Here is a 60,948-nt window from a genome sequence, read left to right as displayed (position 1 = left end):
ACACAAGATTATTTCAAACGACGTACGTGCGTATTGACGATCTCTGCGTATTGACAATCTCTGACAGTTTTTGAGGTGAAAAAAACGGATTTTTTGAAAAATATAAAATATTAAAAAAATCGAGGCGGCACCAAAAAATTGAGGCGGGCGGCCATGTAAAACAATTTATTAATTTTAAGTGGCCTTATACACTTTAGGTATTTTTTTTTCATTATTTTGAAATCAATAACAGTAAGGTATTAAAAACCCAAAGTTTAAGAATAATCAACGGCAAAAGACCAATTTGAAATGAACCATTCTTACAACACTTATAAAATTTTCTTCAAACCACATCTTTATTAAGCATAGAACGTCATAAATAAAAAAGTGCATAGAAAAATTTAACAGGTTTAGAAATTTTGTATACAACTATATACAGACAAAGTTTCTTTATACAAGGTGACTAAACCTAGTTTCACTTAAGACTTTGTATTAAAATAAGTCTTCACTGGTGCACAAGTTTACTGACAGTACTAAGACTTCCCCAGAATGCAAGATACACTGATTACGCATCCTCACTGCACTCAGCCATGACAGATCGAGGAGACATTTGCAGCTATCTCCTACTGAGGTAGAGTCCCTGCAGCAGACCGAGAGAACCCCAGCGGATGGAAGGGCTCAGAACAGGCGCACACACCGGCTGGGAAACGGGAGAAAGCCGCCCGAGGTTGGCCCCTCCCTACCTGCACGCTCATTGTGGCAGTTGTGCGTTCAGCATTGAGAGAGAGGAAACCAGGAACCTATCACAGCAGAAAATGTCCGAAAAAAAAGAATAAAAGACCTATGTCCTAGATTACATTAACTCACCAAGAAACACACTAGTTGTAACATTTCTAAAAGGTGAATTACACAATGTCGTATTATGTATGAGTTAAAGAAAACTTGGGAATTACCAGGTGTTGCTATACAAACCTAAAAAGTGGAAAACATGAGGCGGTTGCTTCCCCTGATTCTCCCACTGCTTACGGGGATAACACACCAGCCTGCCCTCACCCCAGTGCTGAGCTCAGAGGGGGCCAAATTCACATCTCATTGGTTTTTCAAATACTTGATTTTAAACGCAAGGTACAGCCAGGCTTTAAGATACAAACAAGCAGTTTAAAACCTAAAATGTAATTTGCTTCTGGACACTGCATTCAGAATTGAGCAGCTCGATGCTACAGCTCACTGCTGGACCCTCAACGAGCGTCGGAGGGACGGCAGGGGATGCGGGGAGTCAGGGCCGGGGTCAGCTGGACCCATTTTCAGGGGCCACGGGGCCTGGCCGTCTGGTCCATCCTTCCCTGCATTCGCTAGAGATTCAAGGTCAGTGCATTCCTTAAATAAGGTGCTTTTTAAAACTTAGTTCTCTGACAATTTATTTTTACTACTTTGATTAGGTAATCCTGAGGTCTTAGAGAAAAAATGCTGTACAATGTACATTTTTACAGCGGCATTAGGCTTTTGAAATAATTAGACTTCGATAATGATGGCGGAGTCAGCAAAACGATACCATGGAGAGAAGGCATGGCTCAAAGGGAAGAGTGACAAAGCAGGCCTGTCACAGCTCTAAGCCAGCGGTCATCCTCACCATTCAGTCCTTTGAATGAAATCTAGCCCCACTAAAGCTCACACATCACAAGGGAAACTTGGGGGGGGGGGGGCTCTTAACTGCCTACAGAATTAAAAGTACAAGTATTAAGCATTGCAAAAAAGAGGTGGCAAGCTTTTATATATTTAAATTACACAATCCTAGAAGCCCAAAATATCCTAGTAACCAGAGGATTTTAAGTATGTACTGCAGCTAATGATTGATCCCTTGCACCCCTGACAAACGTCTAATAAAAATTTAAAATGGTGGGATAACATTATTGTGGAGGCCCAAGCATGGTGGAAGTCAAGCAATGAGTTTTTTGCCCAGTCTAGTGTTAATAGCTAGTGCTATTTTGGTATTTACCAAGATATATCAGCAAAGATCGAAGAGAACAGTCTGTCATGCAAAAAAAATAAAAAATTATTATACTTCTGCTGTTGGCTGATTTTTTTGCAGATGAACTTTGAGTTTATGTCCGAAAGAAAGAGCAGACAGAATGGAAGATGACAAACGGCAGGTTAAAAAGTTACATGCCACAGAGTCCTGCTTACAGGGGCCGCAGTGCAGGGGTGTATGTGTGCCTGGTCAAGCCGCCCACACCTTGGACGCAGAGACATTCTCCCCCCAGTCTAAACAGCTCAGGGGCTCTCACTCCGAATTTAAAACATTCATAGTGTGGCCCTGTTCTGCATATAGTCCTCGTTCGCCACCCTGTCCTCTACTCTCAGTGTAAAACCATTCAGCCCTTCTGGGGCCTAGTTGAGGAAATGCCTGCATCGCTTTGCACCACAGTTACAACCCAACTTGTTGCTCGCGTCCTCGATGGGAAACTTGTAGTCGTAAGTGAGCTCCTCGCCGCGATAGATCTTGCGCAGTGCGAAGATGACGATGTGCTTCTGGCCCTCCACGTTGATGACACGCGAGTAGCAGTTGGGCTCGCAGGAGTGGTTGATGAAGCGTGCCGCGTTGCCGTGCATGGTGGCGTCCACCACCTCGAAGTCATCCATGCGGAACATGTAGCAGCCAATGCCCTGTAGAGACCAGAACAGTTTATAGGGTTACAAGACAAAATAAACTGACATTTTACATTAATTCAAAGACAGTTTGCAGCTATCCTGGGCTTCAGCCAATCACATCGTCTGCTGTGACGGCTCACCTTGCTCTCATAGTATTTCTCGCGCTTGTCTGTCAGCACTGCGCGTATGACAGTGCCAGAATACTCAATGACCATTTCTCCTGCATCAATGTTCCTCTTGCAGAACAAGCCTCTACCATGAATAGCAGATCTGATGGAGGGGGAAAAAACACAAAGTTACACAAAGCAAGACAACTGGTTATTTTTATGCTTCACACTGGCCAGGCTGTTACTACGTCTGAACGCACAGGGGAGCCGCCATTATAGCGAGCCTGTCAGCTTGGCAAAGACTCTGACAAGGACCTACTGCGGTACCTATAAAAGTCATGTCAAAAAGAAGATGCTTCTATCCAGAATGATACACTCGACAGCTGGGTCACCTACTATCCCTGCAGCAGCTGGGGTTAGTTAAAGGTCTTGCCGAAGGGCTCAGTTCATCACGCCTTGTGTATAACAACACAAAGCATCAACCATAATACTGTGGTCAGGAAACATCTGAGGGTGTGACAGGCGATTTCCAGCCAGCACTCATGCTCTTTAAAGCATTCTCCTAGACGCTCTTAGGATTTCACAGGCACTGTTTGTCAATGTCGCGATTTGCAAGCTAAAAGTCAATGTGTGCACCTGTACACCCCAACAGCCTCCTTGGACGTCCTCTCCAAGTGCCGGAAACGCATGGCCATGGGCAGCTCCAGGCTGGTGGCACGCCTGCGCAAGCAGGGAGAGCAACATTCTGTCATGCTAGTGCAACTAATACCTACAATAATTGACATGGCAGACAGACACACAGACGGAGACACAGACAGAGACACAGACAGAGACACAGACAGAGACACAGACAGAGACACAGACAGAGACACAGACAGAGACACAGACAGAGACACAGACAGAGACACAGACAGAGACACAGACAGAGACACAGACAGAGACACAGACAGAGACACAGACAGACAGACAGAGACACAGACAGACAGACAGAGACACAGACAGACAGACAGAGACACAGACAGACAGACAGAGACACAGACAGACAGACAGAGACAGACAGACAATGAATGAATGATATCTTAAGGTGCCTTTCAGGACACTCGAGGTTTCCTCACACAAAAATTCAGACAATGACACAATAACACCAACAGAATCCAAAAACACCCCATTCTGTATGTCTGCCCAAAGTGAGGAAGCCAGTTGCAGGTACTGAGAATAAAGAGCTGCGATGGCAGATGTCGCCTTAGTTGAAGATGCTCTCCGTAAGCTAAAACAACCTGGTGGACTTGAGCAGGACGTCATCTTCTTCCTCATCGTAGGGCCCTGGGTCTGGCAGCTGCCGGTGTTGGGAGGCCAGGAAGTTGAACATATCAAAAGTTGACTTTCTATAAGCAGAAAGCAAAAAAGGTGAACAACCCATTCATACTCGATAATACAAATCAATCTTGTAATAAATCTTTGCATTAAAAATAGTGAATTGTATGTCTGGCTGCCTAACTGTTCCCAAAGGATACACCAAAATACCAGCCGAAGATGGCATCCCGAGAGCACGGCCCAGTGGCTTACCGCAGGTAGACCTCGGAGCGGGCACAGCCTGTAGGGTTGATGGGAAGTTCCTCCTCCTGGTTCTCCTGCTTGTGGAAGCGGAAGCTGTGCTTTCGGCAGCGAGCGGCGCCCTGCAGTTGCTCCAGCAGGAAGATGACGGCGTCGTGCACGACCCCGAGCATGCGTGCCCCGTTCCTGCCCATGAAGGAGAGCTGCGGGAGCAGACAGCCTGCACGGGCCTCCAGCACACCCTCGATCACAGCCTTCCACGCCACTGCGGACACAGAGCCACACGTATTCATGGCCAGTAGCTACCAATTCACAAGGCCCCCCCCTTAGAAAAGACAATGCATCAAGAGATGCAGGTTCAAAGTCTGAGAAGACAATAGTGGAAAAAATCAGAAGTGAGATCAAAGCTAAACTACAGCCAGTCTGCATCATGAAAGGAGCAGAGGCAGGAACGCTATGAAAGTCAGGGCTTGTGGCCAGCAACCCTCCTGCAGAAAGGTCACACTCATGCTTGCATGTCAGAGCAGCCAGTCTCTGATACATGTACTACGGTGACTGTACTGGACTTAAACACAATGAAACGTCAGCTTGTCTTACTGCTACATTCCGACGGCAGGGTCAGAATTTGGCAAAAACACCCATGAATCCATGGATCCAACCTGCCTTGTGTCAACAGTTCAGGTGAGCAATGCTTGCAATGCTGGGGGAATGATTTCTTGACTCACAATTAAACATGCAAACTCCATACGCAGAGAGAGGAGGGAGGATTGAGAGTGAGAAGGTAATGCTGCAGATCAGACTTTTCTTAAAAATGTAACCTTCTGCTGGAGTTGCCAGGCCCAGCATTCGGTGCTGGCTTAAGGTGGCTCCTGCTATTCACCTTCAATGGTGTCGGCCTCCACACTGAAGCCGTCTTCACTTGTGATCTGGAAGCGAAGGTGCGGCCTCTCATGGCCGTTGAGCTGTTGCTCTTCCGGGTCAGAGGTCGCTTCATCAGAACTGGATGCTGCACCTGCGGGAGAGGATGCCCGTGTCAATGCAGCGGAGTGTAACGGTTAAACAAAAGGGAATTAAAATATCTGCTCCTTTAGGATAAATCATTTCTTTCAGAAAATAAATAAAGACATTGTAAAGTTCTAAAGACATTAACTTGTGGCGATTGAAAAGAAAATCCTACGGTAAATAATATTTAAAAGTTCTTTGGATGCATTTAAAACCAACTGTTTAGGTGTATATTATGAATCTTATTTTTTTTAAATTAAATGAATTAAAACGGTCTAAAGAAATTAACCATGATGAAAAGATTGGCTGAATAATTTCATTTTTGGAGGACCTTGTTTTTTCTCTTGGTTTTTAATCTTCTTATGAAATTGCAATTAAATGACTAAATTGGAATTTAAAGAAAAAAAAAAGAAAAAAAAAAACTGGGGGTGGGGGGAGGGGCCGTTGCTCGCTTAAGCCACCATAACCTGCATCGCTGGCCTCGCTTTCGCTTCCATCAGCGACAGCGTCCCACTGCGCCATGCCAGATGGCCACTTCGGCCTAAGGAAACACTTCAGCGAGAGGGGAGACCAAACAGAGCTGAAACCCACCAGAGTAACTGCCCCAGTCGATAGGGCCAGTGCGCCTGGAGCAGTCCAGGGATAAGGCTTTGGCTTGGCTGCTGTGGTTCCCCTGGGCCGAACTGGACGTATGATCACCGGGGTCAATTCTGCATCGTATACAGAAAACACATCGAAACTATGGTGCATCTCAAACCTCTCGCAGCTGTTACATGTGAAGGTGCCAGAACTAGTGTGAAAACCGGCGTACAACGAAGTTACTTTACACTCTACAGGGGACATTCCTGAGGTCACCATGGGGTTACCCCACTGGACCATTATAACATGCTTCATTCTACTACAGAAGCTCCAAGATGCAGCTCTAATCAAATGCAAATAGCAACTGTGCACAAACAGGAAGCCCTGGAATCAATTCCCGCAGGATCTCTATGCAAGTACAACAAATAAAGATTAAGATTCACATTCAACATTATTGCAGGATTAATTCAGACTTTTTTGTTTATTGTGTTTAGCTTAATTCTTAAATCCTTCAAGGAATTAAACAGAGAAAAGTCACCTAAGCAAGTCACCATTCTCCCTAACTACTACGAGTCAGTGTATCATGTATGCACTGAAAGCTGCACATGGCAGCCCTGAAACAGGAGGTAAAGGGTTTTCAAACACACAGGACTCCTGTGGGGACCCTCTCTCAGGGACACAGGGATGTAGAGAGAAATTACCGCCATGTCTGCTCACCTCATCTCCTCCAAGCTGTCCTTCTCCGGCTTCGCACGATCCGGCAGGTTCTTCACACTCGGTGCTTTCATCCGAACTCCGCTGGACCTGCAACGAAGGCAGCAACATTCCCGCATGAAGCAGTCAGCCGCAGACATGCCAGGAGTGAGAATGCGACGCCCTTCCTTCAGCACGGCCTCACCTGCCCGCACCGCTGGCGCTCCCCAACTCCGGTACATTACTGTGCTCTAGCTTCAAGTCAGACTTTGGCTTCTTACTACCGGCGCGGTCGGACAGAGAGGACACCCGTTTGACGCGAGCGTGAGGACGCGGCCCGACCACTGCAGGCTTCGACTCCTTGAAAAGGGTTGGTTGAAGCGGCACAGAGCCTAGCGCCTGAACCTTGCTTTGGACAGGATTAACGTGAAACTGAGGGGGGCCAAGGATACGAGCCGGGGAAGGATTAAGGGTAACGGAGACACCACCAGCATGAGCGGTGGATTCATGCCTGTCTGAGATAGCAGCTGTCAAGCTTCCTGGAGTTATTTCAGTTCTTTTTCTCCGTTGCTTCTTGTCTTTAGGCACCAGGACTTCAGGGGACTGTGCCCTTGCGGCTCCAAGGCTGCTGTAAGTGACGATATGGCGGCTTGAGGGCGGACTGGCCATGACCGGCTGTGAAATCTGACTAGTGCAGCCGCGTGATGGGGAGCTGACACTGGACGCCTGAAAGGTGCCATTTTCCGATTCCTTGAGAAAAAATTGACCAACGCTATTGACAAGCAAAACCGAATTAGTGCTAACAAGGCTTCTTCCCATGTGGATGGTGTGACCTGGCACTACCTGAGTAACCAGCTGAGGTCGTGTCTCTACTACAGCCTTAGAGACACTGACACTAACAGGAATCGCAACCCCACCTGAAATTTCCTCTTGCACTGGTGCAGCGTTGTACCCATTAATGACGACAGGTAATGAAATTTTGGTGCCCAGTCTTGCAAAAGAACTGGTAGTTACGGAGTGGGATGGTGACAGAATAGTGACAGTTGAGACAGATGTGCCAACGTGAGACGGCGGCGCAGTCAACGACCCGTAAGTGTTAAACTGCACTTTTAACGGCCTGGCCTGAGATGAGCAGCTAGTGGAAGCGGAAGGCAGGCTTCTGCTGGAAGAGGGCTGACTGGGCGGCTCTCGGGATTGTTTCAGTGGGGACTGAAACACAGGCACAACTAACCCAGAAGATGAATCAAGAGCAACGTAGGGGCGAGATGTGAATTTGGAAGAGGGTGTGGGAATTGGTAACGGTGTGCTGGTGTTCACGAGCGCCGGACTGGGGCTGGGAGGCACAGTCTCGCACACAAAAGGCCCAGTGCTGGGATCCAAGACAATTTTACCATCTACTTCTGTGAGCTGACTGCCATTTGAAATCCTGTCACATACTGTGCCTACTTCAGTAAGAAACAAACGTTCTGACTGCCTGCCACTTTCCAGGCCTGAAGCAAGGCCAGGGATCACCCCTGGCTCATTCACAAACAATGTTTCCTGCACCACAGAACTATTCGTAATGGTCTCAGTAAGCGTTTGTTCTTTGTGTAATATCAGATCAGCGGCAGCATAAACCCCATCACTGTTATCTACAGACAACTGTTGTGGTGAAGGACGATAATCAGAGCTACATTCAGTCAAAATAACAGCCTCGGTAGCTGAATTTTGAGTTCCGACTGCAGGCAGTGAAATGGAACCATCCCTTCTGATGGGCTCATCTTTTCCAAAGGTCACAGGATGGAGGTCCTGCGACAGAGCCCCTGAAAAATGGGATTTTACTTCAGGCAAGGGCACGACCTCTTCACAAACAGTAGTAGCAGCTTCTCTGTAGTTTTCTCTGCTTTTCTGTGAAATATCTGCAGCCGGTTGTGTGGGGAGCTGTGTCTGTGCTTGCTTTGTACTCTTTAAGCTTTGATTCTCATCATTACTTGAGTCGCTTTCAGTTCCATCATCGGCACCATCCAACTGTGGTATAGATCCAGAGGAAGGGAGTGCAACATCTGGATCCCTGGAAGATGCGTATGTGATCTCGGTGCGCTGGAAATTAACATATGTCTGCCGATCTTCATCACACAAGGCGCTCTCACCCTGCGCTCTGGCAGGGGTCACGGACAGGGGAGAAACCTGGACAGCTGCGGGTCTTTCCGCAGCAGTGTTTTCACCATCCCGGAGCCACCCTGAGCTGAGCTGCCCTTCCCTATCCACCGCAAGGTGACCCTCACGTTGCAGCACATCATCCAAGTCTAAATTAGCACTAAACAGTGAGGCTGCAGGCATCTCAGGTTCAAAGGGCAGCTGTGAGATGTTTTCATGAGCCAAAGCACTGCTCACTGGGGATAACAAGGTCCTGTTCGCTTCTGTAATGTCTCCTGTCTCTGGTGAAGTTAGGAAGCCATGAGGACCTTCTGAAGTATCTAGCTGACCCATTTTCTGGGGACATGAGAGATAAGAGCGAGCAGTGCTGGATGACGAGAGAATACCTGGACGTGGACGTTGGGGAAGAAGCACAGAAGGTGCTCGCGCAATGTCACCGACACTATGAGGTGAGGCCCCTCTATCGGAACACTGAAAAGACGTCAGCTGGCTCTCAGCTTCATCAAGAGAAGCACTAGCACTAATCTTGGAGGGCGAGCCGCCCTCAATGCGGAATCCCGAGGAAGAGGACTCGAACCGGCTTTGTGCACCGCGGGGGACACTGCAATGGCGACGCATCCGGCGCGCTTCCTCCAGATCGCTGACGGTCAGCACGTGGTGACTCTTTGTTGACGAGTTCCCTGGAGGTCGAAAATGTTACAATTACTTACGGCCACACAAACTGTTACACTGATCATCTGCTGCAGCTTTAAGCAAGAGATACTTTAATAAAGACAATGGTTTAAAGAACAGGGCACTGTGATGCAGGGCTCATGATGTATTGGTCAGATTACAATGGGTACCTGGGAAGGGTAAGGGGCGGGGCGTCCCCCCCGCTGGCCTCCTGCTCTGGGGATACGCCGGGGGTCTGTGCAGAGCCCCCACTTTCGGCTGAGTGGCTGGGCTGTCGGCACGTGTGTCGCTCATTACGGGAATTTTCGCTTCATCTGAAGCTTCACATTCTGGGGGGAAAAGAACGGATGAACTTAACATGAAATTGTACTCTGGCACTCACCTGCAATGGGGCTACCTATGAGGGAAGATCTTAAATCTCCAAAATATGGAAGCAGGACTACAAGCTTAACATCAATTACTCATTTGACTGCAAAGCAGTGCTCTCATTTAAAACCATCGTTAAGCAGAACCAGCACTAAAATATGTAGAGACGCTGAAAAGTCGTCGCAGGATTATGTGATATTAAAATGAAGCATGAGGCCTAACCTGAAGAGTGACTGGGACTGTGTGCGATGGTCTGATTCTCTCCTTGGTCGCTAGTGTCCTCCACCAGCTTCTCCAGCAGAGGAGGCCGCACCTCTTTTACGGTGAAGGTGTATCTACACCGACGGCGAGGATCCACCGTGCTCCAGTACCAACGAGAGCATCTAGGGGATGAGAAGGGTTACAGGAAAAGGGGGGGGGAATGTTTCTGCCCAGCAAATGAACAGAGCTGTGTTTGTATATAATATAGATAAAAATTAGCTTGGGGAACATAGTTACTTTAGACTCAGACTAAAACATACAGCCTGTTAAACATCATCTGCTTTGGCACAAGATAAACACATGCGATGGAAAAAAACTACAAACTACACATTAAATTTATGCTTGAATTAATACAGAAATTTACTAGACTGAAAATGTGAGAATTACAGAACACTTGTAAAAGATAATTAAAACATTATTTAATTCAAAACATTTTCAATGGGAAATTTATGTAAATTATCAGATGCTGTTGCACCCCTAAAGCATGCCTCTGCAGGCGGTCCATAGACGAAGGTGAGAGACACAGACAAAGGAAAAACTCACTGATAACCAACTGGAAAGAGTTTTCCCTGACTTGCAGATACTTCAGTCAAAATTCCCAGTTTCTGAATAGTTAAAGAACCTGCAAGCAGAGCAACCATGAAGAAGCACAAAACAGCAAAAATTACATAACGCTCATGCAGGTCTCAGGTCAGTTGGTAAATTCTAACACAAAACAATGCCTTCATTTTTTTAATATAAATATGTGATAACTCACCAATCATCATATTAATACATTCTGGCTCCAAACCAGTGAGGAACTTTCTGCGGAGACTGATTCCCTCAAAATCCACAAAGACCCGACGAAGAACTTCAAATCCGTCCTCAGTAACCATCTACCCATTAAGACAAGAAGGAACTATTCATGATTACAGTGATGGAGAGCAGGTGCCGACACAGACAGGCAGGGAGACAAAGACGGACAGAGAGGGAGGGAGACAGGGAAAAAGATTACCTTGTCACTAATGAGGTCCCGGTGTTTGTAGCAGAAAACCCTCTTGTCATCCTGGAACACGCAGTTGTGTGTACGTGCACACATGAAGTGGTAATTACTCTGACACGACGTCAGGCAGCAACCCACTGTGGCCCCAGTCTGGTGACAGCCCTCACATCTCTGAAGACATCAACAGGAAAAGCGTCAGGCAGAGCGTGATACGGAGCGCACACGGATAAACTGGAGGAGACCTGGCAGTTCATTCAGTCGTACCATAAGGCGCCCCCTGGTGACTGCGCTGTGCACATGCATCAGTGAGCCATCATCTTCAAAGACCTCCGCAGACCAAAGCGAGCAGTTCACATGTGCCCACTCATTCTGGCCCAGATACAACAACCTTCCTGCATCCTGCAGAAACACAAACAGAACAGACCTGATCTGCTGCCCTGCTCTCCAGCTTGAACCAGTACTTAATGCTTCAGTGCACAGAATTCATGAAGCATGAAGTATGTAAGGAACAGCTTTCTTTGAAAATGGCAGCACTGCGCATTCATACAATCGATGCACAGTACTGCGCGCAACAGATCTCCCACTGTGAGCTCACGTTGGGTTTGGCGTCTCCGTATTTCTGACACAAGGCACACTGTCTCTCATCTTCCTTGGACCAGTCATCTTCAACACTGGATGAGATATTTTCCATTTTTCCTAGCGGGGAAAGAAGTGATAATTAAAATAAGTGACCCAGGGGACTATGCTGGGGATTTCTGTTTAAAATAAGAAATTCCAGTGATTTCAACAGGGGCAAAGCCAAACCTTGGAATCTGCGGCCAGACCCGCTAAGATCTCTGGGGTCGCTGGTGGCAGCAGCATGTGTCTCGAGGCCCCCCCTAGCCCTGCCGGAGGCTTGGCCCTCCCTCACTCGCCACTGAGCATAAACATGCTCAGAAGAGGGGGGCGGGACGGCATAAGGCAGCATGCCGCTGTGGGGGAAGCAGAGAGTGGGTAATTGGCCCACACCAAACATGGACTTACTGAAATTTTGTACCAAGTGAAAAATGTACAGATCCTGAACAGCACATAACATCTATTCTACATGTAAGCATACATGTGCAAGGTTCAACTAGCCAGAAAGCAAACTGCACAAAGACGAGCGGTTTACAGCAACCTCATTTTGTATTATAATCAATTTACAGCTGATAAAGGTGACTATTCGCGGCTTTGCTGATTAATAAAGCAGTCAAAGTAATAAAGCAGTTAGTTAAAGTGTCTTGCTTAAAGTAGTTAAATGCCAGTGCTAATCAGGCGATCCCAACACTGTATAAACCCATTAATTACATAAAAATGTTTCCATTGACGTACCCTAATCAAGCAACATCTTGAAAATTTACTGGACATAAAAATCTACCTATATCTGTGTTGAATTTGGAAAAGCAGCTCTAGACTTGTGAAAATATCGCTGTAAAGCTATATAACATACTTCAAAACATCTTTAGAGCGAGGATCCCACTCTTTAGCATCCTGGCTACTGAACCATGGAAATTCCTCCTCCATGAGCTGTGGAAAAAGTAGACAAAACCATTAAAACTGCATAGCATTCAAACATTGCTGACCCCAAGGAATGCTGGGAGATAGAAAAAAAAAATCCTCTAACTCGTTAAAGATAAGTCAGATGTAACACTCTTTCTGAGGGTTAGCGGTAATGTAGGTGTGCAGCAGAATTACACCAATCTGCTGAATTGCTAAATATCAACCAGCATTTGGACTGGATTGGACTGATTTTATTTAGTGAAGCATCACAAGCTACAGAACAGCGAATACAAACCCAAGTTTACTGCATTCTTCTCCGACCCTGGAAGTATGACATATTAGTCCCATCCCACACCTGAGGGTATCTGTTACATTATGTTGTGAGCTTTTCCCCAGTCCCGAGTGCAGGGGCCGCGACGTGAGCCCTCACATGTAAGTAGAAGGACCTGGCCAGAGCCGAGGAGTTCTGCTCCCACGGAAGAGCATCCTCCTCCTCCAGCCACTTCTGGAACATCTGGATCATGTCCTCGTGGAACAGCTCCTAGCAGAGAAGAGGGAGACTCATCAGGCACTGTCCAGGGGAGCCTACAGACTGTGCCCAAATCAGGACTCAAAGGACTCAAAAATACGGCCAATCTGATTATCCCTCTCGGAAACACATCCACTTTAACGTACAGCCTGTCTAAGTCGGGGTTAGAGTGTTTCTGAAAGAGGCCTGTGGCTGTAACACTTCTGTCTTGCCGACATTAAGCATTATTGGAACATCAGACCCCTATATCTAAAGGGTGATATTGAGCATAAATAAGGCACAGGAACTCACCAGGGTAGAGTAAAATCCGTCCTCAAATTTCATGTTGACTGTCTGGAGATCAACGGCCAGCTGATCCTTTAAATTCAGAGGGTCAGGCAGCGGGGTGGACTGCACAGAGCACGAAGCAGGGAGGAAGAGGCGTGTAAACAGCAAGGAGACACCAGAGGATACAGGGCAGCCTCTTAAAGCACATTTATATAGGCGAAAAACCGCACAAAAGTGAACTGGGAACAATTATGTGCATCACATTCTGAGACTTCGCGAGTTTTTCAAAATCCCCCATTTGGTATGAAGAGAGTGAACAGGCAGCCGGCAGCACGGCTCAGCAGCGAGCAGTTAGGGCCCCCCGAGAGGCCGGAGCCGCACCTCGCGGTGGCACAGCAGGTGCTGCGTCAGACTGGAGTTCCTCATACTGGCCAGCAGCTTGCCCAGCCGCTCCTTCAGCTCCGACATCAGCTGCTCTCTCCATGTGCTGGCCTGGTCGTGACTGCAGGGCTCACAGATGTACACCACGCTATCTGGCAGGCTGGACAGCATTTTGTACAAGTCATCTGCAAGAGAGATACATCATTAATCAACCAACTTAACCTATTACACCAGTGTTTCCCAACCCGGACTCCCAGACACTCCACATTTTTGCTCTCTCCCAGCACCCTACCAGACTGGTGGTCCCTGGGGTTGGGAAACAATGTATTAAACCTGAAACTGTACTGAATGTAAAAGGCAATGATGCGAATGCTGGCAAATCAAATGGGAGACAGGAGGCCCTATATAGAGCATCTAGGGTCACTGTATGCTGGACACCCACCTGACAAGCTCTCACACTTGGCATGAACCCAGTGGCTGCACTCAGCACACTGGATCATCTGGCTGGTATAGTCGTCATCCTCATAACACCCGAAACAGACAGGGCAGAAATTGCCTGCACAAGGATGGACAAGCCTGTCATTTCCTGCACTTTACTGGACAGCAGTGCAGCAGCACAGTACCGTCTGAATGTTTGGACGGGGTTCACCTTGCTCATAGAGTTTTTTGCAGTCGGGACACAGATCCTTCTCATGGTTCCATTCGGTCTCCCAGTTTGTCCCTGGAGTAGCTCCACAGCTTTTGCAGCGCACACACGTCATGCAGACCTGCGGACAGGTGGGGAGGTCTGTGCAGCAAGCTTCATATAACACACCGCTGCAGGTCCTCTGCTATCCGAGCATCATCCACACAAAACTCCACTGCAGGTCCTCTGCTATCCGAGCATCATCCATACAAAACTCCACTGCAGGTCCTCTGCTATCCGAGCATCATCCATACAAAACTCCACTGCAGGTCCTCTGCTATCCGAGCATCATCCATACAAAACTCCACTGCAGGTCCTCTGCTATCCGAGCATCATCCATACAAAACACCGCTGCAGGTCCTCTGCTATCCGAGCATCATCCATACAAAACTCCACTGCAGGTCCTCTGCTATCCGAGCATCATCCATACAAAACTCCACTGCAGGTCCTCTGCTATCCGAGCATCATCCATACAAAACTCCACTGCAGGTCCTCTGCTATCCGAGCATCATCCATACAAAACTCCACTGCAGGTCCTCTGCTATCCGAGCATCATCCACACAAAACTCCGCTGCAGGTCCTCTGCTATCCGAGCATCATCCATATAAAACTCCACTGCAGGTCCTCTGCTATCCGAGCATCATCCACACAAAACTCCACTGCAGGTCCTCTGCTATCCGAGCATCATCCATACAAAACTCCACTGCAGGTCCTCTGCTATCCGAGCATCATCCATACAAAACACCGCTGCAGGTCCTCTGCTATCCGAGCATCATCCATACAAAACTCCACTGCAGGTCCTCTGCTATCCGAGCATCATCCATACAAAACTCCACTGCAGGTCCTCTGCTATCCGAGCATCATCCATACAAAACTCCACTGCAGGTCCTCTGCTATCCGAGCATCATCCATACAAAACTCCACTGCAGGTCCTCTGCTATCCGAGCATCATCCATACAACACACCGCCGCAGGTCCTCTGCTATCCGAGCATCATCCACACAACACACCGCTGCAGGTCCTCTGCTATCAGAGTATCATTTCAAAAATGCAGAATCTAAGAACTTCCTTCTGAATGTTTTTAGGACAAATTCCTGAGACTGTTCTAGATACAATGAGTGTTAACATGCAGAAACATGCATACACAGGGTCTGTCACGTGAAGGCTGTGCCCATGACTGCACCGGTCGCCCCAAAGGACTGGGCCTGGGTATGCGTTGCCCACAGGCTACGGAAATGCTAAAACACCCCAATAATTAACTTGTCTGATTCAACCAATCAGAATAAGGTGACTCATGGTTGAGATTAATTCTGCCCACGTTACATTTACATTGGGCTAAGGTGAGCAAACCACTTGCTTTAACATGCATTAGGTACAGGGTACAGGCTATGCAAGTTTCAGAACAACATTTATTGCTTTCCAGTATAAATACATCACTTATTGCAATTAACTCTAAGACAACAGCTTTCTGAAGATCACTATGCAAATTTGAAATATTCTCTCACAAGCAAAAATATACAGCATGAAAATGAACTGCAGAACACTACTGCAAATAGTCAGAGTGCCCCCCCCCCAGCTCACCAGCTTCTAAGCACTTACCCAAGCCTTTTTCCATTTGCTGGGGTTCGGGTAATTCGGGCCCAGACAGGAAGGATGATAGCAATTCTGACACCTTTCACACTCTATTAGGGCCTACAAAACACAACAGCCATTCTGAGATGCAGGACGTGAGGAGAGAACATGGCCGCTTCAGCTCCACGCAAACGCAGCACCTCTACCTTGGAGTGCTTGTTTCGGCGGCCGCACACATGGCAGAATTTGCATCGCCGGCAGCACCACTTGTCTTTGTTCTCCACTAGAGGGCGCTCCTCTGGCTCCAGGCAGAACCAGTGAAAGGGTTCACAGCACACCTGACAAAACAACATCTACAAAGAGGACACAATCATATGAAACATTTATTTACACGTATCTGGTGTTTCAAAAAAAATGTCCCAGTTTACCATAAGTCAGTGCTCAACACCAATTAACAGTGCGCTAAACTCAAACCAATAACATTACTGCAGTATCCTTTAACAGTTAACCCCAAAATGGACAATTTTTATACTTTTAGGTACAGTACTAAGGGGTCTGGTTGAAAAATAACAACCAATCTACCTGTTATCTATGCATGGAAATGTATGGAGATATAAACGGCTCACTGGTAACACTAGACAATCTTGCAAGATTTAATCTATTACACAAGTAAATCAAGAAGTTAGTTCACACGTTGGATACCTCGGGACAGTTGGCTGACTGCAGTTAGAGCTCTGAAGCTGCTAGAAACGCTATCAAACTCCTTCATTTGAATGTAAATCTATCAGAAGTGCGAAGCACAGAACCACTCGCTGGAGCTGCACACCAGTGATACAATCGCATATTACATTAAATACAAAGTTCTTTGGTTGGTCTTTGTGACGATAAGCAAGTATGTAAAATACTTTCAATCGTCAAGGCCAAATTTTGTTGGTAGATGACAGATTCAAACATGGCTAAAATCAAGGACAAAACTGTGCAACAAACTGACGTTTACAGTATTTATACTAAAGCCGATTTGATATCCGTTCACGCTCTTGCCATCAGGCAGAAACTGAGAACCATCCAGGCTCACATCTCAAGAATGAGGAGCAGGTTCTATCCGCGAGCTGTTCCCCTGCTGAAGCAGCAATGATCAGTCCTGCCTGCTGTACTGCCCGTATCTCACTGCCATGTCACTGCGTCTTCAGCACTGCTGCCACGCTCTCAGACCTGTTGTTACTGCTCGTTCACCTCAGGGTTTTGCACATTAATCCACACCAAGCCCACTCTTTCCAAGATGCCCCTTCCACATCAGGCACTGCACTTGGCACTGCACTCAGCACTGCCCCCGGTCAGTGGCCCGCGCCTGTGACGCCGTTCACAGTAGTACCTGGTGCTGGCCTTTGCTGGCACAGAGCAGGCAGAGGATTGGCGGGATAACGGGGAGAGACGTGAGGACGCTGAGTCCCCCCAGGAGCCAGACGTTCTGGATGCTGCAGTCCTCCTGCAGGCCAGTGCACAGTGAGTCAGGGCAGCATTCTCACATCTACAGCAATCTATGTGTATCTACAGGAAATTCGCAGTGAAACGCTGCATTCTACTATTTTTCTTTAAACCTTTTCAGTTCAAAATTAACTTGTACGACAAACTGATGTAAAGTGAAACAACCTAAAAACTGAAAGAGAACAAAAGTGTTGTCAAACTTCAGACATGCTAAAAGAGACATACGCAGAAGGAGCGGTCTACATCCTCAATCCTTTAATGGTCACATTCTGCACACACTTCAGGCTTGCAGTTCCTGCATGATTTTAAATAGGACCGAAGCTGTTCTGCCAGCAGAGGATGGACCCGCCCCTCAGTGTTAATGCACTGTTAGGTGCCCAGTCCTAGGTGAGATAGGACACCATGTGAGAAAACAAGCCGATTTCAGAGGAAGGGCGCCTACCTTAAAGTCGACACAGATCTTGTGTGTGGATTCGGGGGGCTCTTGCTCCCGTTGGGAGAAACCGTTAGCCAGGGCAGCAAGAACACTGGCTGGCGTCTGCTCTAACGGACCCTGCAGATGGGGTGACGGCAACAGCAGTGAGGGCACTGACCGCCCGCCTCTCCTCGCAAGATTGCCAGACCAGTTATACTTATTAGCAAACGCAAAGAAACCTCAGACATGTAGCTGTATCTGTAGAATTCCCACACGTGTAAGTGAGGAGGCGATGATGTAAATAGGTAACAGGGGTCTCACCCGCTCCATCCTGCGACGCCCCACTGGTCCCCGTGAGGCGCAGGGGCGGCGCTGACGAGCGCAGTCTCCATCTGGAGTGTCATGGCGTGGTGTACCCTCTGCAAGAAACAAAAACCACAAAGCAAGCTCAGACTTCCCAGAAGTGCTACTTAAAAGCACTACAATGGCTGGGCAAAAGGCAACCCTGCTTCGCCCAGCAGGAGCCCCTCCTGTACTCGTACCTTGAGTGCGTGAGGACAGAGCCCTCCGTTTGCTGGGGGAGACATAAAAGGGGCGTCCCACGAGCTCCAGGTCTGAGTCGGAGTCGGAGGGCAGCAGGTCGCAGTAGGAGCGTGGCTTCACGCCGCGCAGAGGCTGCCTCCTCACAGAGGCGCTCTGACTGTCAGCAGGAGGCGCTAGTGCAGCTCCTGTCTTTCCTTCACCTTCCTTGCCCTCTTCTTCACCCTCTTCCTCACTAGACAGGCACGCACTGACTGTTGACCATGGGCGCTTTATCTGCTCTGTAGTAAAAGACAGTCGAGTGATTCTTTGTGCTTTTAAGAAGAGGCACTTCTGTCAGAGTAGAACCGGTGCACACGTGCTGACAGACGGTAATGTAGGACGTACATACCCTTGTAGAGTTTGTATCCGAGCCGCTGGGCTTTGCGGGCTTCGATCCGAGCACATCGCTTATACCTAAGACAGACCTCGGTCAGTTTTCATGGATATCAATAACTGTATTATCTCAAATGATTATTTTACTGTATTTTTTTAGCTTGTTGTTTCTGCAGTGTTGACCATATTATTTATGTGCTCTGGCTGTCATCGTCAGCCATCTTGGGCAGGTCTCCCTCATAAAGATATTGCAAATATCAACAAGACTAACTTCATTAAATAAGAGGGTTTTCTTAAATAATTTTCTGGTCCCAAAACCTCTAAGATCACTGCTTCAAACCAGGAGTCATTTTTAAACAGACTGATTCCATGTAATCAAGTGCTCATCTCTCACGCTGAAGAAATGTTAACACATTGTATAAATTCACATACATCAGTCATTCCTCACTTCCCTTCGCACCCTCAGCAGAGCACAATTTCCTCACCATTCGTTTTACGCCTACCATGTGACCAAAAAAGCAACCCCTTGATTCCTATTCTGCAGAAATCACATTCAATAAGATCGTTCCTTGTAATGTCGTTAATAAAGCATTTCTTACTAGCGTCAGAGTGCCAAGCGCATATTACTGGCTCCACGTGTCACACGGCGACCGCACTTACACACAGCACTGCCGCTTTGTGTTGGGTCCCCCGAATTTGGGCTTGTCCAGGCAGTTCATGCACCTGCCGCAGTCATCCTCATGAAGGCAGCCCTTGCACTTCCCACACCTGCGAGAGCGGTTCCCCGAGGGCCCGTAGTCGCGGCCAAATCGGCCTGACGCTCCCCTGCCGGGCTTCCGCACCTTGGAGACCTTGCAGTCCTGCAGGACGGGGCTTTCCGGCTCTGAGGGCGAGCCCAGCTCTGGCACAGGGGAAAGTCACAGCTGAGTACACTGGGCCCGGAAAAACTGCACTGTACAGTTAGCAACAGATGAATTCTTCACATAGAAAAACTGTTACTGTATCTGGTGTTGAACTGCATTACTAAGGCCTACACCTCCTTATAAGAGCCTTCAGGAAGCCCCTCACCTTCAACTGCAGTAAAGGGCGTGATGCCATCCCGTTCATGCAGTGGCAGGGCGCTGAGCCTTGGCACGTCGTCGGGCACCAGGGCGCGAGGCTGTCCCAGCGCCACGGCAGCATCGCGGCACACGTGCTTGATCCGTGGCCCCCCCGGAGCCCGAGACTTCAGGACAAAAGCACGTAATGATAGATTAATGACTAAAAGGGGACGAGTGCTTTAAAGTATTACAACAGGCAGGTAGGTGATAGAGAGCTAATTTTATTTTCCAGTAAATACAACATACATAACACAAAATATTGAGGAGCACCAAGGCACAAACAGAGGAATTAATCATCCAGCCTTGAAAGTGTGGCGTGGCCCCACTAGCTCAGCCACCAACCGGCCCCCGCACGTGCAGGCGCGCACTTCTCCATACCTCAGTAGACAGCTCTGTGAGCGAGGTTTTCATCTCTCCTCTCTTCACATCTTCTGACTCCTTATCATGGTTTCCGACACTGGCAGATTGGGACAGGAGCTGCTGAGATACCAAAGCAGACTCAGCACCGGTAACCTTGCTCATGAAAATCTTACCAATTCATGAAGAATGCAAAGGATGAAAATCCCTACAGCAAACATTCCTGTAAATGACTTATGACAGAAAATGCTTTGGGAGTCACCATACTAGGATGTAAAGTAACTATTTCGACCCAAGACTAAACAAGTATCTTTCAACTTTGCAAGAAGAACTGACAGGACCTTACTGTACCAATAGGATAACTGGCCTGTGAATATGGCTGCAAGAGGTTTGAATAACAGCAGGGAGAAGGGGGCTTCAACTAGGTGTCAATCTCAGACACTTAAGAGGGAGAAATGTAAAATCTACAATTTTATATTGCTGCATGCTTTTGGATACACTGTTATAGCTTCTTATATATTTGAAGATATAAGCAAAGGGTGGGTAAAATTCTACATAAGAGCAAAAACTCAGCAGGAAAATTGTAGGGTTACTTTAAGAAAATGTGATACATCAAAAATAAATACTGTATACAGTCGTCCCCCGTTTATCGCAGAATTTCCGCGAAGTAGGATTCTTTATTTCTTTATTATTCGGCTGCACCTGGCGTTGAAGGATTTGCGGGGGTGATCGAATACATAGGCCTACAGTCCACACGTACAGTAATTTTCATTGTAATTGTAATACAGAGGTGTATAATTGACTCAGACAACCGAGCGCACGCTGTATCATTTTCACTATCAACTTTTTTTTTTCTTTTTTCTATCAACTTTTTAATGAATAAATGTATTTGAAAAACACCGCGATAGTGAAGCCGCGAAAGTCAAAGTAAAACTAGTAAAACTGAAATTTTACCAAGTGATTTTCTGTTAACTTAAGAAAAACTGAAATCACTTTAATAAAACAAAATAAATATAAAAAAAAGTTTGCCTCTTGTTTGCTGAGCCCGATCCAATAAAAAAATAAAATAAAATTGTATTAATACAAACATCAGATCACCTGAGAGGATTTCAGCTGCTTCTGCTGGTCGATCTTCATAAGCTGGACCTTTGCTTTTCTGAGCAAATGCAGCATCTTCTTGTTGGCACCAGTAAGACAGGACCTGTGTGAAGTGCTCTTGTTCTTCTTCACTCGCTCAGCTTTTGAACTCTGATTTATTTCTGGGTCCTCCGACACACTCAGTGGAATATATTCCCCTAAAAAGAGAAGATTTCCGTGTCACTCAGATGAGCTAACATAAAGCCTCAACCAACCAAGAGAACAAATGCAGAGAAACTTAACCCCACATAAGCATTAGAAGCAGAATGCTTACCCTTCACACTCTGCCGTGCAGAATATTCGTTTACGTTCATCTCTTCGTGTTCCAGCGCTGCTTCGTATTCCAGCCAGGACGACTTGCGGTGGGCACCACGCAGGTGCACAGCTACTCTCCGCACAACGCCGGGGGAATCCATATCCTCCATTTTCAGCTTGGCTTTCTTTTTTTTGAGTGAGGAGGATTCTTTCAGACTGGAGTCCTGGACATCAGCTTCATTTTGTTCCACCAGCTCAGAATCCAGCCTGCATGTTTTGTAAAACGGTTCTTTCACCTTCTTCTGACCCTGAGATAGCTTCTTTCGCTTTTCAGGGACTTTTAAATGCATTTCACCTTTACTGGAGGCAATATCGTTTGCAGCATTAAGATTTGGGTCCTGAAATGCATCTTCAGAGAAGGGGTTTCTACTGTCTTGACCTTTCAGTTGGTTTAAGGTAAATATCTCCGCGGTTGATTCTTCCAGGTCAAGCCACGTGAAATTCGGCTCCCGCAGCACAGACCTCCGCTTTCGTGGCAGGCTGCTAGGGGCTGGGTCAGAAGGTCTTGGGTCACAGTCAGAACCTATCAATTGGGAAACTTCTGCATCTTCAGACTCAAACAAGGATTCCTTTAAAAAATCCTCCTGCTGAGACAGGTCAGGAAATAAGTCCTCAGCAGCAGAAGTGCCAAGTGTGCCGGATGGGGCTTGCAGAAAAGGAGACGCTTTTTTTGGATAAATCCTGGGAGGCAGTACAGACATGTCCTCATCATCCATAAACCTCTTTGGTGTCTTGATCACTCGAGAGGACCGAGCACTAACCACAGGCATGATGAAGTGCCGCGTGCTCTTCAGACATCCACCTTGCTGGGCCTCTCTGGATAGCATCTGCTGGTCCTGTTCCATCTGGTCCTTTGCCGCCTCTTTAATTGTATCTTCAGTTGCATCGAGATCCACAGAGGTAAATGTAACCTGTCTGCGTCTGCTGCGCTTTACCTTTTGGCTGGAATTTTCCGTTGAAGCTTTGTTAAAACCCAACTTCCTTCGATACCCAAATACTGACTTGCGTCGCTTCTGTTTGATGGGCTTTTCCCCAGAATGCGTTTCTGCTTGCTCAGCTAACGCCGACTCCAATGCAAGAATTCCTCTGTCTTCCGCAACTGGAATCTCTGAATCTATCCGCGGTTCAGTCTCCGCCACAGAAGATGCATATTCAACAGAATCTGTCGGCATCGAAAATTCACTCTTAATTTCTGGTAAGGACTTTTTATCATCTGAAAGTTCACCAGTTTTCTCATCAGGTTCAGACGATTCTTTTCTCAGACCTTGAGGACATGATAAACAAACCACATTTTCCTTCTGCTTTGGTTTTCTCTGCGTTCGCCTCTTATGCCCAGGTTTTCTTCGTAGAGAAGGGAGATTTCTTTTAGCTAGTTTAGGAGCAGCTTTAGGAACGTGCGGACAAGTGACTTCAGAGAAGGTTGACCAATCCTGTGGGTCTTCACTGATATTTTTCATCACAAGATCTTTATCCACTAAAGCAGTGCCTACCTGCTGGATCAAAAGCGATGGCTGTAAAGTTTGTTTGTCCGATGACGAAACCACTTTGAGCTTTAGCGGTGAAACAACAACTTTTCCTACTACAAAGTCTCCTTCAGAACACGCCTCCATCATCTCCTCCATTTCAAGCCCGATGGAGTCTGTACCAGTATCTTCCGGCACCAGTGTTATTCCCCTCTGAGAGAGGCCCAGAGCGGCATCTTTATGGCCAGTTTGCTCTGTATGTAAAACTACATCTTGGCTCTTCTCCTCATCTTCCTTCCGCCCAGCCTTAACACTGTTCCTAGATTCTTGCACCCTCACCGCTTTCTTCTTACCCTTCATTAATGTCAGAGTCCATATAAATTTGCTTTGCTTCTTCCGTGAAAATCCCTTTAAACTACTGCTCCTCAGGCTGGGTTTAACTGGACTTGAGAAAAGTGCTTTAGAACTTCTCACCCTCTTTAGTTTCAGTCCAGGAACTGATGTGTCTGGATTCACAGCAGTGGACACACTTTCCGCTCCTTGAGTAGCACGACTTTCAGGGCCCTGTTTATGCTGCCTCGTACTTCCTTGATTTCGCTTCCCTGTTCTGATGACCAATTCGGAATCTTCAGCATCTTTAGAAGATAGTTCTTCCTTGCTTTCTTCTGTATTCTCGCCTTCTAGTGCTTCTGTCAAATGCTGATTGAGTTCCAGGCCCAGGGCAGACCGATTACATTGTGTCTGCTTGTCTGGACCGACATCTACAGTGTTTAGCTTCTTAGTTTTCCCAGCTTTATTTTTAATTTGGGATACAGGGCATTTGTTTTTGGGTACAAATTCACATCGCGGTAAAGAGATTTTACATTTCTGATCGACAAACTCACCTTTGGACCCTCTCCTGCCACTGTTAAATTTAGTTCCCTTACTTGTTAATCCACTGCCCAGCTTAGTTTTTGGGGACACTAGTTTAATACGATCTCTATCTTTTGAAAGTTTGCCTACCCCAGTATTTCCTTTTTTTGTTACAACTATGTTGCCCACGACCTGGTCCTCAGACCTTTTCGTACGTTTCTGAATGGGACTAATGTCCTTACGGCCCTTCTTTGCAGCCAGCTTCAGAGTAATCTTGGATGTTGACTTTCCTCTTTGCAAACCCTGAGCAGACCGAACTCCAAGCTGCATCCCTTTGATCTTTGTCTGTTTAGGGTTATTACTTTTTGTTGAGTTCCTGCGGTTGTTCCGAGGCTTAGCTGTTAAAGAAACCTGCTTTGTCCCCTGTGATGGCTTTGATCCCTTTTTGGGAGCCCGCGACTCGGTGCTGGTTTCTAAGTCCGGTGCCGGAGGAGGCTTCTGTTGGGTTCGCTTGAAGACTTTTTTTTTCGGAGAATGGCCTGAAATAGGGAAGGGTGGGGGGACAAAGTGAGACCATTACTCAGTTAAATTTTACTGCATGTTTCTTTTGATAAAACACATGATATTCTGCCACCCCGGTTTCACAATTGCAATACTAGATCTGATACAGGTGGAAATAAAACATCAGCAGCAGTATGAGGCTTCGACTGCCCAGCTGCCAAAAATTTCAGCCACTCTAAACAAACTGGTACTGATCATATTGTTGCAGTCTTTTCTAAAATGTAAAAATTGCCAAGTAGCAGGAGATGAAGCAACAAGAATGGTTCAAAACCAGTCACGAGTACAACTTTATCAATGGACACCGCTTTCGGACCAAACAATGAAATCTACCCAAAAAATATGGTCAGAATGCAGAACACATATCAAATTATCATGTCCGTACCACAGACTTAGATGTGATTCAGATAACTTTTATTATCCCACAGAAAATCGCTTAATTGGTTTTCCATCTGTGTAAAAACACTTTTTAAAAAAAGGTAGCACTCATTTGTCCAAAATGTGAATACCAGCCAGGCCCAGTACAAAGCATGCTTATCCAATGTTTCAGTCCTGTTTTCCCCTACGTGCAGCTGGGAAATTCTACCCGGCATTAGTGCGCGTTCAAGCGAGAGGAAAAAAGCTTGACCTGCCGTTCACCACTCATCGGTGTCATCTGGTGTTCACACAAATACTACACAATCTTAAGATAAATTATTATAGGTTCTTATATATTGAAAGATATGAACAAAGTGCAGGTATTTGCTGGGACCAAAATTTCCAATAAACGTGTGTGTCTTAGAAGTGGAGGCTTCTTCATTACTTACTTATAGAAAAACGATGACCTGAGCGTAGTGGACTAGGGATGTTTTCAGTCTCGGTTTCAAACCCCTTAAAATCTTCTCCCTGAAGAAATAAAAACATATAAGTATTAAGAACACAGAACAATACAGCATATATTAGGGCTGCACAATGAATCGTTTTTAAATCGCTATATCAATTCATACCCCTATACAATCCCATTTTCACATGACACTTCTGCCATGTCTGTATTAGCAGGGAAATTGGCTGCATCAAACCAAGCGCTCACTTTTTCTCCATAAACTGTATCAACAAATGACAGGACTGCATTACACCATGTGACAAACTATACAGGAAGAGGGGGGGGATATGAAAAGAAATATATAATGTGAGCCAAAATGCAAAGAAAACAAGACAAAAATGATGCAGACCCAAGACGACCTTTCCAGTGATGACGAGGAAGAGCAAAGAAATTTTTCCGACCCCAGTTCGCTCATACCAAAAAAGGGAGGTATTATGATTAAGAGAAGATAAGGTTTATGTTTAGTATTTCTTGCAGTTGGAAATGAAGTTGTTTGTCAAAAAGTATGTCCTTTCTGTTCTGCAAAGGTTTGACAGTCCCATTTCAGTAATGATCATATTGTTTGTTCAGTCTTGATAAACATAATATGTAATAAGAATTGAATGAATGAATGAATGAATGAATGAATGAATGGTCATAAGAGAAAATTACAATCTCAATTCGAGGTTAAAAAATTGTGATTCACATTTAAACCAGAATCATGCCGCCTTAACACATACACAAAAAATATGAAATACCTTCATACGGTCATGTAACTTGTCCGACATGAACAAGGTTTTCAGAACTCTGGCTTTTCCTCTGACCTAGAAACTGGCCTTTCTCGCTCTCCTTTATGAGCCCTGCTTTGGGTTTTAATTTGGCCAGCAGCGCAGCTATTAGCTTCAGCTGTAAATTAGTTTGCTGAACAGGAATTACACATTCAAACACTAAACCAAAATTCAGAATAGCATCTTAACAGCTTCTTATAATCAGCTCATACAGAAGCACCAAACGTTCCTCACTCTGCAGCACGTTAAAAATATATGTAATTAGTATGACCACAACAAATGCGATAACCGTGATAAATTCAAAACTGAAATTGTTCCCATTCTTGCACTGGATAACTGTTAAAAGGCACAGCAGTAGTAGAGAGCTGCTTCCATAATGTTCCAGCAAGGAATCTACATATAACCATGAATTCACCAAACTCATCACGAGGAAGAATTCAGAATTAACACCATGGCAGCAACCAGGATTTATTCATGCTGAGCAAACTAACAGCAAAACAGAACGGACAAATAAAAACATCATAAATAAGTGGAAATTGTTAGTCAAAATCTACATAATATATAAAGCCTCTTGCTTGACTTTACTAAAAACCTCAAAGAGCCAGGAACCAATAAACACACTGAAGTGAAAGGCGATACAATAAAACATGCTTAATATTCAAAGAAGTGTTACATGCGGGACATACAGGTGGATCTTCAGCTGTAAGTAAAAACATGTGGGTCAGCCTGGTATCTCCAATGACACCTCGCATACATGGCCTGGTCCTGCCGCTTTTCAAGACCGACTGCGGCACCATTTGTAACAGGGGTAGTTTCAAAGAGTTCATTATTAATTAGGGCTGACACGCTTAGTCGACGTAGTCGTTGACGTCTATGCTAAAAATGCATCAACATCAATATTTTTAATCAACGTGTCATATTTAAAATCATTTTTATGAAATTCCGTTTTTGATTTCTAAAACACTTCAGTTCATTATAACCGATGTATTCCTTCAATATCACTACATAATTATGTATGCAGTTCAGATTACCACAAAACAAAAAGGTGGTTTGTATTAGTGTTGCATGGGATACCAGTACTGTAAAGCTACCGCTATACTGTATTTTTGAAAGCCATTCAGTATTACATTTCTTTAGTACTGGTACAAATTATACTATTACAGCAGTGTTTCCCCTACCATTATAGTAGGGGGGCGCCCTGCCCCCCCAACGGCACTTCCTGCCCCCCTTGAAGGTCAAGTTAATTTTATTTTATTTTCTATATAGCGCCAGATCACAACATAAGTCATTTAAGGTTAGGGTTGGGCATCGTTTTGATTTGAACGATTCTGATTTCGATTCCGATTCTTCCTTTCGATTTCGGTTCTTTTCGATTCTCAATTCCGATTCTTTGTGGGCTGGAGTCAAAACATGTCACAGGCTCATTTGATTTCACAGAGGATAATTTTATTTTGATTCAATATGAGTTTTAGTTTTAGGAGCTGCAGCCCATGTAGGAGAAAATTAGGAATGCCTCTGCACCAGACCAAAAAAACAGATTTATATATGCAGAACTTGCACCCTGGTCTGGACTCTCTGTACATGTATAAACTTAATTCATTAAAAACAGTTCTTGTTCAGAAATATGAGCATGTCTGCCTTCTCAGGCTGTATCCGTGAACTTTCAGACCAGCAGTAATATTAAGACTGCTACTAGCGTGGGCAATTTGCATAACGCTACATTCATCTACGAGGGAAAAAAATATTTCAGTAACGTTGTTGTTCACCAAATTTGGTCAAGCGCTTTATTGTTAAACTACAATCACTTACCTGATTGTTGTGACGAGGTAACGTTACTAACGTTGGTTAGCGCAGGGTTGCCCGAGGAGGACGAGACAGTGGACCTGCGCAGCACGTCAAACACGCTACACTCCTTAATTGTTTCGTCATATTCGTAGTGCATCCTCCCGTGCAAGATATTTTGTCACATGTGTTGCACTGTGCCGACCCAGGCTTTTTTAGTGTGAAATAAAGCCACACTTTTGAGCGCCGCTTACCGTGCTCCATAGCTGCAACTGAACAAGCGCGCGGCAAGCACTTCCGGAAATACGGTGGCCACAATGGAAACCAAAACTTGCGTGTTTGGAACCGACGATCGGAATCGAAAACAAATTTTATAAACAATTCCAATGGCATCGTTATTTTTTTAACGGTTCGAAGTTGGAACCGGTTCTCGATGCCCAACCCTATTTAAGGTTACCTTTCCTATAGAACATGTATATACATTGTCCTTTTATTTAACAAACTAAACAGCCTTATGTTATTTATCTTTTAAACAGTTGTCATTTTTGTCTCTACACGGTGGCGCGTTTACAATTCTCCTCTGCTCTCAGTATCGCGCATGAACAGGGTAACATATAAATTTCACAATGGGGGTTTCTGCTTTAAACTATCACTATTTTAAGCTATCAGCTAACACTTTTAAAGCCTAACAATTATTGCATTTGCAGGTCAAGTCAAACATCCGCCGTTTCTGGCTTCCCATATCAAGAGGCTCTAGAAATGTTCTTCCAGAAGCCCAGAAAGATACACTGCAGTGACAAAAGCTGAAGACTTTGTGGATAATTGTCATAAAAATAAATGTTCTGATGTGTAGTTCAGTTGTTATATCGACTGCTGTCATTAAAAGAAACACATGAACACCATGAATCCTGTCGGTGTCGGTAGAGGAAACACTGTACAGGCATCAGTAATACTATATATACACTGTTAAAACTAACTGTCGAATGAGAACCATGCATGTAATGCATCCAGACCGAAACTGTTACCTTATGACAGAATAGTATGCATCATGCTACATAGCACATAGTCCCAGCAAAGCTCTAAATGCTCTGCATAAAAAGGTGTGAGGCTACTAAAATGTCAGCTAGTGAAATGTATCTCTATCTTCAAGTCAGTGATTTATGCAAAGGATCTTATGAAATAGTAAGATCTTATAGCAAACAGACCACATTAACATCAAACTAGTATCTGAACCTGCAGGTTATGCTACGCAGTTTTTTTAAGCAGTTAAATAATCGTGCATAATGCACTGCGTAGGAGGTTTTCCTTATACGTTTAGTGAACAGATGAATGGAAGAAAGCAGAAGAAACTTCTGTAACCTTTATGGGTGCTTATCATCTGTCTATTTTTTATTTTTTTTTTTTACAGTGGAGAGTAATGGTGATGAGTTTGATCATAGCAGAAACATGTTAGTTTTGCATGCAGCCATTTTATTTTATTTGTCAGCACGTCACCCTCTCAAAATCCATATAATGAAATCGCATCCATACTGATCCCGCCCTCCCCCCAATATTCTCCTCACACACAGAGCTCCACCCCTCTGACATGCATTAATAATGAGGTGGAGTTGCATATACCCTTTATGAATTTATTTGAATGTATTGATGATGGTCTTGTCCTTGTCTGTTGCCACACATGGCCTCTTTGTGTGTGCGGAGCTTCCATATTCAACTTGTGTGTGTGCAGCTTTTCACCAGATGATCTGATTTCCTTCCACAATACAAAAACATGCAACTTAAGTGAACTGCAGTGCTTAAATTGACCACGTGACTGTGTGCACCCAGTAATGGTTGGATCGTCCCTGCCTTTTGTCAATGGCAATTTTTATATTATATCATATTATATTTAAACAATCACCTGATGGATCTTCAGATTAGTCAACAGATTACTCGATTATTGAAATTATAGATAGTGACAGCCCTATTATCCCATGCACTTTGTATACTCTACTTACACATGCATTGAACACAGGTACGAGGTCAAATGGTGTCTGAATAGTCTCCTTAGCAAATAAGCCTGCTTGTTCGTTACCAGGGACAACGCAATGACCCGAGAGCCAAAAGAAACGATTCAGAGTACAGTCGGCTACTTCTGGCTACATACAGAACACAGCTTTGAAAAGTGACTTTTGCTGAAAGCAGATACAACAAAATTAATCTATGCAGTGCATTTTTGTGATCTCTCCATTTCATTGCAATTAAAACCCCAGGCAATTAAACACACAGCAACACTAGGCACATAAAATCATGTGCAGTCATGTCTGACGTTGCACAAAACCGAGTGGAGTAACTCTGAGGTCCTCATGGTTCTCACATTAACTCAAGGATTGCAGCCAATGAAACCCTGACAACCACCACTGCTGATACACATGTTGTGAACAGTGTGAACTGCCATCATTTACATGATCCATTTCTCAAATGCTTTTCTGCAATAATCACATCGCATGCAGAACAGGGCTCTAGAACCAAAAAAAAAAAGTATGCCCCCCCACCCCCAAAAAGGCACCTTCATCAGACTCGCACACTCTCTGTATCTTAGTAAATTCAAAGGAATTTTCTTCTTATTTTTTCCTATGAGAAACATGAATAGGTAGTTCCTTAAAGCAGGGACATCTATTGCAAGTCTGCTACACAGACTGAAATTTTCATAACAAACGGAGTAATGAGTACAGGGCGATCACGGTTACTACGTTAAACTTGATTATTTGTTTATTAAAAAGCACTGATTCAAATTTTCCTTCTCAATTACAGGGCAATATAGCAGAAGGATGACAGCACATATCGGGCAAGGGTTCAAATAAAGAACAGAAACATCCTTTGCATGGAAGCACTTCACATTAAAGGTGGGTGAAAATGCTGTCGTCTGTCAGTATTGCAAAGCAGCACGACTGCAATGCAAATACAGCTTAAAAGGCGACATTCGACTTTGATAGACTTTTGATTGGATGTGAGCTGTACATATAACCACTTAATGCTAATTATTTTTGTGAATGTTTTGTGTTCGGGATGAAACACACTGGAAAAAGCTCACATTACAATATTTGAAGTTTTCGCTATATTTAGGAGTTGAAAATTAACTATATACCCAAATAGAGCTTAATATCTAACAAAAGAGTCTGTCAAATAAGGTGGTGCTTGCTGACACAAAGCAGTGCTGATAAATCACTTGCATCTGATCATTATTGTCTCCATGGAACACAAAAAGTTTCCACATAGCGGAAGATGGATGTCTTTTCATGACCAGTTCCTGTTCACTTTTCCCATCTTCGCTTATTTTTGTATCTCACAAACGTGCCACAAAATCTATGAGCGAGTCCAACAGCAAGGATAAGTACGATTTTGAATGTCTCAGAGACCACATGCAGAGCTCATGCAAGAGACTTTTTTAACCTATGCTAGATAATGTTATCAAGGAACCATCATTAAAATTGCAAAGCCTGCCAAGTTTAGTTTTCAGTGACTGAGTAAAAATGTTTTCTTACTGATGTTTTGAATCCAGCAGACAATCGCAGTTCATTCGATGTGAAAATTACTCGATTGCTGACATAATCAATAGTGACAGCCCTAAATAAGTACAACACACAAGCATGTAATTTAAAACAGCGGTATACATTCTGAATATGCTACTTTAAAAACACAAAACCAGAGAGTACTATGTATATATACATGTCTTAATTGCAGTTATTTGGGCAAATTTAAGTCACTGGGCATTTTGGCTGTGCATAAGCTCAGCCACACTAGAGTGCTCGATGAAATTTAGAAAATGTACATATTTGTCAGTGTCAAGCAGACATCAATTTCACATTCCACAATGGTAGCAATCAAGAGTGCACTTCAGAAAACTGAGCAGATGACATTAAGAGACACACCCCATGCACAGAATTTTGCTGCCTTACTTTAATGCCTGACTGTGACAAAAATGACTTATTCCTTCAATATAAAATGACAGCACCGTAAGTTCTGGCGAGATAAGAGGTACAAATTTCCCACAAGAGGAGAATAGAGAACTGCATTTAATACAATGGAAGTGCTAATTCTGCATGAATGCGTTTTCCAAAATTAAAGCTGTAAGTAAAGCGTCTTCCTGTAAATCTCAAGCAGATACACAAATCCATAACTTTCTTGGCCAATGAAAAACAATATACAGTTATATATGGGGTCGCCTGCTAAAAAGTCGGTCATTGTTTTATGATTCAATGGTTCCCAGCTGAACGAGACTTTAGGACAAACACTGCAATCTTCTAAATAAAATGTACCATATTACATGTGTTTGATCAGCTTTGTCATTTGAGTCCCATCGTGGAACCTCTCCTGAGAGACCACATCACTTTGAGTCCAAAAGGAAATGTTACCTGGTATAATCAATGAGCAAAAGTGTAATCCAAGAAGGCTATTATTGTAACATTGAAAAAATGACTGCATATAACATACAGGTCATTCCATTTTAAATCACGCCTGTGCATCACCATTTTTGATTTGGATGAAAACTGGCAAAAAAATTACACACAAATTACATATTACTCATAAATGTTTTGTTTACTGTATGTTCTTTTTTAATTATCCTTTGAAATATGGTGCATTTTTAACGCACCCGCACTGTCAGCTCCTTTCGGGTTGAATGGAAGAAAAAAATAATCTTAAGTATCCCAAAGTTCCGTGGAAATATGATATGTGATTATGCCTTGCAGCGTAAGCAGATGGCAGCTCTCAGTATTAGTAAGTTAATAACAAATACGTGGTCAGTTATAGCCATACCCTTTCCCATGTGTTTACAGTCGATACTGGCGGCAGTGGAACGGCGAACAGGAGGCCGCACTAACTGCTGACGTCAGAGTTTAACAACACAGCATATGTTTCTGAATTAGCTGCTAAGCTGTATGTATCTTCCACAAAATTGCCTGTCAGACATCTCATCCGTTTGATTCAGTGCGCGTTTTCTAAAAAGAAATACGGAACCGTGCCCTTTCAGTTAACATACCGTCGTATTTAATACGTTCACCCAACCAAGCGTCCTATACTCAACTAGACTGTTTCTAGGTTAAACTGGCACTTGACCCGCCGAAATGCTCTGCCATTACATTTCAGTTGGCCATTTTTAAATTCATGAAAAGCATCCCGCCTGTTCATTTATTTTCGTCCATACAAAGTAGTCCTCAAAACTACTGTGTATGACACGTAATCGTTTAGCAACTTACCTCCTCACTTCCACTTGAGCTGTAACCCGCCGCTCCCTGACGTTTGTGGTTCTCTGCTATACCGAGTAAACGCAAGAGCGACGGATCCTCGCTGAGACTCAGCCCAGAGATGGAGGGCCGCGGGCCTCCGGCAGCTGCCTCTCCATCTATAACTCCCAGACGACCAAGCTGTGAGCGTCTGTCCAACCGAAGTCGGCTGCGAGATGTCCATGGCCGACCTGGGAAGCGACCTCGGGCCGTGGTCGTACAGGCTGGTCCTCCCGCTGACGCCCCGGCAGCTAATCCGCAACCCGCCGCCGCCATTGTTACTGTAGCTAACTTCACCACAACAACGACAGGTCCTAGGGTGACGCGAGAAGGAAAGGCGCGAGAAGGGGAGTTGAGCACAAAGCACGCCGGGAAACCGAGTCTTTCACGTTTCAGTCCGCAGACCTACATGTGAACCCTCTGAGTGGGTGGAACTGAAGCGTTTCCGCTGTCGCCTTCCGTGTGATCAGATCTCTGAAATTCTGGTGTTGCTTCTGTTACTACTACTGTTACGGAAGTTTTTGCCCAGAATTTTCTACCGGAAAATATAACTTTCAATTTAAAATAATTTGCCTGGAATTGTCGTGCAAAATGAATCGCAACATAGAATTAACCATAGTGGTGGTGCAAATTAATGTGCAGTTAAAACTTTACACTAACCCAATAAAGAACGCGGATCTTTAATTATAAAACTTACGGATTTGCTGGTTGATACACAGTGACCCTGTTTTTTATTTTCATATAAAAAAGTGGAATGTCATTGAATTTGATGTAAACATGGTATACAAAACGAAGGATTGCTTGGCTTACAAATAATTCATATTTGTAATCTGTTAGGAGACATGGACATTTAGTAGGGGGTGGCACGGTGGTGCAGTGTGGCGACACTCCTCTGGGAAGATAGACTGTTGTCTAGTTGAAGTCTCTACCACGGCTCCATGTGTGTGGAGTTTGCATTTTCTCCCCCTGTCGTCATGGGTTTTCCTCCGGATACTCCTTTTTCCCCCCACAGTCCAAAGACATGCTGAGGTTAACTGAAGTTACCAAATTGCCCTCATAAAGCACAGGGTAGGGGATACCCTGAACGGGATGCCAATCCATCACAGGACACAAGACAGGGGACACCCTGGACGGGTTGCCAATCCATCACAGGGCAGGGGAGAGACCCTGGACAGGATGTCAATCCCTTACAGGGCAGGGGGCACACGTATGCACTAGGAGGAAACCTTAGCAGATATGGATACGTTTCAGTCCGCAGACCTACATGTGAACCCTCTGAGTGGGTGGAACTGAAGCGTTTCCGCTGTCGCCGTCCGTGTGATCAGATCTCTGAAATTCTGGTGTTGCTTCTGTTACTACTACTGTTACGGAAGTTTTTGCCCCTAATTTTCTACCGGAAAATATAACTTTCAATTTAAAATAATTTGCACGGTGGTGCAGTGTGGCGACACTCCTCTTGGACCAGAGTTGAAGTCTCTACCACGGCTCCATGTGTGTGGAGTTTGCATTTTCTCCCCCTGTCGTCATGGGTTTTCCTCCGGATACTCCTTTTTCCCCCCACAGTCCAAAGACATGCTGAGGTTAACTGAAGTTACCAAATTGCCCTCATAAAGCACATGGTAGGGGATACCCTGAACGGGATGCCAATCCATCACAGGACACAAGACAGGGGACACCCTGGACGGGTTGCCAATCCATCACAGGGCAGGGGAGAGACCCTGGACAGGATGTCAATCCCTTACAGGGCAGGGGGCACACGTATGCACTAGGAGGAAACCTTAGCAGATATGGATATTAATATAAACTGTTCATTAAGGTAGAAATTTGAATAGCAGGACCACGAATAACAGAGTATAAGTGTATTTTTATTTACGGCTCCTGGTGTAAAGTAGTACAAAATATCCGTTCTTAGAACTCAGAGCCATATAACCATTTGATTCCCAGTTTAATTCCTTGGTTGCTGACCAACTATCCAGTACAGTACTATGAGTAACAAAAACTGTAACGGTATAAAGTTAAAGGGAATAACCGTAATCTGTAATTGTAAGAGGGAAGCGCAGAGCACATTTACAGGCACAGTATCACATACACTGATGGAGGACGAGGGAATCATAACCATTCGGTTTACAATGAAATTTTGGTCAAGAGCTTGGATGCATCCAGAGGCAGATTAGCACGATCGGAGTCCCTGCGCTATATGAGGTGATGGAGCTTCTGTGGTGTAGTTAGTGATTTTGGGGCGGGGTTAGCAGGTAATCGTTCAAGCACCCCTATAGATGAATCCAAGATCGGCAATTGTGACCAGAGATTTTTGCGATCCTGGCCGTTTCAAACGTGCATTGACAGAATTGAGCTGTAGGTGCCACTGTTGCACAGTAAAGAGATATTCCTTCCTTTCCAGCATGACTTTGATTACTGATGATGAAATTCTCAGTTTAGTCAGTCCTCCGATTGTGTTGTATCTGTGACTGAATATAGTCACCAAAAGAAAGGGAAAACAAAGACTGAGATTAGATTCCTGTATTTTGTGGACTAGTACCCCATATAAATGCTAACCCTTGTCACACAGTCTTACTCTGATCTTCCAACCTGTGGGTACAACTATGCCACCACTCTTACTTGTACCATAGTCAGTGTCTCCTGTGGAAGAGATGTGATTTTACTGTCCTGTTCTTTCCGGTATCACAATATGTAGCATGAAACCACCAGCATTTTCAGGCTGCAAAGAATTTTTCTGAAATGCATTCCAGTGTGAACACTGCCACATGTGCAAGTAAAAGACCTTTTCTGTTCATACGTGCCTGTGAATGTGTTTTCATTGTAGAGGAACATACACTCATATTGCACATAGATATGCATGGTTATGTGTCATAAATGTTTGCAGATCTGCTTGTTTGTGCAAACAGGCATGCGTGTCAGTGTTTGTATGTGCGCACATTCATGCATGTCTTTGCGTGTGCACACATGCATGTGCGTCTTTGTGTTTGTGTGAACATGCCTGCATTTGAGCTTTTCCAAGTGTTGTCGCAACAGCGTCACTCAGGAAGAGATGTTTTCAGGCAGTTCATTAAACCTCTTTAAGCCATGTTCCATATTCAGAAATGCAAATTGAGTCACAGTCTGACTTTTAAGACTTTCAAGTGGGATTTAATTAGAAGCCAAGTCTCCTGTTTTTAATGAGAAAGTGGGTGGAGAGAGGGAAACGGGGAGAGTGAGAGAGGAAAGGGTTTCTGAAGATGACTGAGATTAAGGAGGCAAACTGGGCTATGACTGGGAAACTCATTCTCCATGTGTACATCTGTCCTGGCTTCCACACCCAGCCCATCTCTTAGTGTTCCCACCTAGCAACCAGCCCCCAGCTCCATTTTTAGTTGCTATGGGTGCTCAGGACCAGACTCACCAAGTAAGCTGTTCTTGTCTGGTTTGCCGCCGTTTTTAACATTGGCTGCCTAACATCCCGGAGCCTCTAATAAACGATTTCAGCTGGAAGTTTGAGCTCTGGGAACATTCCTTGGGCAAAATCGTCTACTGCACATTATTCATGGCCATACTGTGACCAGAAAAGATGTCAACATGCACAACAAGAGACAGCACAAAAGACAAGGAGCGAGAAGGAGAGAAAAGGAGAAGGAAGGAGAATGAGAGAAAGGAGAGAGAAGCAGAGAGAAGGAATGGGAAGGAGAGAAAAAGAGAAGAAGAGAGAAGGATAGGGAAGGACCTAAATGGAAAGAAAAGGAAAGAAGGAGTGAGAAGGAGAGGGAAGGAGAGAAGGAGTGAGAAGGAGGGATTGAGAGAAGGAGAGAGAAGGATAGGGAAGGACCTAAACGAGGAGAGAAAATGAGGAGAGGGAAAGAGTGAGATGGAAAGAAAAGGAGAGAAGAAGCAAAAAGGATAGAGGAGTGAGAAAGGGAAAATGAGCAAGAAGGAGAGAAAATGAGAGAAGGAGCAAGATAGTAAAATGGAGAGAAAAGGAAAGAGAAGGAATGATATGGAGAGGGAAGGAGAGGGAAGGACAGAGAGTGAGAAGGAGAGAAAAGGAGAGAGGGAGCAAGAAGGAGCGAAAAAGAGAACGAACGAGAAGGAGCGAAGAAGTGAGGAGAGAGGAGGAGAGAAAAGGAGAGAAGGAGTGAGAAGAGGAGAAAGAACAAGAAGGAGGGAAAAGGAGCGAGAAAGAGTATTAAAAAGAGAGAAGGAGTAAGAAGGAGAGAGAAGGAGCATCACGCATGGTTCAGAAGGCCGAAAGCATCAGCAGTCCTTCTCAACACAAGGAACAAGACCAGACTCCACCTTTTCGTGCCAGTCCAACATTACTCTTTGAGCAGGCGGGGTTGAAGGGGCGCCCCTCGACTTCCCTGCCCGCGCCAGGCCAGCGATTTGGCGTCCCGCGTGGCGCCCCTCGACTTCCCTGCCCGCGCCAGGCCAGCGATTTGGCGTCCCGCGTGGCGCCCCTCGACTTCCGTGCCCGCGCCAGGCCAGCGATTTGGCGTCCCGCGTGGCGCCCCTCGACTTCCGTGCCCGCGCCAGGCCAGCGATTTGGCGTCCCGCGTGGCGCCCCTCGACTTCCCTGCCCGCGCCAGGCCAGCGATTTGGCGTCCCGCGTGGCGCCCCTCGACTTCCCTGCCCGCGCCAGGCCAGCGATTTGGCGTCCCGCGTGGCGCCCCTCGACTTCCCTGCCCGCGCCAGGCCAGCGATTTGGCGTCCCGCGTGGCGCCCCTCGACTTCCCTGCCCGCGCCAGGCCAGCGATTTGGCGTCCCGCGTGGCGCCCCTCGACTTCCCTGCCCGCGCCAGGCCAGCGATTTGGCGTCCCGCGTGGCGCCCCTCGACTTCCCTGCCCGCGCCAGGCCAGCGATTTGGCGTCCCGCGTGGCGCCCCTCGACTTCCCTGCCCGCGCCAGGCCAGCGATTTGGCGTCCCGCGTGGCGCCCCTCGACTTCCCTGCCCGCGCCAGGCCAGCGATTTGGCGTCCCGCGTGGCGCCCCTCGACTTCCCTGCCCGCGCCAGGCCAGCGATTTGGCGTCCCGCGTGACGCCCCTCGACTTCCCTGCCTGCACCAGGGCCACGATTTTGCATCTCACGGCTTTCGGAGCCTCTGGCAGCAATCGCTCATTTCACGCATCTGTTTTTAGCATTGGAATCATGAACTGAAATGATTCCGCCTGCGTCTCCACCAGCAGTTTCCAGGGCTCTTTCCCAGCTCCCTCCTTATGAAATAATAAAATAATGAGCAGAGTTCCTGAGATCAGCACAGAGCCAGCGGGCCGCCAAGCACGCCTCTCCCATCTCCACCGCCACCACAGATGGTCTTTTTGTTTCTTTTGTTATTTCATGTTATAATTAGTATTTGTGCACAACTGTCGAATTGCAGTCTTTGTGAGCTGAACTGTTACATGCAGATGTGCCAGCCATGCTACCAAAGAAATCTGGGCATGACAGAGATGAAGGGAGAAAGGAAAAACAAAACCCAGTGACAGAGTGGGCTTTTAATCAGTGGCCATTCTCGCATGAGGATGAGGAAGGACTGGAGCATGATGGGATTAGCAGGGCAGGTACATGTATGGGATACAAGCACTGAGCAGGTTTCCATGCAGGGCAGGGCTTCATTTAGGCATGAACCTGCATTGATCTAGAGCAGCGTTTCCCAATCCGGTCCTCAGGGTCCCAATGACATTTTTTGCTACCTACTGGGAGCTGGGACAGAGCAAAAATGTGAACAGCCTGTGGGTCCCGGAGGACCAGATTGGGAAACACTGATCTAGAGAATCTTCTAGAGTTTGGGACTAAAGACAGACAGAGCGGTAGCAGTAGTGGGCAGGAATGAGGACTAAGCAGGAAGCAGAGGGGGGTGGCACTAAACAAGGTGGTGCTGGTCAGCTTCTCTGTAGCTGGGCCTAACCACCAAGCAGCTGGCATCTGGGGATGAATGCCCATGAAGAGCCATTCTCTCCTTTTCTATCGTAGCTGTCGTACCCAGCAGCAAACTTTAGCATAGGACTGACGGGAGGAAGGCAGGGTGGCTAATAGGAGGAGCTGTTCTCAGCCAGCAGGTGGAGCCGTGGGGTCGCAGGGTATTATACGCTCTGCCAGCAGGTGGAGCCGTGGGGTCGCAGGGTATTATACGCTCGGCCGGGGGGTGGAGCTGTGCAAAGAACAAACTTTGCACAGGAGAGGCTGCAGAACGAGGAAACGACCCTTTGGACTCCCCTGATATGAGAACCAGAAGAAAAGCGGCGTAAAGGCTGTTGGGGGATTAAATTCCATGTAGCCTTCATGGATAAAGCAGCTGTCATTACTGACACTGCACAGAATATGCTTATGATACCTTCACCATGTATTTAACCAGCTGCAGCCTGAATCTGCACAACACCTCTCGATACATGGGCAGGTGTGTGTGTGTGGGTGTGTGGGAGATCACACCAAGGTAAGCTGACTGAGCTAGACACCTAAAAATACCCCAAGAGCACATGGACCATGCCATCCTGCACAGGGCAGGACCAGCAAGTAGCCGGACCCCGACTCGCACTGAAACACCCACATGGCTGTGCTTCCAGGGGAAGCCTTAGGTGGCAGCCAATCATCATGCTGCTCTGCCTTCAGTGTCCTCTGTCCAGAGCAGCTGTGACTCACAGCCTTGAGCCTATAGAAGGTGGAACTGCTTGGCCGTGGGCTAGAGGTGTCCTGGACAGTGTCTGCATGCACCTGTGATGAGTCTGTGTAAGTGCTGCAGCCTCGCAGGTCCACAGGTCACTGAGGCTAATTAAAACTCCAGAGGACGCTTAGAGGCAGCTGCCTCTCCGCCAAAGAGGCGTTCAGCCAGAATGAGGCCAAACGCTCTGGGAATTAATCAGCTCCATGCAAGACCAGTGTCTGTAGGAGATACTGCCATTTCATGTCATTAAACATATGTGCGAATTCTGATGCAAAGCTAAAAAATAAAACTTTCAATCAAGGTGCCTGTTTGTGTCATTTTTAAGAAATCTAACAGCAGCGTGTCTGTTTTTCTATGCCACTGTTGTTTATGAGTGATTGGAAAGTGATCGTTTAAGCCCATCAAGTCTAGAAGTCCTGAGGGGTCATTCCCTGTCAGCCAGGGATTGCTGGGGCTATGGGACCAGGTAAGTAGCTAGCAAGCAAGCAAACACACACGCTAGCAAGCAAGCAAATACATGCTAGCTAGCAAGCAAGCAAATACATGCTAGCTAGCAAGCAAGCAAACACACACACTAGCAAGCAAGCAAATACATGCTAGCTAGCAAGCAAGCAAACACACACACTAGCAAGCAAGCAAATACATGCTAGCTAGCAAGCAAGCAAACACACACACTAGCAAGCAAGCAAATACATGCTAGCTAGCAAGCAAGCAAATACATGCTAGCTAGCAAGCAAGCAAACACACACACTAGCAAGCAAGCAAACACATGCTAGCTAGCAAGTAAGAGAACACACACACTAGCTAGCAAGCAAGCAAATACACACACTAGCAAGCAAGCAAACACATGCTAGCTAGCAAGTAAGAGAACACACACACTAGCTAGCAAGCATGCAAACACACAGAAATAAAAATCACAACTTGCAATAATCATGATGAAGCTGGTGTGTTCACTAACACAGAGAAGCAAGCAGCCAGTGTTACTGCCAGATTTCACTCTTGGCTCAAAAACAATTATGACTTGAACCCAAAAACGCTTGTTTTAACTGCATGGGGCGCTGGCAGATGCCCCAGGAATCCCAGCCACTTCAAACAAATGGCTACAGTTAGACAGAAAGCGCCGTTAAAAAAAATTAAAAGGGCGAGCGAGAAAACGGCACAAAGAAGGGAAACTCATGCATAACTTCAAACGCTGCGTCTTCAAAGCTGCGTTTCATTAACACTCGGCTCTGCTGGTTTGCAACATCAAAACCCTTACATTGCTTTCAGGGGTGGGCGGGGCTTGTGCAGCCCCCGTCTCATCCTGGGAATGTTTGGGGGCGCTGCTCATAAGGATATTATGGCAGTTGCCTCAGTCCTGCCTTAGCCCATTACATAGATAAGCAAAATACCCAGAATCCTCTCTGATGGCAGATGCCATATGCAGCTACTGGAGTTACCAAATTCACACACAAGGGTGCACATTTGGAAAAATATAATGGAAGATGCTTTCTGAGCCTCATGTTTGGTTCTTCATGGTCACGCCAATAGATCAACCCAGCAAAGAGGTTCTTACCCATGCAGACGTCCACATATTCAGCCCAAAACCATGCAGCTATTTACAGTACAGCTGCTCTCTGAATACATGGTATGCAAAATACTGTATACCCCAGGAAATGGTAGATAAACCAGCGTCCAGCAACAACACCACGGCAAAGAGGGATGGCCAGACATTTCAAGCATTTTCTTTGAGTTCTGCACCCCGAACAGGTAAACGGGTTTGAGGTGCCACTGGGGGGGGAGAAGCTTTACACTGAGCAGCAAACACAGAATGGACATAGGAAACAGTCAAGGGATATGGCTCACTTGGGGGATTCACGTATAAGTTATAAATGGTGACACTGTCATATAAACTGATATAACAGTTTATAAATGAATGATACCCTGTCTTTTAAACACAAAGACATTTATGAAGAAGTACAAGGCATGAGCTTTCAGGCAAGCGAGCAGGAGCTGCAGTGAAGTCTGATGATCGATGATAAGCAGCGGGGAACTTAGGGGTGGACAGAGGGATGGATGGACGAGATTCCGGAAGAACTCAGGAATGTCAGGTCACCCAATCCTCAGGGAAAGTCTGGCCTATTCTATCCCATTCTGCCTGAACAAGATCAACAGCTAAATCCTTACAATCAGGGCAGGCTCTGTGGATAGAAACGTGGTGTCTTTGACTGGGAGGTTGCTCGAATCCCAGGGTTGGCAGAGTGATGTCACTGTCAGGCCCTAGAACAACAACCTTAAGCCCAATCACCACACGGACAGGCAGGCCCTGCTAAATGAACGCATCATGTAATTCTGCCTTAACCTGCACCCTTTCATAAATGCTGACTTTGTCCATGGCTTTAGGAGTCTGAATGGAGAAAGGAACAGAAAGAAAGTCATACACATCAGTATCCACGTGATTTCTGGTGTTATTTTCCTGGTTACTGTGCAGCCAGCTCTCTCCTGCTTCTTAACCTGTAGGGGCTACAGTTGACCAGGAGGGGGAGCTCGTGGGAGGACCTATGAGGTCATGTGAGGAGAGTCCCTCCCCCTGGAAAGTGGAGGAAGAGCAGGCGAGGCAGCACATCGGCAGCAGCGGACCTCCGCCAAGCGAGCAGCCCTGGGAATGGAGGCACAAGCCGTGCCAGACAGGAGCCCTGCCAGAGAGGACCCCCCCCCCCCTGCCCCCCTGGCAGTATGCAGCGAGGTCTTCACCATGTGGAAGACTGACGCTTCGCTTAGCACTCTGCTCAGCCGCTGCCCTGCACCGGCCCCCGGAGCCCAGGGGCTCTGGCGCTCCGTAGAGGCACTTTGAGGAAGACGATTCAGAGGCAGAGTAAAACATCCCTGCAGAAAAGCAGTTAAGTACAGTGTCAAATCACTGGAATGGTTTGAATGATTTGCTTAGAACTCAGCATCTGCACCCTGTGCTCACCAAATACCTGGGTGATTTTACACTTCAGAAAGAAATAAGTCATTCATATGTTAGTGCTTGATATTCTAATCTAACAGACGTAGATATGAAGACAGCAGACGAAAACAAAAATTGGCAAAGGACGAAAAATGTCTTTGAGTGATCTTCCACCATCTCGCAGCCGTTACCTTGAGACGCTGGTGGTGCAGAGCTGTGCGACTGCATCCCCTCGGAGAGTCTTAGTGGGGCACAGTAGGTAGGCAGGGACAGCCCGGCCCCCATAGGGCAGCAGCAGCCATCACCATAGCAACCTCACCACACACACACTTGTGTTTGTAATTATATGTTTGTGGGGACTCTCCATTCATTTCTATGGGGAAAACTCTAATCACAACATGACGACTTTAACCCCTACCCAGCCCTAACCTTAACCATAAGTAACCAAACAAAATACAACTTTACAAACTTTTGGCATTTTTAATTTTTTGATTGCATTCACTGATGTTTGTGGGGACCTGAAAAATGATCCCTATAACATCAAAATAACCAGTTTTTATTACTTTGTGCGGAACATTTGGTCCCAACAATGTAATATAAACATAATACACACACACACACACAAATTAGATATCTATATCTTGATGGGGACTCTTGGTTCACTTCTCTGCACAATCCCAACAAACTTAACCATAAGTAATCAAACAAAATCGAAGACTTTTGATTGAGTTCCCCTTGCAGGGACTGAAAAATTGTCCCCACAACCTCAAAATAACAGATGCCACAATGTAAAATACACCCCCCCACACACACACGCACACACACACACACACAAACCCAACTTTTTTCTTTTATTTAATTCACCATATGACCAAATACATTCTAAAAAACAACCAACAGAGAATATTTGTATGTTTGAAATTATACAATATTTTCTATATATATTTTTTACAAAATAAGAGCTGAGACATAGGAACGTAGAAGCAAAGAGGAAAGAGACCCAGACAGTCCAAAGAGCAGAATGATAAATGCAGCAAACTATTACTAAGTAGAATGTATATGAAAGGAATATGCAGACATCCCTTTGTAAACACAAAGACGGAGTTTAAGTATTCCAGAACTCTTCTCTGTAAATCAATGTACAGCAACGCAGGCAGGAATGGGCTACCAGGTGATTAAAACCCAACCTTCCAGGGTCACAGTGAAATTCGTCAACTCTCAGGAAAACACAAATTGCAAGAAATGAAGAAGAGCTCTGAGCAGACAGAGTTACGGTATTAATCTCATTGAGGTGAGTTAATGTAACCGCTGCCTCATCTCGGTAATGGGCGGTAATAACAGCCAGCACAGCACTCTACTTTCTGGCTGATTCTAAACCCCAGAGAGCCAAGACCTTTCATGTGGAAATGGACTTGCCAACAGCCTGTTTGCATACTCAGATATCAATGAGCCCTACACATGTGTGCACCTGAAAATGCACGAAGGTGGAGAGAGCGGAATATTCTAGATGCCTGACTTCATCACCAGGTGACGAGTCAGGCCGCACCATTTCAAATCTGACATCACCAGGTGACGAATCAGGCCGCACCATTTCAAATCTCATATCACCAGGTGACGAATCAGGCCGCACCATTTCAAATCTGACATCACCAGGTGACGAATCAGGCCGCACCATTTCAAATCTGACATCACCAGGTGACGAATCAGGCCGCACCATTTCAAATCTGACATCACCAGGTGACAAGTCAGGCCGCATCATTTCTGATCTGAATGTCAGCAATATCGATCCTTTCGATCGATATTGCTTGTTAAACTGGCCCAGAAGGGATATTACACCTGACAGTATAATTCCATAACTTAATTTACAATTAGTCTACTGCTGGAATTTCCTGTTTTTTTTTTCAGAAAATCATGCGTCAGTGAGCAGGTCACATTGTACTGTGGCATCAGAACAGCCTTGCAAATAACTGGAACAAGATGCATAATCCAGAGCAGAACTTCCAGAGTCTAAGTATATATAGGTAACAGCACCGTGTGTATAACCTGTGCTTTGTGTCTGGGTAGCGCTGATCTCTGCGGCCTGCTGAGGGCTCTGGTGGCAAATCTGTCCCATGTGGGAATGAGCTGCTTTACTGGGAGTGACAGAATCCACACATATGGCAGAATAAAATTATGGAAAAAGAGGAGTGAAGGTCCAGCTCAAAGGGCAAACCGCATAGATCTGCTCTCGTGCACACCGCATAGATCTGCTCTCGTGCACACAGCATAGATCTGCTCTCGTGCACATAGCAAAGATCAGCTATCAGCACACATAGCATAGATTAGCTATCAGAAACTAGCTATTATTTTTAGATTTAGTTGCTTAGCTGAAGCCTTTATCTAACACTTCTTCGTACCCATATACCACTTCCTTTCTTACTGGTTCATAAGCGCCTTGCAAATAGGGCAATACAGCATGGTCCACCCTGCAAGCAAAATCGGGCCACATTCATCAGGGGTTAGCCAGACAGCCAGGACTCCATGGACTGGGCTGGATCCATACTGGACATACTGGGACTGGTGACAGAAGTATATTATGGAGAGGCTAAGTGATGAGGCGCTGTCTGGCCGTTTAACAGACCCCCCGGAGCCGGCCAAAGGAAGCGACAAAGAGACGGCACCCCGACCCCCCCGACCCCCCCTACCGGGAACCAGCTCCTGGTCATTTCTCTCATATGCAACTGATTTCACAGAAATCCACAGGGAAGGGCATCTGGGGGCCTGTTTTTCATGCGTTTGCCCTTCTGGACAAATAAAGTACCTTCTGTCCACACACACACGCACACACACACCTACACAAAACACCGCAGGACAATTGATTCATACTTTCACTCAACCTATTCAGTAGGTGTAATGCTGAGGTAAAAAAAAAATTAAAAATGCCGCTCTGAATTTGCAATTGTAATGCAGCAGCAAGGCAACAGTGTTTATTAAAAGTGAGGCGCTGAATTTCAATTGAGGGATGTGGACATTGAGATGGGAAACAGAGCTCAGGTTGCGGATCCCGGGCGGCAGTTCTGGGGGTCCGTCAGAGCCGACAGTCATTAGCAAGGCTGCCACACAGCCGACGAGAAGGATGTGCTACGGAACCGATTTGACCATGTATTTAAATTTGCTGCATATGAAAGTATTTTTTATTGCAAGTGGTGCATGATCTTACACATGGTTCTTAGAATTTGCTGTAGAATCCACTCTTCAGAGGATCTGTAAAAATCTCTCTAACTGCCACTGATTCGTACATTTCCCACAAAAATTCTTTTGTAAGTGTGTCATGTATTCAAATATAAGTCACTGTTTAGTTTTCATGTAGATAACGCTACAGATATGAAGTGAGCTATGCAGGCTGATTTTGGGGTTTCCTAAAATAAATATGTGTAAGAAAATGGAGTTGATGCTTGTCCTACCAGCTATACAGCGTACGTGTTGGATGGTGCAGCTCAGTGAGGATCTCCCCACGGTATCGCTCTCATGGGAGAGGGCGGGGCACAGACACCAGCGAAGCAGCAGGAGACTCGGACTCACAAAGGCACCGGAGACACAGAGTACTGTGGGGAGCTGGCCAGTTCAAACACAGAGACACACACAACACGCTGCCCCTCCTCAGCTCGGCACCCAGCCCTGGCTCCCATGGGCTTGCTGAGGGTAGCCGAACCCCCACACCCCTAGACCCACGCCCACACCGCTTCCAGGTCCCATCCCCTGGGAGACTGAGCAGTCAAAGTTGAAGTCCACCTCCTCAAAGTCTGAAAAGTCACTGCGGAAGGCGGACTCCATGCTGCAGTCCAGGTTGCCGTGCAGCACAGCGCCCTCATGCTGTGGCTCTGGGCGTGCGACATAACCGATGCCCTGGCCGTGCAGGAGAGGCCCACAGCCAGTGTCGAGACTGCCTTGGAGGTAGCCTCCGGGGCAGGGCGGCTGGCGAGGGTGCGGGGCAGTGGCCAAACGGCAGGAGTCCTGCAGCACCCCCAGCATGCTGGCAGGGTTTGGGGGCAGGCTGGCAGGGGCTGCTGCGTGCACACAGGCATGGCCCGGTGGGCTGTACAGGCTCGGGGCCTTCAGGCTGTAGGAGGGAAGGTGGCTGCTGCTGAACTGGGCAGCCAGCTGCTGCGGCCGGGGCTGAGCGTGCACCAGGCTGTGGCTCTGGGCGGGCTGGCCGTGGGCGTGCCCGTGCCCACGGGGAACGGGAGGCTGTCTGTGCCCGCCGTGCTGTCTCTGACGGTGGCTGACATCTACGCTCTGGATGTTGGGACCCAGCTCACCTGCAGTGGTGCCCATCAGCGGCCGTGTGTCACCCTCCACATCCTCACCGCAGTACCGAGGACCGCCGGCAAGTAGCTCCTGCAGTGCACTGGAGCTGCCATAGGGGACACCATGGAAGCCGGCAGGCCGGTCCTCCTGGATGGTCTGCATTGGCGAGTGGCGCCGTGGGGTCGGCTGTCTGTACACGGGCGCGCAGTAGGAGTCCTGCCCTGGGAACGGGAATCCGACGGGCTTCAGCCGCTGGGGCTGCTCGTACGTCTCCTCCAGTGCTACTGCTCCAGTGTGGGCCGCCAGCTGTCCAGGCACCTCCAGGGCAGGGGAGTGGGCTCCATGCGGGCTGCGGTACACCTGGGGCGAGGTCGAGCAAGCCGGGCTTTCCTCCTCAGACTCCCGTGGTTCCGGCTCGGCCTGGACAGGCGGCGGTGCGGAGCAGCTCGTGCGGGAGGGGAATCCCGACCACGTGTCGAATCCCATGGAACTGCCTCCTGCAGCTCCACCCATAGCACCTCCCGTGGTGCCTCCCCCGGCAGCCACCGCCACTGCTGGGCTGCCGTGCTCCGGGGAGCCCTGTGGGCAAGGCCCTGCCCCTCCTACCATCTTCCTGCGAGGAATCCGCCCCTTACACTTCAGGTAGCGGGCCTCGCCGTCCACAGACCCGGCCCGCCGCCGGGGCGCCTTGCCTGCCCTGCCACCTTCCGGGTTCAGCATCCACCAGGAGCTCTTGCCCGTGCCCTCGTTCTGCACCCGAATGAAGCGGGTGTGCAGCGACAGGTTGTGGCGGATGGAGTTCTGCGCCAGGAAGAAGAGAAAAAGATCATAAATTCATTATAATTACAACCATCTTTAACAAACGGGTGTGTCGAATCCAGGTCATGGAGGGCTACTGCGTGTCAAGAGGTCACGACCTCCAGAGTGACAGGCACCACAACATTGGGAAAATATTTTGTTCAATGAAGTGTTTAATTCTTCTGTGAGAATCAGTCCTTCACACACATTAGAAAGCTATGGTCTGAGCCCCCGACATCCACTCTGTATGGAAAAAAGCCAACATCTAATCAACACATAAAAACTATTGATTTTGGAAGAGCATCTGTCTGGCCTATGGCTTCTTAGTCTAATGTTCTACCCCATATTGTTATATATTGATCCTATATATAGGAAGCTTTAAAAAAAAAAAAAACAACACTCATTTTAGGACAATCACACCCCTGCGCACTAAACAAAGCTTAGTCTGCAAAAAGCATATCGGCAAAGGATAACATCTTTCGGATGTAGGAAGACATATATGCCGGTAACTGTTATACTGATATGGTAATCAAAGTGAGTGGTTCACAACCTATTTTGCACCGTGACCCAATCTTTACTGTACCAGCTTAGTTGCAACCCTATATCAAGTATAGGTTTAAATTAGCTCTATGATCCAGCACACAGTGCAATTTGCAATTTACGCCAATCAATGCCTATCACACAAATCTGACTGGAGGTGCTAGTGAATTTTAAATTAAGCATCTGGGTTTGGCTTCTTGGGTTGGTTGAGTGTTCACTAGTTTTACGTTAAGCATTTTCAGACCCAAGACCCGTTTATATAGGTTAATTCTAGGACTGGGGCTGGGAAATCTGATTGTGGATCAGCATAGGAGTTTGCTGGTTTTAAAATGCTTACATTTCCATCTCTGCCTTGCGACCCTTTCAGAACTTGCCCTTGGGTTGAGAATTGCAGAACGAGACGGACGGCTCTCCCCAACACCACAAATAACCAACACGCGGCAGAACGAGACGGACGGCTCTCCCCAACACCACAAATAACCGACACGCGGCAGAACGAGACGGACGGCTCTCCCCAACACCACAGATAACCGACACGTGGCAGAACGAGACGGACGGCTCTCCCCAACACCAGAGATAACCGACACGCGGCAGAACGAGACGGACGGCTCTCCCCAACACCACAGATAACCGACACGCGGCAGAACGAGACGGACGGCTCTCCCCAACACCACAAATAACCGACACACAGCTGCTTGTGGCAGAAATGTCAGTAGTCCGGCATGTGTGGCCAAGTCTTAGCATTCAGCTGTCACTGAGTTCATGGAACCGCGTACCCAGAAAAATCACTGCAGCTCCTTAGACACCGGTGCTCAAACCCATACAAACGGCAAATAAAAGTATGATAATCTATCACCATCCTTAAATACTAAACCTTTCATGTAAGCTCAGCACTGAAGCTGTGAGTCCTGCAGTTTGGCCGTGAAGTATCAAATGGTCCTCGAAATAAATGATGCAAACTCAAACTGTACCAGCCGCAACCTCATGCAAAAGTCAGTACAACAAGCTGAGCTGATTAGATGCAGCACGCCTGTCTGGCCAGGCCTGGAGAGGCTGGGGATGAGGACCTCTTAAATTACAGGAATGCCTGCCTGTCATGGCACCTGCCTTCAGTGGTGCTGTGACCACGGTGCAGGTCTGGCACCCAACCAGCAAGCCTGAGCCAAGCTTTGAGTGGCCCTGAATGATGGCACGATAATGGGCATCAGAATGGCAATGCCCAAAAGGATAATGGGCACCAGAATGGCAATGCCCAAAAGCCTCCCTCTCCTATCACACACTCTCTCTCCATTTATTCCTCCATTGCTCCCATTTCTCTCTGCACTTGAGTCTCTTACACATGCCCTTTGTTTGCGTAGCTGTCATTCTCTTCCTCTTGACAGTTTTGTTTGAAATTCTTTTGTTAAATGAATCTTCCTTTGTAAGACTGATTCTGGGAACATTTCAGTGCTGTTTGGTTGCTTTCACACCGTGTTAATCATGGAATGCTTTGGGATTCTGAAAAGCTATTAAGATGTTATGAGGTTTTCTTCTTGGTTTAAAACTTGGTCTAAAAGACAATAACAGTGAACTTGGTCCTGTCAGCTCCCGTGTGGGACTCTGCTGTAACAGCAGATGCACGGGAGGCCATTAAGAGCTGCTGGGCATTGTTAGGGAGGCCACCGGTGTTTCAGTGGCTGTTTGACGGCCAGCGTGCCACTTCCTGTCCAGCCGGTCACCCCGTACTGCGTGGCTGCTCGTTACAGAAGTGCTGAGAGGATTACCACTGGCATGACCGACACGGCACGAGCACCAAGCTGCTACTTCGTATGCAAAAGCGTCCCCTGTCACTTTTCAGCTGGCTCTACACTAGCAGTCAACAAGCCATCGATCCTTGATAATGACACAGCAGAAACACTAATCCCACAGGCACTGCAAACAACATGCTTCTGCACTTTGAGCAACGTGTTCAGCACAGTTACAACTCTGATTGTGGTGTAACCCATGAGGAAGTGGGCTTTATGTGTGTGGGTGCCTGCAAATCCCAGGTACATATTCGACAACAAAACACATGGCATTGTCAAAAAATAAACCTACAATTATCATCTCTATCCTTGTTCATTTTATATATATACGACACTAAAACGCTTTAGGATAGAAAAGCCACATACTGAAATGCACACATTCATTGCTCTATGAGCCCTGCTGTACTGGGCATGCTCATCACCACAATGTCAAGCTATCGGTTGCTAAGGAAACAGAATAGAGAGGGAGGGTTCTTGTTGCCATGGAAGCAAGCCACTTTTCCTGTCTACTATCCTTCCCCAAGAGACCCAGCCAGAGTAGAAATGGAGAAAGTAGCAAAACAGACAAAGAGGAAGACAGAAAGCAGCCAGACGAAAGCTGGAGTCTGAAATGTGCAAGCGATAGGGATGTTATGGATGCAGGAACATTACTAGACCAACAAAAGGATTCACAATGATAGTACTGGAAGGGATGTGAGCTGTAATGTGGGACGGAGGTGCGGAGCGTCTCCATGCCACTGTGCTGGAGCCATCAGGAGGAGCTCTGCCCAGAGGAAACCACAGCCACACTCCGGCACCCAACTGCCATTTCGCGGCTGCAGGCTTTTTGGCACCATTCCTCCCCATCCCAGCCCCCCCCCCCCCTCCCTGCCATAATTCCCTACCTCATAGTCACTGACTAAATAGCCAGAGTCAGAGAGTCAGAGAGTCAGGCCCAAGTGGACTGAAAAGTCATGGTGGTGGTGCAACCTATCTGAGAGACTCCGACGGGGGGGGGTGCGGGTCCCATTCCACAATCGGCATGGGGGAGGGTCCCATTCCACAATCGGCATGGGGGGGGGGGGGGTCCCATTCCACAATCGGCATTGGGGGGGGGGGTCCCATTCCACAATTGGCGAGTAGAAGTTTATCTAGTCTTGATTATCTAGTACATGTGTCCAAAAATGACCTCACTCTCATTTGGACAAGGACAAAGAGGATGAGATATAAAAGGGAGGCATGGCTGAGAGAAGCAGGAGACCCAGCGGCCTGCAGGACCGCAGGAATGAATGCAGCGATTCTGTGCCTTCCAGCGACTGCAGCGATTCTGTGCCTTCCAGCGACTGCAGAGATTCTGTGCCTTCCAGCGACTGCAGCGATTCTGTGCCTTCCAGCGACTGCAGCGATTCTGTGCCTTCCAGCGACTGCAGAGATTCTGTGCCTTCCAGCGACTGCAGCGATTCTGTGCCTTCCAGCGACTGCAGCGATTCTGTGCCTTCCAGCGACTGCAGCGATTCTGTGCCTTCCAGCGACTGCAGAGATTCTGTGCCTTCCAGCGACTGCAGCGATTCTGTGCCTTCCAGCGACTGCAGCGATTCTGTGCCTTCCAGCGACTGCAGCTATTCTAGGCCTTAATCAAAGCCTGTTCATGAATTGCAAATGCAGTTGTCACACAACTGACTGTTTCAATATTGAGAGTTCTCACACAACAGCTGAGACACACACAAAAAGGCCGATTTCCATAAGTCAGCCACCTCACGCTGTTCACATGACCAGATCACATGACTACCCAGATCCAGCTAGTCACTCCACCAATCAGCTCCCATCTAAGAATCAGTCTAATAATCAGACTGCAGTAACTCCCACAACTAATAAGCAATACTGCAGGCTCAAATCCCCCTCTGCTGTGTTCTGCAACCATGGACCAAACAGAACAGGGTGATGGACAACAAGAGAGAGGATGAAAACACGGAGGTGAGTGTGGCAGGCCTGGGGGAGGCCTGGGGGAGGCCTGGGGGAGGACAGCTGAGCGTGAGCAGTGTGCATCTTTCTGGGCGACGGCCACACGGCCGGCAGGCAGGAAGGAACCCCGACTGCGGACCCATGTTCACGGAGACTTACCATGTGCCAAAGAAGCCGAACCTCAGCCGAAGGCAGGCTTCACTGTACATGTGCTTAAAAAGATAAACTTAAAAGGAAAAATTAACAAACAGGTGTTCCAGCTGAAACAGCCCTGTATCACCGTCATCTCGGTTTCCATGACTACCAGGTACACGTCAGTGGTCCATTCTCTGTACTCGGTGACGGCATCCCCCCCCCCCCCCCCTCCCACACCCAGCATCCTAACGTGCTCGTCGCTCAGACTCCAGTCCAGTTAAAACACTCACATGATTACACAGCACTGGAGGCTAAGACAACTGGAACCAAACCTAAGAGTAACTCAGGTGAACCGCAAATGATTAAAAGGGGAGCAGTTCCCAGCCTGCCTGAGTGTGAAATGTGTTTAACTCCCAGCAGCCCCGAGAAACGCAGACGGCTTCCTTTCCTGATGGATGGTAAAAATACAGTAACGGTACGGCGCAGGCACACACACACACACACACACACACACAAAGTGGGGAGATTGTGTACACAGGACTAAAGCAGAGGCACAATTTGAGCCCCCACCCCAGCCCAAGAGGAGTGAGATACATTTTTGGAAATCAAAAGTCAGAAAATTAATAAAAAAAAGCAAACAAAAAGGATGTATAATTCAACGAACCACTGGGTAACTATCTGATTGCACCAGCAAACCAAAATTAGACATGGTGATATTTATAATATTTGTCCAACGATCCCTGTGAAACTCCACTGCTGCTTTGGCAGTGCATTTCCATGTTGCATTTCTCCTCATTTCCGTTTTCAAGGAGAGAGCAGAAGATTCCCTTCAAACATTTGCATTTGACACTATCTGGTTCTCCTGCTCTCCTCAAAAGACCATAAACGGCTGATGAGGTGAAATTCCCAACGTTACATTAGAAAATGCATTTATTGAATGATGCACTGCATTTGGTTTAGTCAGATACGACATTTTGCCTTGAGGCCTGGAAGTTCTATCATGGTTTTATCGGACAGCAAAACCTTTCTGCACACGATTCCAGGACCGCCGGTGAGCCATTCCTGCATACAGTGAGCCATTCCTGCATACAGTGAGCCATTCCTGCATACGTCTCCGTGTACTGTGGCTGTTTTCAGTACAGGTTCCCTCCTTGGCTCCGTGGAGCTCGTGATTTCGCTGTAACTGACCATTAACAGAAAGGCCTGCCGCTCCGCGAAAGCAGCCCCCAGATTCTTCTCTGCAAAGTTTTCCCCACTTTCTCTCTCTCTCCATTTTAGCAAGACGACGGCGGCTACGAGAAGTTTGCAGGCTACCATGGGCAAGCCGCTCCTTAATGCTTCTCTTGACAGAGTTCCAAGGGCTATTTAAATCGTCTGAAATCACTTTGCGTCCATCTCCTGATCTATGGCTTGTCACAACTTTACTCTGAAGATCTTTTTAGAATCTCTACTTTGAAACGCACCACCTTATAAAGGAAGTTTACATAAGCATCTATTCAGGGCTAACCACAATCATTACACCTGAACACAGTTGGAGACCGACTATCGTCATGTTACTGACATTGTAAATGGAACGAACATGTTTAATAATGGCTCTTCTGAGCAGGTGTATGCTTATTCAAGTGAGGTCTGTTCGCTTATTCAGTTTAACTTTATCAGAATTACACACGTGTTGACCTTTGCCTTTGTTGGTCACCAAATTGCAAATAAATGCAAAATTATCATTTGAATGCAAGATGTTTATTGATTTTAAAGGACATGTAAACTTTATATTGAATTGTATTCAATGCCTAAATTTCACATACAAATACCAGTGAAATGACGTGCGGAATCCATTTAAACTGAGCAGACAAGCCGGCACTATGAATTATAATTAAGGCGGAAGCAAGATATCTGAAGAGCCTTGGAAGGATGCCTGGCCTGAATTATCACTGAAAAGTATTAAAACTAAATTGAGTCTCTCTGTGTCACAGACACACACTGTCAAACACACACAGACACACACACACACTGTCTCACACACTGTCAAACACACACAGACACACACACATTGTCAAACACACACAGACACACACACACTGTCAAACACACACACTGTCAAACAAGCTCAGACACACACAGACACAGGTACTATAAGGAGCTGATGAGTGCATAAAGGAGAACACTCACCACTTGAAGTGGTCAAGGCTGAAACCAGCAGTAAATAGTTGGCTGGGTCAAACCAGCTTAATAATCAGCCCATGCTATATATTTTAAACTGGGGAAGACTACATGGAACGTTTGTGTCAGAGGCATCTCTGTGTCAAAACTGGCTCAAAATGATTCGACTGCAAGATGTTGCACTGATGCAAACATGTTTCTGCAGCGTGCGTGAGCCTCCACCCTGACACTCGCCACGGTGAGGAGACTGCCTCCCATGGCACTGCTCGGGCCTCCGGGCCTGTCCCCCTCCAAAGCTGCTTAGTGAATAACCCCCTCCCCCCCTCCATCAAAAGGTGCATACAGGGGATACAAAAAGTCTACACACCCCTCTGTGCTATCCAAGGACAGGCGCGCGGCTCTTCCCGTGGCTATCCAAGGACAGGCGCACGGCTCTTACAGTGGCTATCCAAGGACAGGCGCGCGGCTCTCACTGTGGCCATCCAAGGACAGGCGCACGGCTCTTCCCGTGGCTATCCAAGGACAGGCGCGCGGCCCTTCCCGTGGCTATCCAAGGACAGGCGCGCGGCCCTTCCCGTGGCTATCCAAGGACAGGCGCGCGGCCCTTCCCGTGGCTATCCAAGGACAGGCGCGCGGCCCTTCCCGTGGCTATCCAAGGACAGGCGCGCGGCTCTCACTGTGGCTATCCAAGGACAGGTGCGCGGCTCTTCCCGTGGCTATCCAAGGACAGGGCTAAACAGACTACTCACATCCAGACAGGATTAAATAGCAGCCATTAAACTGAGCTTCTAATAACGCTCAGACGGTCACGTCTTCCACCTCTCCCCATGCATAAAAATTTGTCAAATTTCTATACTTAATGCTTTCATTTTTTAGAATTGTTACTAAGTTTGCAGTTACCTATGTTAGCTAGGACGGGGCATCGGCACGTTTTTTAACATCTGACATGAGTATGTAAATGTGCCTGGTCCATCCGAAGCTCCAGCTTCAACATGTCCCTAAAGACTGAAGAGAGATGGATTCTTGGCTGCAAAAAACTTTTGAAAATGAGGGATTCCGGGCCAAAATGACATGGCCCTGACTTGAACCTCAGCCAGAGCGATTGTACTGTAAGAAGAGCGATCTCCTTGAGTCACTGGGGAGACATTAATGACCTCCTTCTTGACAAGACTAAAAACCCTAGTGGCAGTTTGAGGAGCCAGCCTAGCTTCTTCACGACAGCCTCAAGCCGTAGGTCACAAAACAAATCAGGAGCAAAATAAAACAATGCAACTCGCAACTAAGGTTCCAATAAGTGGTATTCTATATAAATTAGAGAGAGATAAGCAAATTACATAGATGTTATTGGTGCTCTCCATCTAAAAAGTGTCAAAAACACATGGGCCCAGGACAGGGCACCATGCCCAAAAACAGCCCTCCAGGCTGAAAACGCAAGGGGAACCACCGTGATGGACATCTATAAAGACGGCCCGCGGCTCTCTGGGGGTCTGCCGGAACGACAGGCTGCAGCATTTCCCTCCAGGTTAATGACAGGCTGCGCTACTTAGCAAGTCACTAAAGCATCCAGTTCCCTAAAAACAAATCACCCTCGTACCCTCCTACCAGGGGCTGACTCACGATGGGTTGATGGGTCAAAGTTAGTATATCCCCAATAAACAAACATAACGGATGGATTAATAGCTCCAAACCCGCAAAGGTGTCACTTCGGAGTAAACTGCCGTGTTTAACCGCAGTGTTCCTTAGCTGCAAGTCTAAAATTTCTACAGGAATCAGTGCACCGACCCTATCAAAAATAAAGAAGTTTACAAGTCCAACATTACAATCAGACTGGCTTTATCTCAAAAGCTTTTGGCTGACAAACATAAAATTCTGCTGTTCATAATGTAAGTATTTTACTACGAGGAGTTCGACTTAAACGCATTGCAATCTTTTGCTCAAATGTAGGACTTTCCTTGCTGCAAAGATGTCAAATCTTACGCCGAAATTGGTCCAAGTTACATCAACGTTGCGGCAACTGCAGTCAAAATAAGTCAGGAAAGTGTAGAGAACTTGCTTCACAACTAAAAAGCCAGAAAAATATCAGTACACGCCGACTAGTCCAGGCGAAACCTTTTCAGCAAAACTTTGGACTGGAATATATAGGTGATGACTCTGATTCACGTTTATTATCAAATTACTGCAACAAACATCGGAACCTGTGACTTGATAATAATTTTCGATTTTAAGTCACCAATAAAATGAATCACGTTTTTGCATACAAAGCCTTACCTTCCAACCAGCTGAGCTGTTGCTATCGCCCTTATCCTTGAAATAAGGGACGTAGCGGACCATCCAGTCATAGATCTGTGACAGCGTCAGCCTTCGCTCCGGGCTGCTCTCAATGGCGCGCGTGATGAGGTCCGCGTACGACTGGTTTCCCCACGCGTTCCTGCGCGAGGACTTGGCTTTGCGCAGCTGACCAGCTACATCCAGCGCTCCGCCACCCATGTACGACAGAGCGCCGGTGGATGGAGCAAGGACGCCGGTTGGGTGTTTCAGCTCGGTCGGAGCACCTCCATTTCTCTCGCCTCTGCATGCAGGAACGCAATCGGGCTCCACCTTTATCGTAGGCAAGGGGAAACCTAGGTTTTCATCCTCTCCGGGAAAATCTTCCGGACAAGGCAGAGGCCAGGTGCACGAACGAGGTCGACCGTGAGGTTCAAAATTCAGATCAATTGCACTGACATCTCCCATCATCAGCGTTTGTCTTCAGTTACAGGTTTATGTCAAGAGGCAATGGCAAATCTTAAACATCCGTTGAGTATTGCTTCTGATTTCTAATGTCACAAATGCAAACGTCTCGATAGATCCATTTCACAGGTTATACAGAAATTAAATGTATTTCAGAAAGCTGTCAGTCGTCCGTAGCAGAATTTCGCACACCTTCCCTTCGGTGTTTGAACATGGCAAGACAATAGCAACAGTAGTGGCAACAGTCGATTTCCCATTTTGATACGACTTCAGTACCAATGATTTAATAGTCGTGGAAGTATAAAATATGCTCACCAGTCTGGAAATGATATGGAATCCATGCCCGGATTAATCGGAGACTGTCCTAAAAAACTACTTGTGAATCTTATTTCCCGGCAATTCAAGGCAGTAGCAGCAACAGATGACTGTTCTGATCTCGGACTTGTAGGGATGGCTGACGTAGATTTGTCAAACGACAAGAGAAAAAAAATCAATAGACGTCTATTTTCCCCAAAGAGGTCTGTTTCTAATTCCCTACGTCTAGAGGTCTCGTGCCCTTTCTGCAGATCGGTAACCGGCGACGCACTCCCACTCACACAAGCACGCTCACAATACCGATTACCTCCCGCTGCGAGGGCAATTACACTCCAAAAAATCAGGTCGCATGAATAATGTATAAAGCGGCAGAATTGCAGACGAGATCCGCCTAAGAGCTTCGGCGGCGCCCCCACTACTCTCTCCCTTTCCAGTTGCAGTCGTCTAGCCAGGCGGCTGAAGGACTTCACCTTCGTTTTTTTTTTTTGTTATGATTTATTCCACTTTCCCAATCTCTCGGTTTCATGGGTTGTAATCGATTCTTTCAGGCTATCAAGAAATTTGACGGTGCTTCCATAAGTCACTACCCCCAAAACAGGTGTCGCATAGAGGGGGAAAACGAGAAACTACACTAAATTAGCCCAACGATCAACCCACAAATTTAACACACAGTCAACGCAAAATAATGAATGCGATCCATTTCTTTGTATGACTCGTTGTCAAGGTGGGGCGCTGAACAGCGAAATGCACCGTTAACTGCTTCATGTTCTATCATTGAGAGGTGTATTAAAGGTTATCCCCAATAGTTTGAACTGCGCTGACACTTTCTTTAGCACGCGACAGCCAAGGTTAAAGCGACTGATCATTAGAGCGCATATGTCCCTACGAGTCCTACAACCGCAGCTTCACGTTCAGGTAGGTCGGAAGTTGTTATTGTGCGCGGGTGTGCCCGTGATCCCTGCTGCCCTCTTCGTTTTTGGAAATAACACAGATGACTCATATCACAGATTTCACCATTTGAGATGTAACCATTTAAGTAACAGCAAATCTGCTGGCGAGAGATAAAATGCGCCGGGTTTTATGGCCTATAAACCGCTTGTCTAACTGCTGCAAAAGTCATATTACTCAAGAATGCGCTTAATATTTCAGTGGCAAGTCGTTCGGGGCCGAAGATGCGCACATGGCAGTGAGACACGGCCGGCCACCACTCTCTGTGACAGGGCGGCCACACTGACGGAGGGGATTCCGGACACGTTACGAGGCCGGCGGAGGCTCCTGATTGGATGCGACTGGTAGGCCGGGAGGGCCGAAGCGAGGCACCGGCCAACGGCCTTTCATTGTCTGACCCCACTCGCTACTTGTTGGTTCTTTTATTAATGGACTGACCGGAGACTCAGGCCAGCTGTTTTCACCATATTCTCATCTTTCTCTCCTCTTATAATGGAAAGTCTCCCGATGGTGACATTGCTGCTTACGGAAACGTTGTTGTCAGTTGCGACCTTAAATCCGAATGCCATTCTAGGGAGTGTTTTGATTATTAACATTTTAAAAAGGCACAAAGAACGGCGTAGTAAATAACGGAGATAATTCAAAACACATGGAGCCGTGGTTTTGAAGAGCGGAATTTTAGGCACCGCAGTGAAGTTGTAACAACAGTGTGGTAAAACCTCAGCCTCAGGAATGAAAACAGCGAGAAGAGGCCAGCCGAACGGGGCAATTATTCTGCTTATCCAATACATCAAATATACACACTAAGAACTATTATGAGCGTTACACGTCAATCCGTTTATACTATATAAACTACATGTAAAGATAGCATTTCACAATATCGTTAACATCTTTCTTGGTTGTCACACAAATCTACGGAAAGTTGGTCTTGCATAACCGGTTAACTCTCGGTTAATCAATGTGAAAATCATATGCGTATCATAACTTAATAGGAACCACCATTTAAGTAAAACATTTTAGAACCATACTAAAATTAACAACCCTATATTTTTATCTTGCTGAGGGGATGTAATACAATACACACCAAGAGAAAACGTAAGTCTGTAATTAGAATATAATACTTACAGGGGTTATTATATGAAAGAATCAGATGACCAACCAACCTCACAAAATGATTAGATGGGTAATTATTGAACTGAGAGGATATTACATTGCTTAAATATAAAAAGCAAAAAAAAAAAAAAACTGGATTAGTGTTTTGAAAACTGAAAATGAAAGATCATCAGAATCATATTCTTAGCGGCAGATAGAACCGCTATGTAGACTGATGCTATATCGAGGTGACAGGACTAGCAAACATCGTTTAAGCAACAAAACAACTGAAACACACATAAAAGCAGCCTACATGTTCAGAGCAAACAATGAGAGTGTAGAGTATTCTAGGCTGATAGTAGATTAAAGCGCACGTATATGTATAGGGTTGGCATAGAACACGTTTCACGTGACGTCAATGTACAGAACCGGGCTAGAACACCCAAGGAACAGAACGTCCCAAACAGATTTTCTGGGTGTTCAGCATCAGTTTGTTATGCAGACTAATGACTGGTCATGGAATAAAGGCTGAAATAGCAGCGCTGCACACAGACGTGGCAGATAACTCAGCAAACGGCCGCGCGCTGATAGCCAGGGGGGTGAACTCTGAGACCGACTTTCACTACCTTACCCAGTGAAGCACTCTTCCCGCCCATCACTTACCTAGTGCTTCTGTCAAAGGAGCATATCAGGTTCATAACATCTCACATCAAACATTGTTTGAGCCTGGCCTAATACACGAGCTCATAGGAAGAGAGAGGAAAAACAGGCTTCATGTTACAGTCGGCGGTTCTGCTAAGTAATTTATAAAGAATTAGATTTTTTTTTCTTAAAAATGGAATATAATGAGGTACTCTTAAATGTCACCATAGCAACATTGCAAATAAGGTGTTAGCCATTTACGATGAAAATCAGCCAGACACCGATCTTGGGAGACCTCTACTGGACACCACAGGTACTGTGCGATATAGCGTCAGTTCGGCAATCAAGCATAAACTGTTTTACGAACACGGATATCACCATAATTTAGAATCAAATTAGGTTCTGTTCATCTGTGGCCACTTTTCCAAAAAGAGTTTTAAGATCCTTTACAGATTAAGGTGCCAGACTGAGGGGTCAGGAATTTCGCTAACTTTGTGCCTTAAAAAACAACCTACAGGACAGACAATGTGCGAAATATGAAACAGTAAGAATATACACAGAAACACAGAAAAGAACGAAGGTGAGAAAGCTGCAGATCTCAATCCTGTTCTGCCCCCCCCCCAAGGTTGTTTTGGATTCGAACACATTCTGGCGGGGGGGAAGGGGGGGGGGGTGAGGTGCCAGGACCAGGATTGGGAATCAGTGGTGATAAAGTGACACCCACCTAGAACCTCTACAACCGCTGCACCAATGAGAGTGTGTTGTTAGAACTACATTCATGCTAAGAGCAGTCGTGACTTG

The 60,948-nt window shown here is 46.5% G+C and overlaps 2 protein-coding genes across 4 annotated transcripts; both read right to left on the bottom strand.

The window, feature by feature from the left end:
- Positions 1-308: 308 nt before the first annotated feature.
- On the bottom strand, positions 309-33,531 carry LOC111839650 (histone-lysine N-methyltransferase 2B-like). 3 transcript variants are annotated; one of them, XM_023803735.2, is made up of 37 exons: positions 33,174-33,531; positions 25,335-25,413; positions 21,615-24,509; positions 21,302-21,498; positions 20,225-20,326; positions 19,815-19,971; positions 19,407-19,647; positions 18,763-18,827; positions 18,374-18,652; positions 18,153-18,250; positions 17,859-17,969; positions 17,304-17,417; positions 16,138-16,284; positions 15,959-16,051; positions 14,325-14,442; positions 14,118-14,231; positions 13,676-13,860; positions 13,319-13,417; positions 12,929-13,039; positions 12,449-12,525; positions 11,785-11,951; positions 11,576-11,676; positions 11,245-11,379; positions 10,993-11,151; positions 10,756-10,873; positions 10,542-10,620; positions 9,960-10,120; positions 9,542-9,700; positions 6,769-9,379; positions 6,588-6,674; positions 5,883-6,001; positions 5,170-5,301; positions 4,302-4,554; positions 4,013-4,120; positions 3,372-3,455; positions 2,769-2,898; positions 309-2,643 (listed from the first exon to the last, which is right to left on the bottom strand). In XM_023803735.2, exons 1-37 carry the CDS (start codon positions 33,474-33,476, stop codon positions 2,368-2,370), a joined length of 10,464 nt encoding a protein of 3,487 aa, XP_023659503.2. In that variant the 5' UTR covers positions 33,477-33,531; the 3' UTR covers positions 309-2,367. The 3 variants fall into 3 exon arrangements, with proteins under 3 accessions (XP_023659503.2, XP_023659504.2, XP_023659505.2); XM_023803736.2 differs by having other exon boundaries at positions 20,225-20,323; XM_023803737.2 differs by having other exon boundaries at positions 9,277-9,379; positions 33,174-33,530.
- A 9,749-nt stretch (positions 33,532-43,280) lies between these two features.
- Positions 43,281-57,885, bottom strand: LOC111839670 (forkhead box protein O6-like). Its single transcript, XM_023803776.2, has 2 exons — positions 56,689-57,885; positions 43,281-47,863 (listed from the first exon to the last, which is right to left on the bottom strand). The coding sequence occupies exons 1-2, from the start codon at positions 57,154-57,156 to the stop codon at positions 46,415-46,417; spliced, it is 1,917 nt and encodes a 638-aa protein (XP_023659544.1). The 5' UTR covers positions 57,157-57,885; the 3' UTR covers positions 43,281-46,414.
- Positions 57,886-60,948: the final 3,063 nt, after the last annotated feature.

Source organism: Paramormyrops kingsleyae, chromosome 23 (assembly GCF_048594095.1).
Source record: "Paramormyrops kingsleyae isolate MSU_618 chromosome 23, PKINGS_0.4, whole genome shotgun sequence".
Lineage (NCBI taxonomy): Eukaryota > Metazoa > Chordata > Actinopteri > Osteoglossiformes > Mormyridae > Paramormyrops > Paramormyrops kingsleyae.
This window is presented reverse-complemented; position numbering and strand designations above follow the sequence as displayed.

Excerpts from the sequence above, each read along its gene's own strand:
- LOC111839650 (XM_023803735.2), bottom strand. The coding sequence starts at position 33,476 with ATGGCGGCGGCGGGTTGCGGATTAGCTGCCGGGGCGTCAGCGGGAGGA. Across the intron at positions 9,701-9,959 it reads CAGTCCCAGTCACTCTTCAG|AATGTGAAGCTTCAGATGAA; the intron begins GTTAGGCCTCAT and ends TTTTCCCCCCAG. Across the intron at positions 4,555-5,169 it reads GGAGGCCGACACCATTGAAG|TGGCGTGGAAGGCTGTGATC; the intron begins GTGAATAGCAGG and ends CTGTGTCCGCAG.
- LOC111839670 (XM_023803776.2), bottom strand. The coding sequence starts at position 57,156 with ATGATGGGAGATGTCAGTGCAATTGATCTGAATTTTGAACCTCACGGT. Across the intron at positions 47,864-56,688 it reads ACAGCTCAGCTGGTTGGAAG|AACTCCATCCGCCACAACCT; the intron begins GTAAGGCTTTGT and ends TTCCTGGCGCAG.